Consider the following 72,089-nt stretch of genomic DNA (forward strand, 5'->3'; position numbering starts at 1 on the left):
GTCCATTGTTACGATTTGATATATATAGGTTAAACCTATAACTCACCAATATTTTTGTTGACGTTTAAAGCATGTTTATTCTCAGGTGAATACTAAGAGCTTCCGCTGTTGCATACTAAAATAAGGACAAGATTTGGAGTCCATGTTTGTATGATATCGTGTAAAAACTGCATTCAAGAAACTGATTTCGATGTAACATATTTGTATTGTAAACCATTATGTAATGGTCATGTGTAAACAGGATATTTTAGATTATCATTATTTGATAATCTACGTAAAGCTTTTTAAACCTTTATTTATGAAATAAAGGTTATGGTTTGTTTTAAAAATGAATGCAGTCTTTGAAAAACGTCTCATATAGAGGTCAAAACCTCGCAACGAAATCAATTAATATGGAACGTTTTTAATCAATAAGAACGGGATATTTCAGTCTGCACGGCCAAGATTGATCCAATGCATCATAACAGAAAGTTATCAAAAAGATTGACACAATCATTATCAAATTAATACTCCTGACAAAAAAATTTAAAAAGTTACCATTAACTCCCGTCATTAATACCAAATTTGACCCTTTTATTTTAGGAAATAGAATAAAGAAAAAAAAAACCTAAAAATGAAATTTAAAAAAAAACTTTATTTGACTAAAGAAGGAAACAAATTTATACACAAAAATACACTTGAGTAAACTTTCCCAGACTCTGAACAATATTACGTCACCCAGACTCTAAGAAAATAATTCAGACTCAAGAAATATCATCCCTGGACAACTTTTTAGTTGATGGATTTAACATTCCAAGTTGTCCAAGAAGATAAAAATACCTTTCTTCAGGAAGTGCTTTAGTGAAAATATCTGCCAATTGATCTTTAGTACCAATATTCTTTAAAAATACTTTGCCCTTCTCAATACAATCCCTTATAAAATGATGTCTGATTTCAATATGCTTGGTTCTGGAGTGAAACACTGGATTCTCAGTAATAGCAATTGCACTTTCATTATCACACATTATTGGAGTTTTGGTCAATGATAACCCAAAATCCAAAAGTTGATGTTGCATCCAAAGTAATTGAGCACAACAACTTCCTGCAGCAACATATTCAGCTTCTGTTGTGGAAGTGGCCACAGAATTCTGCTTTTTACTAGACCAGCTGACCAATTTTTCACCTAGCAATTGACATCCACCAGAAGTACTTTTTCTGTCTAATTTGCAACCTGCATAGTCTATATCTGTGTAACCAATTAGATCAAACCCCGAGTCTTTAGCATACCAAAGACCCAGGTTAGGGGTACCTTTTAAGTACCTAAAAATTCTTTTCACAGCTTTATAATGAGACTCCTTAGGATCTGACTGATAACGTGCACACATATATGTAGCAAACATTATATCAGGTCTACTAGCAGTTAAATATAACAAAGATCCAATCATACCTCTATAGGTTGATTGACAAGTGGGTTTTCCAGACTCATCTTTATCAAGTTTTTCAGAAACACTCATTGGAGTTCTTAAAGAGGAGCAATTTTTAAAACCATATTTAGTTAACATATCAGAAATGTAATTACTTTGGTTAATAAAAATACCCTCATGACTCTGATTTATTTGTAGTCCAAGAAAATAGTTTAGAATACATAAATTACTCATTCTATATTCTTTAGACATTATGTCTGAAAACCATTTTCTCAAAAGTGGATTAGTAGACCCAAAAATAATGTCATCAACATAAATTTGAACAAGTAACACATCACCTTTCTCCTTTTTGATGAATAAAGTTTTGTCAATAGCCCCTCTAGAAAATTTCTTTTCTAGAAGAAATGTTGGCAAAGTATCATACCAGGCTCTGGGAGCTTGCTTCAGACCATACAAAGCTTTCTTCAACTTGAAGACATGCTTGGGAAACTTCTTACTCTTGAAGCCAGGAGGTTGCTTCACATAAACCTCTTCTTGCAATTTACCATTTAGAAAAGCACTCTTTACATCCATTTGGAACACCACAAAATCTTTATCTGAAGCATATGCCAGAAACAATCTAATAGCTTCAATTCTAGCAACAGGAGCAAATGTCTCATCATAGTCTATACCTTCTTCTTGTCTATACCCTTGAGCCACTAACCTTGCTTTATTCCTAACCACAATACCATCTTTGTAAACCTTGTTTCTGTAAACCCATTTAGTACCAATTGCAGTTTTACCATCAGGTTTTGGAACCAACTCCCATACATCATTCCTTTCAAACTCTGTCAACTCTTCAGTCATAGCTTCAACCCAATCATTGTCAGCCAATGCTTCATCTACTTCTTTGGGTTCAATGAGTGAAAGAAAATTAGAAAAGAAACAGTAGTTTGCAATGGTAAAGTCAGACACAGGTGTCTGAGAAGAACCAGGTTTAGGCAAACCAGTAGGATCTACAACATAATCTTCAAGATACTTTGGAGGAACTATGTTTCTAGAAGATTTTCTGATAGGAACAACAGGAACCAAGGTGTTATTAGATGATTGATCACCTTCTTGAATACCAACAGGCTCATCTTCTTGCTGAACTTCTTCTGTATGAGAAATATCTGCAGAATCATTTTTCAACCCAGACAAATCAGGTTCATCTGACTCAGACTCTGAATCCAGAGTCTGAACACTGTTTCCAGAAATTAAATTTGACAATTCACCAAGTGCAGATTGCTCAGAGCTGGATGACTGATCCATTTCTATGGAACTTTCATCAAAAGAAACATTAATGGATTCTTCAATCTTCATTCTCCTCTGATTATATACTCTATAAGCTTTAGATACAGAAGAATATCCCATAAACACACCTTCATCAGATTTTGGCCTCATCACTTAGCAGATTATGCTTCAGCTCTTCAACTAAAGTAACTTTCTTAATTGTAACACTTCCAGCTTTAACAGTACCATAACCAATAGTCTTTGCAACAGAATTATCACCATATCTTACAGAAGGACCTTTTTCTTCAACAAACCCTACAAGATGCTCTTTGCATCCAGTCATGTGTCTTGAGCAGCCACTATCCAGATACCACATACTACCCTGCTACACAAGACACAAATAAAGAAAAATGATTAGTTTTTAAGGGGAACCCACTTTTTAGTGGGTTCAGTTGGAGTGCTCTTCAATCTCCAAACAAAAGCTTTGTTCCCAATCCAGATCAACTTTTCCTTAACAGATTTTAAGACACTTTTATTTTCACAAACTTTGGGTTTCCATTCTTTCTCAATTTTCTTAGGAAAACAAAATGTTCTCTTAACTGAAGGTTTTTCTTGACTCTTGATTTTTTCATTGAGTTTTGAAATTTTCCTTTTGAGTTTTTGAATAGTCTTAGCTTGTTTCGACTTTGACCTTCTTTTAGTTAACCTTTTTGGATCTGGACAAGTGTCAGTTTCAGAGGATGATTCAGAGTTGTTATTGCAACTTGACTCTTGGGTGTCAGACTCTAGGTCAGAACATACATTGTTATCTTTAGAGACTAAAATGCTAGAGTCTGAAGGTTTCAAAAGTTCAGACTCTAATGGATTTTTACTTTCAAATATTATAGTCTCAGAAGGTTCAACTGGATCTAATGACCTTACAAAAGCATTGGTTAAAATCTTTTTGTCACCATCAAATTTTACGAATGTGTTTGGTAGAATGTCAGGTTTGAATATACTTGGATCAACTTCCACATTATTATTTAATATGTAGTTTTCACCTAGTATAGCTTTGACATCATTTGGAATTTGTTTGGCAATAGCATCAGAATTCTTTTTGGAAGATACACACCAGGATTTACAAATTGATTCATAATGTTTTGACCTTTTAATTGATCTTTCTAATTCAGTATTTAGCCTTTTAGTTTCTTCTGTGTATGCCATTTTATAGGTGTCAAGTTCTGCCTCACATTCTTTTAATTCTTTAATTTCAGCATGTTTGTTTTTGATGGTGTTTTTAAGATCAAAAATTTGTGTTCTTAACCTATCAATATCTTCTAAACACCACTTAAAGTCAAGCAACAAGTACTGAAACATTCTCACTTTTTCATTATCAAGATAATTCACAAAGTTTTGTACCTTATAGGCAGAAGCTTTATTGCAAGTAGAGTCCTTATCCATCTTCTCAACAGCTTTCAGATCTTCCTCAAACTTGCTAGAACCACCATCCCTTTCAATTACAGCCATATCTGGAGTAGTAATAGTACTGATAAGAAAAATATGAACCGTTTTAAAGATCACCGAGATAGGATTTACACCTTTCCCGCTCTGATACCAGTTATTAGTTCACAGTATTTGATCTATGAACACCAGACTCTCAATTGAACAATAAATAAGAATTATAAGTACAAGAATTGAGAGAACACGATATGAAATATATGTTTGATAATATTGATCGTGCCAAAAGATACATCGAATGAAAAGCACACGTCCCTATTTATACAGATCAAAAACCAAATCTGGAGATTTAGTTTCCAAAACTATTTAGCTATAAATATGGAAAAGATAAACTAAAAACAAACCAAATTTGCTAATAACTAGGAAGTAAATTCTGGAGATAAAATCAAATCTTCTTAAATAACAAGCATATCTCCAGAATATTCTATGGCTTTTGCTTCAAGAAATCTTCAAAAATTTACTCCAGCAATTCCAGAGTCTGCAACTTCAGACTCTAAACCTGCAAAACACTTTTGACTCATTAGATTATTATTTCTATTTTTCCCAACAGTAGTATTTGGGTGGAGATTTCGGGAATGCCCACATATGCTTGGGGTACGAACGCCTTTTAAAAAGTTGCGGGCTTAGCTAGTCATTTCATGTTTTTTAAGCATCATAGTAAGATACTATTATCATCGGGACATGTATGTGTTTCAAGTTTCAACTCAGTCCAAGAAACAAATTTCTTTGAAATAATTGGTTGGTATAAATGGTGTCGATGTTGAGGTGTTCATTGAAGAAGTGGGGTGGTGGACGTTTGATTTCGAGGCTACTAACGATTCATCTACATCATACAATGTGACAACCCAGAAATTTTCGACCAAATTTAAACTTTAATCTTTATATGTTTCCGACACAATAAGCAAAGTCTGTAATGTTGAATCTCAAAAATTTTAAACTATGTTCATACATTCGTTTAATCTTGACAAACCCTGACGAACCATTATAATTGGATTGGAATATATATATATATATATATATATATATATATATATATATATATATATATATATATATATATATATATATATATATATATATATATATATATATATATATATTATAACTTGAAAACGTTAACAAAGTATTAGGTATAATACTTTACATGATCGTATTTGACGACGAAATTATAAGATAATATCAAATGATTGAATTATCAAGTTACATTGTGTTATGATTACAAGTCTTTGTTGAGAGGTCCACTTTGATTTGAGAAATCTTTCCATTTTGACAATATTCGGAAAAATGGTAAAGTGATTTATAAGTAAGAACAAATAGGTCAATTAACAATAACTGGACAAAGGTTTGTAGAGATTAACTTTCAACACAATGATTGCCTCGTGTCTTTTGATAAGATAATATTGAAAACGTTTTATGACATAGATGAAATCTTTTAAAGAATGAATTTGAACATACGATAAGTCGAAATGATAATTGTTAGAACTAAATATATAAAGAACTTGCAACGTGTATTTAAAACGTGTTCATTAAATTTATATGTTTTCAAATTAGTTATGTACACGATAGTAACACTCGCTTAGTGATGCGATTGATATTTAAAACGCTAGTACATAAATAAACTATATCTATTAAATTGAAAACGTTATATGATATAATATTTTCTATTACGTAAACGATCTAATTCGAAATATAATTGTGTTTGAAAAACTAAATATTATAAATATTTCAACTATATATAAATGTACAATTTTTATTTTTAAAATATATATATATATGATTTTAATTGGATACAAAAATGTTTTGGATTTTAATTAATATTATCACGTTAATGAATATCGAGATCTTGATTTATAGAAGTAAATGACCACAACACTTAAATTTAAAGATTATACTTTGAGTAATATAGTCTATCGATGATTGGGTCGAATTATTAATAAAGGTACACGTTGCATAACGTAATGTGTTAGTTTTCTAAGCGTACGAAAATGCGTTCGAGAAACCGGAACCAGGACATAAGTCGAACATAAATGTACGAGTCATCGAAACTAAGAATGCAAATTAACTAGACACGAGAATATAATATATATATATATATATATATATATATATATATATATATATATATATATATATATATATATATAATTATATAAATTAATTAATTATTTATATATAATAATAAATGGATGTCGGCAGCCCCTAATTGAGTGGATGATAGCTGGAATAAAGGGCCATGCGATCGCATGGCCATGATGCCCAAAAACCATGCGATCGCATGGAAGGCTGGGGCATGTCAGGTCCTATAAATTCAATCGATTTCGGTTTGTAACACACACATACACATCCACCGATATATTACTCCCTCTATTATTTATATTATTATTAATTATATTATTATTTATATTATTATTAATCTTATTATTATTAGTATTAGTATTATTATTACATAAAATACTACGACGGGGTTTTGCTCGAGTGCTTTCAAAACGAGTTTTCAAACGGGTTAGAGCTAAGGAAATTATGGGTTATAGCAATAGAGGTTATGGGTATGGTTCAGAGTATAGCTCGTGAGGTCAATCTAGTGTTTATCATCTCCGTCGCGTCTACGTACTTTCCTGTAATATTGAATCTCAATATTGATAAGTGAGCACTCATATCTTATCTTTTATATATTAATAGTGTATCCCTGTCTAGTGCTCGAGTATATATATTTATGCATACTTGTATACTTTAATTTTATCGTTAGATAGTTTATGATGAATCATGAATTTGATACATATGTTATTGATGTAAGGTATATGATATGCATGTCGTTGGAAAGCTGTCGAAAAATTAATAACTTTTCATTTAGAAATCGTGTGTTTTCGAGAAATGGATTAAAAGTTATGGACAACTGAATTATAATTAACATTAATTGAAATTGCTTTTGAATCTGCAATTGATATGTAAACAACTTGTTTATAAGATTGATAAATTAGATTTTCAAATATTATTAATCGAGTAAATGAATTTCTATATAAGGCACATCTCGTCTTATTGACCAATTGTCAAAGTTGACTGTCTTATCATGTTTTAAAGCTTTATAAACACTATAATCTGATTTTCAAGTATTGGAAAACTATATGAAAATCATATTCGATTGCCATGATAATTCAAGTATAATATAGCTCCTGAAATAAATAATATTTTGAGTTTGATAAACTATAAATTCGTTCAATTATCAAGACTTATACTATGTTAATAAACATGTATAGATTTAAAGATCATATTGGGCCAGGTTGACTTTTGAGATGACTTTTGTTAACTTCTGCATGTCGGTCTCGAGCATTAAGATTGTGATACACTATGACCCAACCTAGCTTGTTAGACATGTATTGACCAACGTATGTTCTCTAGGTTGAGATCTACGGTTATTTCGCATTCCGAGTTTTGGTCACATTTCAATGAATGAATTTATGTGCTGCTAAGGTGAGTTTCATTTGCTCCCTTTTTAATTGCTTTTGCAATCTATATTTTTGGGCTGATAATTGATGTTATGCGAGGTGTATATAAAATAGTTATTAATTTTAGCAGGAAATACTATTAAATACGATACAATTTTACACAAGATATTTATTTATTTATAGAATGGATATACTTAAACCTTGCTACAACACTTATAGGCAGTGTACCTAATCGTACAGTAGTGTAGTTTTTAGTAAGTCCGGTTCATTCCACAGGGAAATCTTTAAACAAAGCTCAACGCTATATTAGTTTACTTTTATTAAAAATACAAATATATATAAGTAATATTATTATTATAAAGGGGGGTTTTTACCGTTTAATGACCGGTTTGTCGATTTTAAGACTTTAGTCGCAGTTAAAACCTAATGTAAAATATAAAATAAATACAAGACTTAAATTAAGCGTAAAGTAAATAACGATAATGAAATTGCGAATAATAAAAGTGCGATAAAATAAAATTGCGATAATTAAAAAGTACGATAATTAAAAGTGCGATTAAATAACAATAAATAAAAGTGCGATAATTAGAAGTGCAATTAAATATAAAATAAAGGAAATTAAATATGAAATAAAAGAATTATGCTTATTTAAACTTCCGTAATCATGATGTTTGACGTGTTGATTTTAGTTTTATGCCCATGGGTTAATTGTCCTTTGTCCTGGATTATTTAATATGTCCGTCTGGTTTTTGTCCATAACAGTCCATCAGTCATAAATATAAAGTGCGAGTGTCCTCATCAAATTATTCTTATACCCGAAGTTAAATATTCCAACTAATTGGGGATTCGAATTGTAACAAGGTTTTAATACTTTGTTTAATGAATACACCAGGTTATCGACTGCGTGTAAACCAAGGTTTTACTACTTTGTTAACAATTACACCAATTACCCTTGAATGTAATTTCACCCCTGTTTTAATTATTCTAGTGGCTATTAATCCATTCCCGTGTCCGGTTAAATGAACGATTATTCGTACATATAAATACCCCGCCCATCGTGTCCGATTGAGTGTATATGGTAATTTATAGGGACGCCCAATTGTAAATCTTTATATTAACATTAACAAACTTTCATTTAGTTAAACAAATATAAAGCCTATTAATAGCCCATAGTCTAATTTCCACAAGTGTCGTTCTTTTGTCCAAACCCCAATTATGGTACAAAGCCCAATTACCCAATTTTAGTAATTAGCCCAACATCATGATTACTTCGTTTTAAATAAGCATAATAATAACTTAGCTACGAGACATTAATATAAAAAGGTTGAACATAACTTACAATGATTAAAAAAAATAGCGTAGCGTTACACGGACAGAATTTCGACTTACACCCTTACAACATTCGCTAACATACCCTTATTATTAGAATTAAAATTAAAATTAAAATTAAAATATAAATTATATATATATATATATCGTATATATGAGAGAGAGAGATATATTTTCTGTGTTTTTTTTAAAAACGGATCACGAAGTCGCTTTAAATAGAAGGTGGCCTGGAAAAGGTACTCATGCGAGTCGCATGAGTTTGGGCATTAGGCCATGCGACTCGCATGGCCGTGATTTCCAGCTCAGGATCATTTGTTTTCTAGCTTGCTGACATAATAAATAAATAATATAAATATATAAATAATTTTAATAATTATTTATATATTATATTATATTTATATGCATAGTTGAGTAGATATTTTTGGTCCGTTACGTCGGGCGTTTCTTCTAGGCTCAGGTCCCAGTTCCGGATTTTCGGACGTCTTCGCGTATTATTTTAAATCGCGTACTTTGCGTCTTGTAACTTGTACTCTTGTTATTTTGAGACGTTCATCATCAATAATTTGAACCTTTTTGATTGAATCTTGTACTTTTTAGCTTTTTGGACCTTTCCGTCTTCAATTTGTTGAATCTGCCTTTTATCTTCACTTTTTAATATTTAAACGAATAGTGCTTGTAAATCGAACAATATCAACTAAAATCTTGTCTTTCTTGGGAAATAATGCTGTAAAATATGTGTTCATTTTTAGCCTTATCAATATTCCCACACTTAAGCGTTGCTTGTCCTCAAGCAATATAGTCTTGAAACACTTGAATCACTTCTTTATTCTTCACACTTTGTACATAAGTGACTTCAATACAGCGGTATAAACAATGATAGTAACGATGTGGTTTAAAGGTGGGTGTGTCTTTTATAGTTGCCTCGGGTTTAGGTCAACGACACTTGCAATCAAATAGCCGATTTACTTTCGGTTTCCAAAGCAAAGTGCACATTTGAAAGGTGGTTTACAGTCCCACATGACTATAAAAATTTAGATCCTTAAGGAAATTGGATCTTTATAAAAACATTTGATCTTTTGAAAATTCAAGCTAGATTTTACCCTAGATAAGTTTTCTGATTTAATCCACCATCGGTGTTGCAAAATATATTTGTGGATCAATAGTTTGGCTAAAACTTTTAGGTTCGTGTAATCCACTGCTATCCCGGTATCGGAAAGCACACATCCACTTTACTTGTTCCGTATATTACCTTTCGGTAAACTACCGTCCGGTTGTAAAGGAAAGCGATGAACAAGAAACTGTTAAGGCAATGTCCTATGACATGCAGATGATTATGGTCTTATTAAACGTGTCGGATGCTAGAACTATCCTTGGTAGGAGCGATAGTAAAGATCATCCTATGATTTTTCGGTCTGGCACAAGGTCCTGTCTCCGACCATGCTATGCAACCACCGTTCTTACGGTTGACACCCGATTTAGTTCAGGTGACCTAATGAATTCCAGGTGAATTCCTAGGATTTTACGTTCAATGGTAATGAACGCATTGAAAATGGATTTTCAGAAAACAAATCGGTTTGTAGTTTTGATCAAAATATTTTCTCGTTCAAGCTCGAGTTTAGATATCATTGAATTCCATGAGTTTGAATTCTCAATCTTTAAGGTCAATCTCAAGGATTGAGTAATATCAGGCTTAAAAGCTGATTTTTAATCTTTAAGGAGATTATCCTTTCTGGGGATCTGATTCATTAGTCTTATCCAGCTAATTTGCACGGTGCCTCCCCATTGTACGAGATAAATCCTTCTCATGGTTAGGATAAATCTGACCACTTGGCGACCCTGTTTAATGCTGAGGTCCGTGGATTTCCTGCTGATTTTAGTGATGACTTTTCTAGATTTTTCGTCAACCTACAGCTGGTCTGGACGACAACTTCATGACCTAAATCAAGAAGCGCGTGTCTTTTTCGGAAGACTTTACTTCCTTTTAATGATGGAATTGATTCATCGTGTAGATCCATCTCTTCTTTTCTTTTATCGGGTAAAACAGTTTAGTTTAGTCCAAAGCAAAAGTATTTTCAGTTATTTGTTACAGATATATGTGACATATGTTTAAAATAACTTGGTAAATTTTCCCACACTTGGCTTTTATTTTTCTTTTTATCGTCCTCTATTCCATTTTAAATGAATTTTAACATTTTAGTTTGTTTCTCAATTTATGTCCTTTCCGAGGTAACAATAATTTCGGTGTTAAAACCTAGTTTTATCGTTCATAAATATGTATAAACATGATTTGAATTCATTTAATTGAAAATTTTGAAAAATTTTACTAGAATTGGGTAGTTAGTATATAAGACTAGGGCTGTTCCTTGTTATCGGAGAGCACTAGATTCTAACACAACTACTGCGTTACTAGCATTTTTAATGGTAACCAAGTGTTTAAATCAAAAAAAAATTTTTTTTTTAAAATCCGAAAGAATTTAACCCCTTCCCACACTTAAGATCTTGCAATGCCCTCATTTGCAAGAAATCAGAAACAATTTAAATTATTGAGGGTTATTAGCGTAGAAAAATGATTAAATTTTACCAAAGTTTCAAACATATTGTCGTTTGATTGTTGAATGATAAATGGTGCACGTCATTTGTTCATTCCGTCTTGTTGTTATTTCACATATATTTTGCATCTTGTCGTCAAAATTACTTGCTTTTGCTGAACTTAATGCCAGTCTTTGAAAACGCGTTGTTTTATCCTGTTTTGTGCATAACATAAAATACATGCAATACAAATATAATCATACATGCAATTTGAAATGGAACTTTGGCATCCCACTTTCAAATTATAAGAAAAATATTAGTACACAATAATAATAGAAATATCAAACATTACATAAATGTAATTAAAATGTTAAGTATTTAAAATAATAAAAATATAAATTACCAACTTATCTCTACTGATCAGGAGGTGGGTTAGGAGGATAATTAGGATAGGGATCCCAATTCATGTTCGCGTCCGGGTTCCATGGCTGATGATAGGTGAACTGGTATGCTGCGTCATAATCATATAAATCATAGGGTGGTCTCATTTCTGGCTGATGTGCGGGATAGTATGCGGGTCGGGTCGGATAATACATCTCACCAGGCTGCAACTGGCTTATAATTTGGAGCTGATGATAATCCCATCGGCCATGCTCTCGTTGCCGGGAATGCTCGTAGTCATTCCGACGTTGCCATGCCTCGTACTGCATATGCCTATCATAGTTCGTCATGTATTCATCCTCCATACGAACGCCTAAATCAAGAGCAGTCTCCCGAACAACTCCTATAATGTTGTTCGCCTCTTCCATTTCGTCATCCGAACCTCTTTCTACCTGTCGCTGAGGTCCCTCGTATCGATATACCCGACCACGTCTCATCAATAATACCCTTGCACCGTGATAAAGGTTTGAACTTATAGTTTCACCTTCGTCCTCTATTTCGTTCATTGGACCCCCTTGGTGCTTATCCACACCTAAATACTCTCCAATGAGAGTAATGAAAATACCACCACCTATAATACTCCCCGATTTCATCCCCGAAACTATATTAGCGAGATAATAACCAACACAATAGGGAATGTTAACGAAACTCCTCGGGTCTCTAATACACTTGAGGTAGAACAAATCGTTTACGGTCAATTTCTCCTTATTCTTACCCCTTTGTGTAATTGTGTTTGCTAAGAATCTATGAATCACCCGGAGTTCAGCTCTATCTATATCTAAGTATGTATGATTTCCACTGGCGTGAAATTCATTAAAGTGGGACATACGCCTCCAGACGGCGTTAATATCAAATTCCCTATCTATCCTTTCTCCTTGGGCAATCAGGCTATTACAGTCGGGGCTCAAAAGTTCAGCAGGGGTGTAAATCTGTAAGGCCCTGGCTAAATCTATCATGGACATTCTGTACATGCGTCCACCTAACAGAAATCTAATAAAGCTTCTATCATCTATCCTCCTAACATCACTGTTTAACTTAATAGTACTAAGTAATTCTATACACCATTCCCTATATATGGTTCTACGAATGGAAAATAGGCGCATCCAATCGTTAAACTGAGAATTACCATACCTTTGCACCAATAATTCCCGAATCGGTTCGGCAAGGTCAACTGTTTCCAAAGGTACCCAGTCAATTGCCCTTGGCATTTCAACAACCTTAAAGTAGAGAATGTGCATGTTCTTTTGATAATCTGGATACTCTATCCAACATCGATCAAATCTCAGATTTGGGTGTAACTGATCTTCATTAATGTCTAAGCTCAGAATCATTTGATGTGGAGCGAATTGACGAAACTGATTCATGAATAATTGATCTTGATCGTGATATGGAATATGTTGATCCTCATGTTGTTCTTCTTCTTGTTGCATATGTTGTTCTTGTTCATAAAACATTTCCGGTTCGGGCTCTGGTTGCCTGGACGATGATGCACCGTCCGTATTTGTATATCTCTCCAAAACACATTAAACACAAAAATTGTGCATCCAAATATGCATTAGTGTTAGCAAAATAATAACTTGAAACAATTATGATGACATGTTCAATTCATAACACATTTTATACATATTTTCCTAACAATAATAATTCTACACTTTTACATACGAAAATGTATACAATGTTTTATCACATTTAAACTCTTAAACATGTCAACAATAATCATTATAGCAATTAAACACTTATTACATGGCATTCAAATCAAACTCATGTTCATTTTCATACTTCGTCAAGTCTACACTTTTTCAAATAAGTACATAAGAAAATGTTCATCAAGTTTTTAATCATTCATCGCAAATTATATGCCAAACTAATCACTACTAGCAATTAAACAAGTTTAAATTGGCCTTTATATCAAATTATCCAAGTTTATGAATTTTTTAAACTTAAAAAGTCTACTTTAATTCTCAAAAACATGTTTAGGCTCAAAGTTTGGATCAATTAACTACCTAAACATGTTACACTACTTAATTTAGCAACAATTCATGACAAAAATCGGCCATAACCTGTTTATATCAAAAAGCCCCAAATTACTCAAGAACACAAACCCTAGATTCTTAAAAATTTGAAGTTTTTAGCTTCAATCCATGTTAAATAGCTTCAATCTAGGATATTCATGCATAATATAACAACAATTTAAGTCTAATTACACTAGAATTTAACAAAATCAAAATATAAAATTTATAGCTCAAGAACACAATAATTCGAATTTAAAGAGATTAGGGGTGAAATCTTTACCGTGTTCCTGAAGGGGTTGAGCCTACTGAATCTACGCATGATTATTGTGAAGTTTTGCAAGTAATTTGGTAAAAATTGGTGAAAAATTGAGAGAGTTTTGAGAGGTTTTCGTGTATGTGTGTGTATTGTGACAGAATAAGCAGCTCGCTGAGTTTTATGATCCTGACCAGTTTTTTTGTTCCATGCGAGTCGCATGGATTTGTGCATACCCCCATGCGAGTCGCATGGGGTGAAAATCCAGGATTTTAATTTTTTTTTTTTATATATATAAAACCTTATACTTTTAAAACATAGAATTAATAAAATTTTAAAAATTTTGTTTCTTTTTAAGACGAGGTCGTTTCGGGATGATGCCCTAGTCCGTCCCTCGACAAAATTTTAAAATTTTGTCATTTTCAAGCGATTGTTTTAAAAGCTTAGATTTTTGGATTTTTTAATTTTTTTTTTTTTGCATACTTTAAATCAATAAGCTTAAAAATAATGATAATAAAAATTCTCGTCCCGCCATCGGGTAAAGCAATTTCGGTTCAAAGACCTAGTCTTCAACTTACGACGAATTTTAAAAATCATATTTTTAACTTAATGAGATAGAGTAAATTTTTGTTTTTAAATTCACACAATTTAAATATAAAATTCAAAATTAATATTAAAAAAAAAATCACACCAAACTTAAAATTTGAAATGCATAAAATTAAAAATTCATATTTTAAAAATTCACACCAGACTTAATTTAAAAATTCATATTATAAATTTACACCAAACTTATATTAAAAATTCATATTATAAATTCACACCAAACTTATATTAATTTTTCAAATATTTACAATTTTAAATATATTGTTTTTACAAAGTTTACAATATTAATTTAAGATTTATATTAATTTTAAAAACATGGTAAAAATAAAATTAAAAATCTTTTTGGCTTTTTATCCCACTTTAATCAATCAAATATTATCAAAAATATGCACCCCTCTTTTCGGTAAAGTAATTTCGGTTCCAAGACCTAATTTGACTCATGACGAATTTTTGAAATATTTTGAGTTGATTGATTAAAGATATTTATACCTTAGGAATAAACGTTAAATTTCGCAGTGATGTAATAAATTTTTGAATGATATCAATAATTTCGGTCGCCAAACCTAATTTTATTCAATACCAATTTAATACTTTTTAGCGAACAAATTAGCGTTTATTATCAAAAGGTTAAAAATAAAAATAAAAATAAAAACTGTACAGACATACCTGTGAAATAGATTTCTTAGTTATATGATCTATTCCATTCATAAGATAGTCGGTTTAATTGGTTTTCCATTGCTACATAAGCGTAACCTCGAGCATTCAGTGTCTTTTCTTCTAAACATATGAACGGTCCGTCTCTGCATAAAGTAACAAATTCGGTATTTGAATAGGTTTGATTATTTGAACATTTACCTCCATGTGACCATTTTCCGCATTTGTGACATCGTTCTAGGTGTCGTGCTCTTCTTTTCGCTGCGGATTTTGATTTTCCTTTACCAAATTGTAACTTATTATCTTCGCATCTGGATTCTTTTCTAACTCCGTCCATTCTTTCTCTGATTACTGATACTATTTCACTCAGGAGTATGTCATTATTACGTTTAGTGATCAAAGCGTGTAGCATTAGACCATGGTTTAGTTCACAGGCAGTCTTCATTTCGTAAAAGCCTAAAAAAAAATAAAAATTCAGAATGGGGGGAGAAGACTAGTTCTTTAGGGTCTGCTAGGGAAAGACCATTCGGGTTCCATTTTCGAGAACTACACGAAAACAGACAATCTAACTCTAACAGAAATACATATTATCCTTTAAAGACTTGATTCTCCCCACACTTAGTTAGCTGTGGTGTCGAAATTGTGATTAACTTCGCTGTCGACTTCCATCTGACCATGTATGTAATGTTTAACTCTGTGACCATTAACTTTAAATTCAATCCCATTTGAATTTATCAATTCTATCGTTCCGTATGGGAAAACTCTTTTGACTATGAATGGTCCAGACCATCTTGATTTCAATTTTCCAGGAAATAGCTTGAATCGTGAATTGAAAAGAAGAACTCTGTCTCCTTCTTTAAATTCTTTTGAACTTCTGATTCTTTTATCATGCCATTTCTTCGTTCTTTCTTTATAGATTAACGAATTTTCGTATGCTTCATGTCTTAATTCTTCTAATTCGTTTAGTTGACTTAATCGTAGACGTCCGGCTTCATGTAAATCAAGATTACATGTCTTCAAAGCCCAAAATGCTTTGTGTTCAATTTCTACTGGAAGATGACATGCTTTTCCATAAACAAGTCTAAAAGGTGTGGTTCCAATTGGAGTTTTGTAGGCTGTTCTAAAAGCCCAGAGTGCATCCTCCAATTTAATGGACCATTCCTTCGGATTTGATCCTACGGTTTTCTCTAGAATACGTTTTAAAGCTCGGTTGGTATTTTCAACTTGTCCACTTGTTTGTGGATGATATGCGGTGGAGATTTTATGAGTTACTCCATATCTTTTAAGAACTTTCTCAAGTTGATTATTACAGAAATGAGTACCCCGATCACTTATTAAAGCTTTCGGTGTTCCAAACCTTGCAAAAAGACGTTTTAAAAAGTTGACTACAACTCGTGCATCGTTAGTTGGGAGAGCTTGTGCTTCCGCCCATTTAGATACATAATCAATGGCTACGAGTATATATAGATTATTATGATATTTTGGAAATGGACCCATAAAGTCAATACCCCAAATGTCAAATACTTCACATACTTGGATGACATTTTGTGGCATTTCATCACGTTGACTTATTTTTCCGGCCCTTTGACATGCATCACAGGATTTGCAAAGAAGGTGTGCGTCTTTGTAAATTGTAGGCCAATAGAATCCAGCTTCATAAACTTTTCTTGCTGTTAGTTGAGGCCCATAATGCCCTCCTGTTGGTCCTGTGTGACAATGGTTTAAAATTTTACTAGCTTCATCTCCAAATACACATCGGCGTATTATTCCATCGGGACAATTTTTAAACAGATGTGGATCTTCCCAGAAATAGTGTTTTATATCACTGAAGAATTTCTTTCGTCTTTGGTACGATAATCCTTTTTCAAGGAATCCACAAACTAAGTAGTTTGCATAGTCTGCAAACCATGGAATTTCTTTATAATCTATCTTCAATAGATATTCATCAGGAAAGTTGTCTTGTATGGCTGATTCATTCAGAACTTCTAATTCGGGATTTTCAAGACGAGAAAGATGATCAGCGGCGAGATTTTCTGCTCCTTTTTTATCTCGGATTTCAATATCAAACTCTTGTAAGAGTAAGATCCAACGGATTAATCTTGGTTTAGCATCTTGTTTTGAAAATAGGTATCTAAGAGCAGAATGGTCGGTATAGACCACCGTTTTTGCTAGAACGAGATATGATCGAAATTTGTCAAAAGCAAAGACAATAGCAAGGAGTTCTTTTTCAGTAGTTGTATAGTTCGTTTGTGCTCCTTGTAATGTCTTACTAGCATAATATATAGGTTGAAATCGTTTTTCAATCCTTTGTCCTAAAACGGCTCCCATTGCAAAATCACTTGCATCGCACATTAGTTCAAATGGTAGATTCCAATTTGGTGTTATCATGATCGGTGCATTAGTGAGTTTCTCTTTAAGAATATTAAAAAATTTGATACACTCATCTGAAAAGATGAATGGCGCATCCTTTTCTAGGAGTTTATTCATAGGAGTGGCAATTTTAGAAAAATCTTTTATGAAATGTCGGTAAAAACCGGCATGCCCTAGAAAACTCCTAACTCCTCTAACATTGGTGGGATGTGGAAGTTTAGCAATTACATCTACTTTAGCTCTATCCACTTCAATTCCTTCTTTTGAAATTTTATGTCCAAGAACGATGCCTTCTTTAACCATGAAATGGCATTTCTCCCAATTAAGTACTAGATTTGATTTTTCGCATCTAATTAGCATTCGTTCCAGATTAACTAGACATGATTTAAATGTATTACCGAAGACTGAAAAGTCATCCATGAATACTTCCATGCATTCTTCTATCATGTCATGAAAAATCGCCATCATACACCTTTGAAAGGTTGCAGGGGCGTTGCAAAGTCCAAATGGCATTCTTTTGTAAGCAAAAGTACCATAAGGGCACGTGAATGTGGTTTTCTCTTGGTCCTCGGGTGCTATTGGAATTTGAAAATATCCGAAAAATCCATCTAGAAAACAATAGTAACTATTTCCGGCTAATCTTTCCAACATTTGATCAATGAAAGGTAAGGGAAAGTGATCTTTTCTGGTGGCGTCATTTAATTTTCTATAATCAATACATACACGCCATCCTGTTATAGTCCTAGTAGGAATAAGCTCATTTTTCTCATTTGTAATGACAGTCATGCCACCCTTCTTAGGTACGCATTGAACTGGGCTTACCCATGGACTATCAGAGATTGGATAAATTAAACCTGCATCTAGCAGTTTAATAATCTCTTTCTTAACTACATCTTGCATATTAGGATTTAGTCTTCGTTGGCGTTGCACATACGTTTTATGACCTTCTTCCATAAGGATTTTATGTGTGCAATACGAAGGACTTATTCCTTTAATATCATGAATCTTCCATGCAATGGCTGGTTTATGAGCTTTCAACACAGAAATGAGTTGTGATTTCTCATTTTCAGTAAGAGAAGACGATATTATTACAGGTAATTCAGATTCACCATGTAAATAAGCATATTCCAAATGGTTTGGAAGTGGCTTTAACTCTAATTTCGGAGGTTCTTCTATCGATGATTTATATCGATATCTGTCTTCTTCTTTTAGCATTTGAATTTCTTCTGTTGTTGGTTCATATCCATTAGCTATAAGTGTAGCTAACATTTCAGCTTCATCAATTGGTTCATTACCTTCTCCTAAAGAACATTCTCCTGTTCCTTTTAATTCTGGAAATTCTTCTAATAATTCTGCATGTGCATCTATAGTTTGAATATAATAACATGTATCATCTGCAAGTTGTGGTTGTTGCATTGCTCTATCAACTGAAAAGGTAACACTCTCATCCTCTATACTTAGGGTCAGTTTCTTACCGAACACGTCTATCATTGCTTTAGCCGTGTTTAAGAATGGTCTTCCTAATATGAGAGGAACTTGAGAATCTTCTTCCATGTCCAGAACAACAAAATCTACTGGAAATACTAAAGTACCAACTTTAACTAGCATGTTCTCCATTATCCCTCTAGGATATTTTATTGATCTATCTGCTAGTTGTATGCTTATTCTTGTTGGTTTTAATTCTCCAAGGTCTAGTTTAGCGTATAGTGAATACGGCATTAGATTTATACTAGCACCTAAGTCTGCCAATGCTTCTATTGAACTAAGACTACCCAGAAAACATGGAATTGTGAAACTTCCTGGATCAGATAGTTTTTCTGGTATCTTATTCAACAGCACTGCTGAACAATTAGCATTCATAGTAACAGCCGAGAGTTCTTCCATTTTCTTTCTATTTGAGATTAGATCTTTCAAGAATTTAGCATATCTTGGCATTCCTGAAATCACATCAATGAAAGGAAGATTTACATTTATCTGTTTAAACATATCCAAAAATTTGGATTGCTCGGCTTCAAGTTTTTCTTTCTTCATTTTACTCGGGTAAGGAAGTGGTGGTTGGTATGGTTTAACATAAGGTTTATCCTTAACTGTGTTATCTTCATTAACCTTTTCAACTACCGGTTCTTTTTCCTTATCTTGATCAGGTTGTGGTTCTTGTGGAGTAGGAATAGTTTCATCAGAAGTTACAGGTATTTCAGGTGGTTTAAGTGTTGTACCACTTCTTGTGGTAATAGCTTTAGCTGTTTCATTCCGGGGGTTAGCGTTTGTATCACTAGGTAGACTTCCCGGTTTTCTTTCACCTATTAACCTTGCTAGGTTACTTACTTCTTGTTCCAGATTTTGAATAGAAGCTTGTTGATTTCTAAATGCTTGAGCATTTTGTTCATTAGTTTGTTTTTGAGATGTGAAAAACTGCGTTTGAGTTTCAACTAGCTTCGTCATCATATCTTCTAAATTCGGCTTTTTATCATCAGTTTGTTGTGGTGGTTTGTTTTGAAAATTCGGTCTTTGCTGATTATAAGTATTATTGGATACTTGTTGATTGCTAGGACCTTGTTGGTTGTTGTATGGAATATTTCGGTTATAATTCTGGTTTTGATTGTAAATCGGTCTTGGCGGTTGATAATTATTCTGATAATTATTTCCAGGCCTTTGGTTTATGTATGAAATATTCTCTCTTTGTTCCATTGTTAATTCAATACTGAGACAATCTTTTGTCAAATGTGGTCCTCCACACTGCTCACAACTAATTCGTATTGAGTGAATATCCTTAGTCATCTTTTCCATTCGTCTCTCCACAGCATCTATCTTTGCGGAAATGGAATCTAAGTCATGGCTAGAATCGGCTCTAGCTGCTTTAGATGATCTAACGATATCTTTTTCTTGGTGCCACTCATGTGAGTGGGAAGCAGTGTTATCAATAATTTTGTAAGCATCAGTTTCGGTTTTCTTCATAATAGAACCACCAGCTGCTATATCTATGTCTTTCCTTGTAGTGATGTCGCATCCTTGGTAGAATATTTGTACTATTTGACAGGTGTCTAAACCATGTTGCGGACATCCTCTTAACAACTTTCCATATCTTGTCCACGCCTCATATAGAGTTTCATTTGGTTTCTGTGTGAACGTAACAATTTCTGCTTGAAGTCTTACGGCTTTAGATGCAGGAAAGAATTGTTTAAGAAATTTGTCAACTAAAACGTCCCATGTATCGATCGCCCCTTCAGGTAACGATTCCAACCAACCTTTGGCTTCTCCCTTTAAAGTCCAGGGAAATAACATGAGATATATCTGTTCATCCTCCACTTCTCGGATTTTAAATAGTGTGCAGATCCTATTAAAGGTACGTAGATGTTCATTTGGATCTTCCTTCGGCGCACCACTAAATTGGCATTGATTAGTCACCATGTGTAGAATTTGTCCTTTGATTTCATAATCTGGCGCATTAATGTCTGGATGAGTAATTGCGTGACCTTGGCCAGTGCGTTTAGCTCTCATTCGGTCTTCCATACTTAAAGGTTCCAGATTCTCCATAATTGAATTTGTTGAATCGGTATCACTAGATGATTCTGATTTAATGGTTCGTTCCTCAACAATCTCTGTTTGAATGATTGGTGGTTCCGGAGGAAAGTTTAGTGGTTTAGGATCTATGAACCGTTCCTGAATATTTTCCGGATTCTCAATTGTGTGGTCGGGTTCAAAAAATGGATTATCGAAAATTTGCACTGAAGTACTTGGTCGACTGGATGACGATTCTAAAGAAAAATCAACGGCGGTTATATTTGCTAAATGTCTTGATCTAGTTATAGGTGGTGAACGTACAAAAGGTGATGAACGTCTTGCTCGGTGCATTCACTGAATATCCTATTAGTTTTTAAAAGGAAAGAAAAATTATAATAAGTTATCCAATCAATAGACTTTTCTGATTTTGCCCACGTTTCGAATAGCCAAAAGATGCAGCAGAGGGGCAGGATTCGTTTGGTCTCAATATAATTGAGGACTGTTTGGCTCCAATAACCCGGTCCACGTACAAATCCAACTATTACTACGAACCAGAAAATTTTGATGTCTATTAATTTAACCACTTAAAATAAATTTTCGTAATTTTAAGAAATTTAGATAAGAAGTAGAAAAAATTCTAAGTCCTAAAAACTAGAATGGCGAGAAATAAGAGAGAAAAAGAGTTCGTCGTAAAAGGTCGAAAAAGAAAAAAAAATGGTTGAAAAATAAAAGGTGTGACGACCCGGAAATTTCCGACTAAATTTAAACTTTATCTTTATATTATTCTGACACGATAAGCAATGTTTGTTAAGTTAAATCTCAAGGATTTTAAACTATGTTTATACATTCATTTAAACCTCGACCAAATTCTAATGATTCACGAACCATTAAATGAACATATATGAATATGTATGTATATGTGTATATGTTATAAATTGAAAATGTCAACAAAGTATTTAAAAGTATAATGCTTTATATGAACGTATTTGTTTCAATATGATTATCAATGAAATTAAAAAAATATATATTAAATGATTGAATTATCAGAAACATTGAATTATGATTACAAGTCTCTGTTGAGAGGTCCACTATGATTTGAGAAATTTATTCCTCTTAACGATATTCGGAATAATTTGTAAAGCTATTTATAAATAAAAATAAAAAGTGTCATTTACGAAAGTTAGACAAAAGCTAGTAGAGAATTGGTTTCCATAATATTATATTAATCTATTTTCAAACGTACAAAAACGTTTTCAGTTTAAAAAGAACTTTATTATTAAAACGTATATAACTTTTATAAATATCTAGAATCACTTTTGACAACTCATTACTTAACCAGTATAATAAATATAACGATATTTATATTTTATTTCATTAAATATATATAACGATTTAAATTAATATTATATATATTTATACACGTATTATACATACATAGTTTTTATATTTTTACTATACTTTAACTTTACCTTTACTTTACTTTTAATTTACTTTAACTTTAATAATTCACTTTAATAATTCATACTTTAATAATTTACTTTAATAATTCATACTTTAATAATTCACTTTAATAATTCATACTTTAATAATTCACTTTAATAATTCATACTTTAATAATTCACTTTAATAATTCATACTTTAATAATTCACTTTAATAATTCATACTTTAATAATTCACTTTAATAATTCATACTTTAATAATTCACTTTAATAATTCAAAAATCTATTATAAATAGAATTCAATAGGTTTCATTATTTCATAGAAACTTGAAAATATATTTCTCTAAACTCTCTCAATCGATTTACATATATATATATATATATATATATTTGCTCTATATTATTTCAAGATATTATTAGTATACATAAAATATTACGACGGAGTGATGTCCGAGTGATTTCAAAATAGTTTTTTGAATGAGTCGAAGCTAAGGAAATTATGGGTTATAGCTATGGAGGTGATGGGTATGGTTCATGGGTATGCTCGTGAGGTCAATCTAGTGTTTATCATCTCCGTTGCGTCTACGTACTTTCCTGCAATATTGAATCTCAATATTGATATGTGAGCACTCATAACTTAACTTTTATATATCAATAGTGTATCCCTGACTAGTGCTCGAGTATATAGGATTATGCATGCTTGTACATTCGATATTGTCCTTAGATAGGTTTGTTGAATCCTGAATTAGATACATATGCTACTGAGATAGGGTATATGATATGCATATCATTGGAAAGCTAGCGAAAAATTAAGAACTTTTCATTTAGATATCGAATGGTTTCGATGAACGGATTTGAAGTTATAGTCAACTGAATTTTAGTATTATTGTTAAAATGATTATTATTACTATCGTCGTTATTATTTTAATAGAAATATCATTGTTATTATAAAATATCATTATTACTATTATGTTAGTATTATCATTTTATCATAATAACATTTTTAGTAAATATAAATATTGTTATTTTTTTATGGAATAATAATAATTATTGTTACAAAATAATACAACTTTTACTTATTATTATTATGATCAATATTATTTTATCAAATAAATAGGGGATACAAAGATATTTTTCACCACGCGTAATATAATTACATTAATAATACTTACCACTATAGTTTTACGATATTAAGTGAACTTTATAAATTTTACTACTTAAGATATATAAAAGTATATTTTATCATATATAAACGTTAATATAAATTTTTATTAATAAATGACTTTTATTATTATAAAATCTAATAAATATATTTAAATATATAAAACGACTATAGATAAGTTATATAATAAACACGTATAAATTTTAGAAGTCATTTTGGGTCAAGTTGACTTTTGTTGACTTTTGCATATTAGTCTCGAGCATTAGGATTGTGGTACACTATGACTTGACCAAAAATTGTTAGACAAATATTGACCAACATATAAATATATATAATTAATATAGGTTCGTGAATCCGAGGCCAACCTTGCACTTGTTAAACGACGTTATATGTATTTTTACTACGAAATACAGTATGGTGAGTTTCATTTGCTCCCTTTTATATATATTTTTGGGACTGAGAATACATGCGCTGTTTTTATAAATGTTTTACGAAATAGGCACAAGTACTAAAACTAATTCTACGTGGGTTTAAACCAGAAATATACCCTTAGCTTGGTAACATTAAACTACTTGTCTATGTACGGTAGGCGCGAATCCTAAAGATAGATCTATTGGGCCTGACAAACCCCATCCTGACTATGGGATGCTTTAGTACTTCGAGGTTATTTTAAACACACCTGATCTGGTGTACTTCAGAGGGTAAAACATGAACGTTAAGGCTTGTTACCGGGTGCCTACAACTTATAGAATACTTTTATACACTTGCGAGTGTACATATATTTTTAAACGAAAATCTTGTGGTCTATTAATATATTGAAATGATTATTATGATAAACCTATGAACTCACTAACCTTTTGGTTGACACTTTAAAGCATGTTTATTCTCAGGTATTAAAGAAATCTTCCGCTGTGCATTAGCTCATTTTAAGGATATTACTTGGAGTCATTCATGGCATATTTTGAAAGACGTTGCATTCGAGTCATTGAGTTCATCAAGATTATTATTATGTCAATTATAGTTGGATGTATTATGAAATGGTGTGTATTTCGTCAACTTTCGTTGTAAAGAAAGTTTGTCTTTTAAAAACGAATGCAATGTTTGTAAAATGTATCATATAGAGGTCAAAATACCTCGCGATGTAATCAACTATTGTGAATCGTTTATAATGTATATGAACGGGTCCTTTCAGTTGGTATCAGAGCGGTGGTCTTAGCGAACCAGGTCTGCATTAGTGTGTCTGACTGATAGTCGTTAGGATGCATTAATGAGCCTGGACTTCGACCATGTCTGCATGTCAAAAGTTTTGCTTATCATTTTTGTCGGAAATTGCCTGCTTATCATTCTTAGTCTAGACACGTCTTACTGCATTGATTGCATGAATAGTGTATAGACAAAATTCATATCTTAGCGTATCTGCTAATCCATATCTTAGCGTATCTGTTACTGTAAACTTTGCCTGACATATCCCGTAATTTCCTCCGTAATCTACGAAATCTTTTGCGCTATATATATAGATATTCTATGTAATTAGAATACCACCCGATTGCCAAAAAATCATTTTATATCGAAAAATTATTTATTCAATCGAACGAAATGGAATTCGTCATTAGTTCAAGTCCCTCGAATTCCGATATGGAATCCCACTCAAGCTCCGAAAGCAGTGTGACCGAAATGGATCAACCAATTAGCCATAATCTATTATGAATGAATTGGGGATAGGTTCGTAGCCTCCTCAATAATTGGAGACAAGAAGAAGGTGATCCCTTCCATCCACCACATTGCCCTCTTGGCGATGAACCTGAAGCACTTACCGGCGAACCGGTCCGAAACACCATTTTCTCTCTCATTTTCAGAGTATCTCGTCACGATTATATACTACATCAAATTCTAGATTTTATTTATCCGCTCGTCCGAACCGACAATCACCCCGATGTAATAGAAGAAGTCAACGAGCTTCGCGCTCGAGTAGTGGCTTTAGAGAATATGGTGCAAGGGTTACAAACACCAACAAATAACGAAGCATTAATTCATAATTTCAATTTTATTGAATAAATACTCCGTAAAAGTTATGTAATTTCTAAAGTCTTTAGGGATTTTTCAGTTCTAGTTTCAACCGTAAATCAAATGAGTTTAATTTAATATTAACTCATTAAATCTATGTTACATCTGAAGAAAATATGCACATATATATTTTCATAAAGACTGTAATAAAATTCTGTTGTACAAAATATTAATTGTGAAATTTTTTTTTTTAACGGGTAGGTAATACCCGAGAGATATATAAATTCACAATTAATATATTACATTTTTCGAATCTGATTAAGCAAATCATCAACTATACTCCCAAAATCTCACAACAATATACATTCTTGTATAGAAATCAAAACAACCATTCTCACCCAAATTTGATTACGCATTCTGATTTTGACAAATCAAAATCCAAGTCATGATTTAACAGAAGACATCACTCTTAGATTCCTACATCTTTCAAAGCTATACTTTGACTTCAAAACCGTGTTAGAACATCATATTTTATATTAACGATTACAAACTGTGTTCAAACTCTCCGAAGTTTTCAAAGACACTTCAAACAATGAACAATCGAGATGATGATCCAACCACATATTACCCACATTTATGTACCTAAAAAGCTCTCGAAGCCAAAGTCATAGTTCGACGCGTATCCGTGTCAGACCCTTTGGCATTTATTAGCTAAAATGACTTTTCAATTCCTTTTCAAAGTAGACAGTTTTGTCACAGCTCCAGCAAGTCAACTTCGACTTTTCAGTCGGACTAGTCTTATTATAACCTCGATAGATACGTTGCCCTTTCGTCATCGTTACTGGGGACCTTTCATATCTCGACACCTTAGCAATAAACTTACCAACAACTTCAATTATCTTTGACTTTTCGAAAAATCATTATATTTATTGAAATCACATCATTTACTCATTCGCATCTTGTAACGAGAATTGTCATACGAATCATCGAAAAACAGTAACCAGTATTTTGAAATCTCGCAGCATGTCTACGCCAACAGTTATATGTGTACGTAAAACGTCTATCTCCTGGACTTACATACTTTGAATGTGAAGTTCTGAAAAATATTCTGAACTGCAAACTAGTTCTTGAAATGCTGACGAAGCATCAAAAACTGTAAACGATCTTAACAGTAAAAAGTTTGATGACAAAGAATAGTAAGGTGGTAAAGCTGAGAAAAAGAGAAGGTTTGGAACTGGAAAACGGATTGAACAGACTATGAAGGAGGCTGTGGACAAATCACAAAGACTAAATATGCCTTCAAAGAATCCAAATGATTCAGTACCTACTAAAGTCATTAACGAATACCTTACTCTTTATTCTAAACCTTTACAGACAAATCTTCATCATCATCCATCAATATTAGAAATTCTAAGATATTATCATATCTTTCATTATAAATATCCGCGATATTTCTGAAGATATTTTCACAACTAATCTTATCTGAAGTCATTTATCTCTTTGCGCTATCAGTGTTACATCATATAAGAAACTATTAGTTTCTATATTCTATAAACTTTCGAGTTTAAATTATGAATGTTTTGAAGTAGTGTTGGGAACTGAAGCATGAGTTAGTATAATATAATGACACTTGATCAACGTGATTATATTACAGTAAGTCATGCTGAGTTTCTAATGGGACATGACGATTCACAGACCATGTCGTCATCATGTTCCATGTTACACGACTCTTGTATTCTATTTAATCTCTAAAAATATCAAGAATATATTTTCTTGATGATTCGGTCTTTTCAGGGTATTCTGGTAAATTAACAAATCAAGATCGTGCCATTACCATTTCCTTCTTAGAACATTAACTATGTTCATTCTGAAATTCATATCTGCGAATACTGGACCATTACAAACGTTGCTTAATCGCAAGAAGAAGAACCGAAAGGACAAAACTCCAAAATAGAAATTGGAGTATAAATCGTAGCAAATAGAAGGGAGCATTAACTTGGATGTCAATGATTATAGAAGACAAAAGCAGAGGCTTTGAAATATAAGGGAAGATATAAAACCCAACAACTACCCAAAAATTATAAACCGTATATATCGATGCATATAGCAATATAAAGACACGGAAGAACTAAAAACACTATAAAACCGAGAGTATAGTAGAAGTAAATAGATTCTTCCGGAGGCAGATGAAAAAGAAGAACGACAGATATGAAAGTGAGGAGTATATCGAGAATCAGTACTGGATGAAGCATATTGACAAATACTTTAAAATATGAGTTGAGGGAGAAAGAATAGAAGGTGTGAGTTGTAAGGAAACGAAGGAGGTGGATTTATAGTGAAATACCCGACAGAGAAATCAAGATGGATTATCGTATTAATTCGAAGAGAATCATAATCTCCTTAATCACCGAAGCATCAAATCCAACATAGTTTACAAAGATTTTCTTTAAATTCGGAGATCAATTGTGATGACGTCAAAAGATATGACGAATCACTATAATCTTATTTCCTTCATTTACGATAACTTCCCTCATACGCTTTGAGTAATCGAATTATTTTATCCATACTTCTTAGACATGATAAAACTTCATAATCGTCATAATAACATTCTCATTGTTAGCCATAACGACCTCTATCAAATTTCGGGGACGAAATTTCTTTAACGGGTAGGTACTGTGACGACCCGGAAATTTCCGACTAAATTTAAACTTTATCTTTATATTATTCTGACACGATAAGCAATGTTTGTTAAGTTAAATCTCAAGGATTTTAAACTATGTTTATACATTCATTTAAACCTCGACCAAATTCTAATGATTCACGAACCATTAAATGAACATATATGAATATGTATGTATATGTGTATATGTTATAAATTGAAAATGTCAACAAAGTATTTAAAAGTATAATGCTTTATATGAACGTATTTGTTTCAATATGATTATCAATGAAATTAAAAAAATATATATTAAATGATTGAATTATCAGAAACATTGAATTATGATTACAAGTCTCTGTTGAGAGGTCCACTATGATTTGAGAAATTTATTCCTCTTAACGATATTCGGAATAATTTGTAAAGCTATTTATAAATAAAAATAAAAAGTGTCATTTACGAAAGTTAGACAAAAGCTAGTGGAGAATTGGTTTCCATAATATTATATTAATCTATTTTCAAACGTACAAAAACGTTTTCAGTTTAAAAAGAACTTTATTATTAAAACGTATATAACTTTTATAAATATCTAGAATCACTTTTGATAACTCATTACTTAACCAGTATAATAAATATAACGATATTTATATTTTATTTCATTAAATATATATAACGATTTAAATTAATATTATATATATTTATACACGTATTATACATACATAGTTTTTATATTTTTACTATACTTTAACTTTACCTTTACTTTACTTTTAATTTACTTTAACTTTAATAATTTACTTTAATAATTCATACTTTAATAATTTACTTTAATAATTCATACTTTAATAATTCACTTTAATAATTCATACTTTAATAATTTACTTTAATAATTCATACTTTAATAATTCACTTTAATAATTCATACTTTAATAATTCACTTTAATAATTCATACTTTAATAATTTACTTTAATAATTCATACTTTAATAATTCACTTTAATAATTCAAAAATCTATTATAAATAGAATTCAATAGGTTTCATTATTTCATAGAAACTTGAAAATATATTTCTCTAAACTCTCTCAATCGATTTACATATATATATATATATATATATATATATATATATATATATATATATATATATATATATATATATATATATATATATATATATATATATATATATATATATATATATATATATATATATATATATATATATATATATATATATATATGCTCTATATTATTTCAAGATATTATTAGTATACATAAAATATTACGACGGAGTGATGTCCGAGTGATTTCAAAATAGTTTTTTGAATGAGTCGAAGCTAAGGAAATTATGGGTTATAGCTATGGAGGTGATGGGTATGGTTCATGGGTATGCTCGTGAGGTCAATCTAGTGTTTATCATCTCCGTTGCGTCTACGTACTTTCCTGCAATATTGAATCTCAATATTGATATGTGAGCACTCATAACTTAACTTTTATATATCAATAGTGTATCCCTGACTGGTGCTCGAGTATATAGGATTATGCATGCTTGTACATTCGATATTGTCCTTAGATAGGTTTGTTGAATCCTGAATTAGATACATATGCTACTGAGATAGGGTATATGATATGCATATCATTGGAAAGCTAGCGAAAAATTAAGAACTTTTCATTTAGATATCGAATGGTTTCGATGAACGGATTTGAAGTTATAGTCAACTGAATTTTAGTATTATTGTTAAAATGATTATTATTACTATCGTCGTTATTATTTTAATAGAAATATCATTGTTATTATAAAATATCATTATTACTATTATGTTAGTATTATCATTTTCTCATAATAACATTTTTAGTAAATATAAATATTGTTATTTTTTTTATAGAATAATAATAATTATTGTTACAAAATAATACAACTTTTACTTATTATTATTATGATCAATATTATTTTATCAAATAAATAGGGGATACAAAGATATTTTTCACCACGCGTAATATAATTACATTAATAATACTTACCACTATAGTTTTACGATATTAAGTGAACTTTATAAATTTTACTACTTAAGATATATAAAAGTATATTTTATCATATATAAACGTTAATATAAATTTTTATTAATAAATGACTTTTATTATTATAAAATCTAATAAATATATTTAAATATATAAAACGACTATAGATAAGTTATATAATAAACACGTATAAATTTTAGAAGTCATTTTGGGTCAAGTTGACTTTTGTTGACTTTTGCATATTAGTCTCGAGCATTAGGATTGTGGTACACTATGACTTGACCAAAAATTGTTAGACAAATATTGACCAACATATAAATATATATAATTAATATAGGTTCGTGAATCCGAGGCCAACCTTGCACTTGTTAAACGACGTTATATGTATTTTTACTACGAAATACAGTATGGTGAGTTTCATTTGCTCCCTTTTATATATATTTTTGGGACTGAGAATACATGCGCTGTTTTTATAAATGTTTTACGAAATAGGCACAAGTACTAAAACTAATTCTACGTGGGTTTAAACCAGAAATATACCCTTAGCTTGGTAACATTAAACTACTTGTCTATGTACGGTAGGCGCGAATCCTAAAGATAGATCTATTGGGCCTGACAAACCCCATCCTGACTATGGGATGCTTTAGTACTTCGAGGTTATTTTAAACACACCTGATCTGGTGTACTTCAGAGGGTAAAACATGAACGTTAAGGCTTGTTACCGGGTGCCTACAACTTATAGAATACTTTTATACACTTGCGAGTGTACATATATTTATAAACGAAAATCTTGTGGTCTATTAATATATTGAAATGATTATTATGATAAACCTATGAACTCACCAACCTTTTGGTTGACACTTTAAAGCATGTTTATTCTCAGGTATTAAAGAAATCTTCCGCTGTGCATTAGCTCGTTTTAAGGATATTACTTGGAGTCATTCATGGCATATTTTGAAAGACGTTGCATTCGAGTCATTGAGTTCATCAAGATTATTATTATGTCAATTATAGTTGGATGTATTATGAAATGGTGTGCATTTCGTCAACTTTCGTTGTAAAGAAAGTTTGTCTTTTAAAAACGAATGCAATGTTTGTAAAATGTATCATATAGAGGTCAAAATACCTCGCGATGTAATCAACTATTGTGAATCGTTTATAATGTATATGAACGGGTCCTTTCAAAAGGTGACTGAAAAAATAAAAGAAACTTATAAAAACTTAAAAATACTTAACTAACCTAACCTTATTACTACAACTAACTTAAAATTATAATCGCAAATTGAAATTACTAATTGGAATGACAATTGGTACATAGTAAAAGTCTAAAAATATTAAAGCTTACAGGAAAAACTAAATCCCAAATGGAAATAACTTAAAAAGAAACTAAAACTTAAAAAGGCGTCGCAAAATTCTAAAGCACCTAAATCTTAGTCTAAAGAAAAAGCACTTAAGGAATTCTACGGCAAAGCCTAAAAATCTAGGAGTAAAAATAACTATAGCAAAAACTAAGTTTAAAATTAAATATGAGCTTAAAAATACAAAAGTTATGCTGCAACGATTAAAAAGGGACAAAATATAAAAATATACAAAAAGTTGTAAAAAGTACAATTTTTATAAAAATATTATTTTTTATATTATTTTTAATAAAACTACTAATTTTACAATTTAATAAAACTAATTAATACTAAATACATAAATTAAATAAAAAGTAAAAATAAAAATAAAACTAATAATAATAATAATAATAATTAGGTTTAAATAATAATTATTAATTAAAACCCGTAATTAATGCTGGTTTAGGGCTTCCTGTCGCCTGTCAGATACCCTCCGCGAGTTGCGGTAATTAATGAAGAAAACCCCGCGAGTCGCGGGGTTCAAAAATTCAGATGACAGCTTATAATTTCAACGCGTTTTTCTTTATTTATTTTTTTTTTATTTTCTGTTTTCTGTTTTTTAATTAAATAAAAGATATTAAAACTTATATTTTTATAAACTAAAATAAAGATAAAGAAACTTATAAAACTTAAATATTTAACAAAATCTTAAAAATACTTATATTTTTGTTTTTCTTTTTATATTTTTGAATATTTAAAACGTATTTTTACAAAAACGAATTTTAATAAAAGTTAACTAAAAATCTTTTTTTTTTATTTTATATTTTAGCGTTGCGTTTCCGGCTTTTAAGATAACTTTCCCCGGCAGCGGCGCCAAAAATACTTGATGTTATGCGAGGTGTATATAAAATAGTTATTAATTTTAGCAGGAAATACTATTAAATACGATACAATTTTACACAAGATATTTATTTATTTATAGAATGGATATACTTAAACCTTGCTACAACACTTATAGGCAGTGTACCTAATCGTACAGTAGTGTAGTTTTTAGTAAGTCCGGTTCGTTCCACAGGGAAATCTTTAAACAAAGCTCAACGCTATATTAGTTTACTTTTATTAAAAATACAAATATATATATAAGTAATATTATTATTATAAAGGGGGGTTTTTACCGTTTAATGACCGGTTTGTCGATTTTAAGACTTTAGTCGCAGTTAAAACCTAATGTAAAATATAAAATAAATACAAGACTTAAATTAAGCGTAAAGTAAATAACGATAATGAAATTGCGAATAATAAAAGTGCGATAAAATAAAATTGCGATAATTAAAAAGTACGATAATTAAAAGTGCGATTAAATAACAATAAATAAAAGTGCGATAATTAGAAGTGCAATTAAATATAAAATAAAGGAAATTAAATATGAAATAAAAGAATTATGCTTATTTAAACTTCCGTAATCATGATGTTTGACGTGTTGATTTTAGTTTTATGCCCATGGGTTAATTGTCCTTTGTCCTGGATTATTTAATATGTCCGTCTGGTTTTTGTCCATAACAGTCCATCAGTCATAAATATAAAGTGCGAGTGTCCTCATCAAATTATTCTTATACCCGAAGTTAAATATTCCAACTAATTGGGGATTCGAATTGTAACAAGGTTTTAATACTTTGTTTAATGAATACACCAGGTTATCGACTGCGTGTAAACCAAGGTTTTACTACTTTGTTAACAATTACACCAATTACCCTTGAATGTAATTTCACCCCTGTTTTAATTATTCTAGTGGCTATTAATCCATTCCCGTGTCCGGTTAAATGAACGATTATTCGTACATATAAATACCCCGCCCATCGTGTCCGATTGAGTGTATATGGTAATTTATAGGGACGCCCAATTGTAAATCTTTATATTAACATTAACAAACTTTCATTTAGTTAAACAAATATAAAGCCTATTAATAGCCCATAGTCTAATTTCCACAAGTGTCGTTCTTTTGTCCAAACCCCAATTATGGTACAAAGCCCAATTACCCAATTTTAGTAATTAGCCCAACATCATGATTACTTCGTTTTAAATAAGCATAATAATAACTTAGCTACGAGACATTAATATAAAAAGGTTGAACATAACTTACAATGATTAAAAAAAATAGCGTAGCGTTACACGGACAGAATTTCGACTTACACCCTTACAACATTCGCTAACATACCCTTATTATTAGAATTAAAATTAAAATTAAAATTAAAATATAAATTATATATATATATATATCGTATATATGAGAGAGAGAGATATATTTTCTGTGTTTTTTTTTAAAAACGGATCACGAAGTCGCTTTAAATAGAAGGTGGCCTGGAAAAGGTACTCATGCGAGTCGCATGAGTTTGGGCATTAGGCCATGCGACTCGCATGGCCGTGATTTCCAGCTCAGGATCATTTGTTTTCTAGCTTGCCGACATAATAAATAAATAATATAAATATATAAATAATTTTAATAATTATTTATATATTATATTATATTTATATGCATAGTTGAGTAGATATTTTTGGTCCGTTACGTCGGGCGTTTCTTCTAGGCTCAGGTCCCGGTTCCGGATTTTCGGACGTCTTCGCGTATTATTTTAAATCGCGTACTTTGCGTCTTGTAACTTGTACTCTTGTTATTTTGAGACGTTCCTCATCAATAATTTGAACCTTTTTGATTGAATCTTGTACTTTTTAGCTTTTTGGACCTTTCCGTCTTCAATTTGTTGAATCTGCCTTTTATCTTCACTTTTTAATATTTAAACGAATAGTGCTTGTAAATCGAACAATATCAACTAAAATCTTGTCTTTCTTGGGAAATAATGCTGTAAAATATGTGTTCATTTTTAGCCTTATCAATAATACATGCATTTTATTTTAAACACAATGGATACAAGTACATACTAAATTCTACACTGAGTTTGAACCAAAAATTCCTTAGCTTTGGTAACTAGTAACTGCCGGTTATAAGAACTGGTGGGCTCGAATAGTGGTATATGGATCCATAGGGCTTGACATCCCTATCCGTTCCAGGTATAGAAACCCTAGCCTGAACTATAAAACAGACGTATGCTATTTGAGTTTAGTACACGTTGGATTGCGTGTATTGTACATGTTGGTTGCATGTATGTTAAAACAGGGGTACGTATTATAACGTTAAAGCTTAGTTACCAGGGTGCTTAATCTTGTAGAATATTTTGATAAACGTTTCTGGACGAAACAACTGAAATCTTGTGATCCACCTTTATATATGGATTATACGCAACATTAAAACTATGAACTCACCAACCTTTGTGTTGACACTTTTAAGCATGTTTATTCTCAGGTTCCTAGAAGTCTTCCGCTGTTTGCTTATATGTGATAAAATCTATGTGCATGGAATCATACATGCTTTATTCGAGAAAACGTTGCATTCACAAAATCATCACCATGTATCTTATTTTGACTGCGTTATCAACGGATGTAGTATTGTAAACTATTAATTACGGTGATTGTCTACATGTAGAAATCATTAAACGTCAAAAACCTTGGAATTTGATATTCAATTATGGTGTGCCTTTTCAAAAGAATGCAATGTTTACAAAACGTATCATGTAGAGGTCAGTACCTCAATGTGAAATCGATGATTGATGTATTCGTCCAAAGGGATTTGGAAGGATCGTCACAATTGGTATCAGAGTTTGAGGTCATAGGGAACCAGAATTTGCATTAGTGTGTTTAACTGGTAATTGTTAGGATGCATTAGTGAGTCTGGACTATGATCGTATCTGTTTTTACCGAGTTTTGCTTATCATTTCTTGTCAGAAATTACATGCTTATCATTCTTAAGTCTAGACACGTTTGCCTGCAGTTATTGCATGAATAGTGTATAGACAAAATTCATATATTAGCGTATCTGCTAATTCATATCTTAGCGAATCTGTTACTGTAAACTTTTCCTGACATCTTGCGAAAATTCTTTCGTGATTTATGGAATTTTGGTATTATATATATACATATGTAAATTATGTATTGAAGAGTACCAATCTAAATTCTATAATCTATTTCATATCAAAAATCATCTCCCTAATTATACAAGATGGATCACGTATCTAGTTCAAATTCCTTAAACTCCGACAAATATTTCGATATGGATATTCACCTGAACTCCGAAGACAGTGTAACCGGAATGGATCAACCAATTAGCCATCACCTATTCTGGATGAATTGGGGATGGGTTCGTAGCCTGCTTAGTCATTGGAGACAAGAAGAAGGTGATCCCTTCCATCCACCACATTTCCCTCTTGGCGAAGAACCTGAAGCACTTACCGGCGAACCTGTTCGAGACACCATTTTCTCTCTCATTTCCAGAGTATCTCGTCACGATAATATACTATCTCAAATTCTGAATCTTATTTATTCACTCATCCGAACCAACAATCATCCCGGTGTAATAGAAGAAGTCAACGAGCTTCGCGCTCGGGTAGTGGCTTTGGAGAATATGCTGCAAAGGTTACAAGCACCAGCAGCATCACCGACATCAACAGTACCACCGACAATAACACCAACAATACCATTACCACCACCAACAACAACCGCATCGCAAACCTCAACTTCACAATCTGTTCTACGAGCATCAATGTCATACGCACCGTAGTTACCAAGAAATACTAGCAAAATAAATCTTTTCGTACTAAGCTATTACGTGTGAATCTTAACTGGTAGGTACTACTCAGTTAGTTCATATTACTAATATGCAATGATGTACATCCTACATTAACGACATAACCATCGTTAACTACAGTCTCTGTTTCAAATTCAATGAATTCATTTTCATAATAAACTAAGTGTATTATTCAATTACACATTTGATTTTACACTTTCATTTTCGATGTACTCGAAACTTTCTAGAAAACATCATTCGTACCTTGCGAAGTTAGCAAGAGTTCCATGAATACCAACATGATTCACTGAGGAAATATCAATAAAACTGAATAACGAAGTATTGATTACATTAGTAAAATACTCCATGAAGATTATGAAATCTTTAATGTTTTACAGATTATTCATTTCCAGCTGAAAAACAAATGAGCTTAATATGTGATATCGGCTAAAAAGTCACGTTTTCACCCCGGTATTAAGGCTCAAAAACAAGAAAGATTCGAACTTTGTCAGCAAAATACCCACTTCATTAGTTAGAATTGAAGAACAAGTAATTACGAAGGCGGTGCAAAAAGAATCAAGAGAATCAGAGCTAAAACAAAGATTCTAGAGCAAAAACGGTGAAAGACAAGAAATCAAGTTACGATCCAGGGAATCAAGGCTGACCAGCATCAAATCCGGCCTGCCATACGGGCTGCCATACGGCCTGCCTGTATGGATACGGCCTGCCAAAAACGCCCCAACACACGGCCCACCATGCGGTCTGCCAGCAATAGGGCCTGCCAAATACGCCCCACCATACGGCCTGCCATGCGGCCTGCCAGGCGTATTCTGACAAATTCCAAGTCTATTTAAAGGGTCTTTGTCATTCATTCCAACACACACTTCAATTCACTTCTTTCTCTCTCTTGTACAATATTAGTCATACTCTCAAGGCCTTTGACTCCGTGCGGGAAACCTAGTACCCGGAGAAGAACGCTGAAGATTGTATTAGGAGCGGTCTGGAGTCTTGAAGTTGTCACTTTTGTATTCGGAATTCGTTTAATCTACTGGTACTTCTATCCTTTATCTTATATAATGTTTTATGATATTGTTGCCATGATTAGCGAGTAGTTATCTTTAGTGTATGCTATGATGTAAGCAGTTATAATGCCGAAATAATATTATGGTTTGTGTATGCTGTCGAAATGCTTTCCGATTATGCTTTAAACTCAATCTCTTTTCCAACTAATAAAATGTAGTTATAGGCTCTGTTACTGGGAAGTCGCGAACCCCGATTCAGAGTACACTATCTGTGTCACCCCTTGGTAAGAGAAGTCTATCGGATACAACGTAAGATCGACCGAGGCACACCTGTTGTAGTAAGTCTATCGAGCTTTGGATTTCGACTAAGGACTCTTTTGTAGTGAAACATCTGACTAGACCATTAGTACATTGTCGGTCCTAGACCATGCTAGTGTAGTCACCAAGTATATAAACTTCGTACGTGCACGCTGAAGCACAGCGGTTGTTGTAAGCTGTACCTCTGCTAAGTAAGGCCATGGAACACGGTTAGTGTTGACCAGTACACTGCACCATAACGCGGTCTCAAGCATTGCACCCCGCTTGAGGGATTCTTAGTTAATTAAGGAAATGTTTGTTTAGACGCATAAAGGATTGGACCGTTAGGATAACCGAATGTGTTCATGGAAGTCAACTTGACTTGGCCATGGTGTTCTTTATGGTTGAACTCTTTTTAAGGGCCTAACTATCTTTTACCAATCATTAACGAAAGCATTGAAACACATCACGTCTCTTGGATATGGTAAACCATGTATTCTATTATGCTTAAGAAAGTTTAGACCATTTTGGAATGTTAATACGTCACCCAACCGAGTGGCTCAATTGGATGAGCCGTCTGAACGTGTATGCCTGTAGTCAGACTGCACGGGCGTCGGGGGTAAGGGACGTTACTGTCTATTCAGAATCTTCAAGCCTAACGCTGTACCCAGTGACATGTCTTATGACAGGGGCGTTTAGGACTAGTGTAATGAATACAAGGCCTCTGCCTATTCATGAGCCAGCATTCCATAATCTCGGCAACATAACTGACGAAATCATAGTATGCACTTACTTTAACCTTATCTGAATTACAAATTTTATCGCATTTACTTTACCTGTCTTATAAACTAGAAAATCCCAAAATAAACATTCACTACTCCCTAACTATCTTAGGCTAAAATATAGGTTCGATGTTACTGATATCTCAAAAATACGACTCTAGGTCATACTTCCCTTACTTATAAGGAGTAGTAAGATTTAGGCCCCGCTAAATATAAATTTAAAACAGTACCCTCTCCCACGAGTGGCTGATCCTGGCGAGGCCTGATGACACCACGCAATTAAAAACCGTCCGTTTCGGCCATATCAGGAGAGTTACTAGTTTTTGGCGCCACTGCCGGGGAACTGGTATCAGGCAATACTGCTCTCTATCAAACTTATTCACAAACATTTAGTGGTGTCTAAGAAAGACAATTATACACGGACTTGGTTATTGGATTTTCCGAACAGTCGCCAATTATATTGGGACCAAAAGGATCCTGCCTCTCCGTAGTCAGCCTGGCCACTTGGTTTGTTGAATAGTTCGTGCGGAGCTCTGTCACCGAAATACCAGGGAATCAGTAGCCAGAACCAAAAACATATTCCACTGTAGGATAGTTAGTTAATTAGTTAAAGAACTTTAGATTACTCTAGATTACTTTAGATTAGATTACCTTAGATTACCTTAGACTACCTTAGATTAGATTACCTTAGATTAACTTAGGTTACAATTAGATCAAATTAGATTACCGTAGAATTAAATTAGTTTAGTTTAGCTTATTATAATTTAGCTTATCTGCGAAAAATTAAAAACAAAAAGGCATACTCAGTGTATGACCCAAACCCGATCTAGACCAGGGCCGTTGTTATTCATACCTGATCCAGACGCAATAATCTCTAAAGCACGCAAGGAAGCACGAATCAGAAACCAAATGGCGTTACGCGTTACTTTAGCAGAAAATACTAAACCCTCGATTGAAGGTCGAGGAGGACCAATCAGATTTCCAGAGATTCAAGGACACTCGTTCGAGTTAAAACATCACATCATCCAGCTCATTCAGAATAGCTGTCAGTTTCATGGATTACCGAATGACGATCCTAATTCTCACATTGATAAATTCATATCTCTTTCGAACTCCTACAAACAGCCAGGGATAGGACAAGATATAGTCCGGCTATACCTGTTCCCCTATTCTCTCACTCATCATGCTCAAACTTAGTTCGAAGGACTGGAAAAAGATTCCATCACATCATGGACGGAGATGGCTACTAAATTCCTAACCAAATATTTCAACCCTTCTAAACAAACCAAGCTGAAGAATGACATCATTAACTTCAAAAAAAGTTATGATGAATCTCTTTACACTGCATGAGAGCGTTTCAAAACCCTGCTGAAGAAATGCCCTAATCACCAGCTAGAACGGTCAGCCCAAATCTGCACCTTCTACAATGGTCTTACGGTAAATCATAGGACGATGATCGATGCAGCAGCTCAAGGGAATCTGATGAACCAAATCGCAGACGAAGCATGGGAATTGCTCGAAAACATGACGATGCATCATCATGACTGGAACAGTGGTGAAACAACTTCATCATCTACCCCACTCTCTGCACCTAACAATCAAACGGAGGACATCAAATCCCTCACGGACAAGATGGAATCTTTTGCTAAACAACTCGGAGAATTGAAGACGCAGCCACAGCAGGTTAACCAAGCTCAGGCTTGTGTTAATTGTACCAACCCGCAACCTACTGAAGAATATCAAGTTGAGTACGAAAACCCCGACGGTTCAGTCTGTTACGTCCAATACCCAGCTCGTCCACCAAAACTCGGATTCAATCAACCACCTAGGGTTAATCAATTTTAGCGAAGCAATCAACCTTTCCGCTATCGCTATCCACCTTACCCAGCCCAACAATTCCAATTGACCTACGATCAACCACTTCCACTCATTGGTCCCCCAGTTGAGTAAAATTCCCCTACCACCCAGATTACAAAAGAAGCTAACCCCACTCTCGGAGCTGATGATCAGTTAACTCAGTTCATCCAAGGACAACAACAGTTAAATCAGAAAACTGCAGCTATACAAGATCAGACAGAGATACTAATGAGAAATCAATTGGCTCTGCTCAAAAGTTTAGAAACGCAGCTCGGACAGTTATCACAACGCCTTGAAACCCGACCGCAGGGAAGATTGCCAAGTAATACTATCCAAAATCCCCACATAGAAGAGGCAAAGCAAATGGATTCCGTAATCCCAGAGGAAGAACTACGGAGAAGGTCAACTAGGCTCAAGAATAAATCAACATATACTCAGAAGCTGACCCCTAAAACTCCAGTTCGCGTACCTTATCCTGGAAGGCTACAAGGAGAACCATCCAAGCTTGATTCCTTCAAACTGGATGACAGATTCCTGGACACCATGTCCAAAGTTCCCAACCAGAAGAGATACATCCGAAGGCTTCTTTCTATAAAGGAGAGGATACCAGACTCTAACCAAATTCAACTGAGTAAAGAATGCTCTGCATTACTCAGAAACTCTCTACCACCTAAGCTAGGAGATACGGGCCGATTCATTTTCCCGTGTTCAATCTACCAATCTGGAACCATTCATGCGCTAGCAGATTTAGGAGCAAGTATCAACCTCATCCCCTACTCTCTCTACAAGAGATTAGAGTTAGGAGACTTGTCACCAACCAAAATGACAATCCAATTTGCCGATCATACAATTCCGTATCCTAAGGGCATAGTTGAGAACGTCTTGGTGAAAGTCGACAAATTCTTGTACCCTACGAATTTCGTAGTAATGGATATCAAGGAAGACCTACACACCCCAGTAGTGTTAGGAAGGACTTTTATGAATACGGCTAGGACTGTCATTGATGTGTACAATCAAACCTTGATCTTACGATCACATGGGAAGAGCGTTACCTTCAAAATTGACCGACCAACCTATCTTTCTGGACAGGCAGAGATGTTTGCTATTTCCACCAGACGGATCACTTCCGATGAAGAGTCTTTACCACCAGCCGACGATGTCGAGATGGGTGTCAAATCACAGTCTGTAAACGACCCAGAAAAGGAAGAAGAGGATCCCAACGAAGAAATAGAGGAAGAGGAGGAATCTGAGGAGGAAGAGGAAATGGAAGACGTAAAAGAAACTGCGACAATACCCGTTCCAAGCACTGAGCGTCATGAAGAAATAATGAGGCTTGAGACAGAAGATCACAGTTTAATCATTCGCTTCAAGAAGAAGACCGACAAGGCTGAGGTTAAGGATATAGAAATTGATCCTGTAAGTATCAAAGTGGAGAATCAGAATACTGAAGAAACCCGTTCATCAGACGCATCCTCAGAGGAACCAGATACCGATAATGACGAGGAAGAGCAACATGAAGACATTCTGAATAACTCACACTCTCCAACCGAACCAGATCAAGGGGAGCCGGACTCTTCTTCAGATCGAATTCCGGTTATATCCACACATGCAGACATGATCACCTTCATCAATGATACCGATAAATTTGAAGACATTCTCGAAGCCATTCGGAAGTCAACCATTGATTTTTCGCTACGCTTAACTGAACGAATTATGGCTATCAAAGAAGAACACCACCTCTATCTCCGAAGAGAATACAATGATGTTGAAATCCTAGAAGAACGCATTCAAGACTTTATCAATTCTCTTCACGATCATATCTATCACGAAGAAAGGCAACGAGTGCATAAATCAGTGGTTCGCACTATTCTCGAAACAAGATTCTGTCGAGATCAAAAGATCATTTACTCTAGGGTTTATAATGCCTTAGCCGGATCTGCACTTCCATTCTCATGAAACCAACGAGCACTACTAACTCTCATCCGGAAGCATATAGATCTTTCCACCGGACGCCCAACTTATCACTCTGATTTGCAAATGGTCGAGGATATTCACAGTCTTTTCGCTCTTCTGGATAGAGATAATTTCGAAAGCACACCAGACAGACTAGTGATTTACGTAACAATTGATCACCACGCTGATCTGATTATCAAAGAGTTACAAGACGCTGTTATGGAGGAAGCAAGGCGAAACAATCCGTTCTCTCATATTGAACCAAATTGAGTCAACATTGCCACCCATGTTACGAAGCAGCTATCACGTATCTTCCACGAGTCCACAGATCCTAGTTTCAAATTTAAAACTGGATGTCGGGAGATATACTCAAAGACGGTGAAATTAATACTCGGATCAGGATTGCTGTTCACTTCTTTCCAGCTTCGTCTCTTAACTAATCTGTGCAAAGCAACCGACTCCTACTGTGGAGATTACCGTTCTGAAGACTTCGAAATTCTAAAGATACAGTTTCTTGCATTATTTGAAGACCTCTAAAATGAGCATCCCATCAGAGAAATCATCAGCACCAGCACTGCTTCTATGATTGACATTCATGGGTCAACCAGCAGGGCTGTAGATCTTATTCTCATCGGACTTCAAGACTTATCAAGAGCCAAAACTACGCACTACTTATCTTTCAGAAGATCTTCAAGAGAAGTACCGGACCTGTTACCACTATTGGTCCGACACTTTCTCAGGATTTATCCACCAAGACTCACATTCCCTCGAGAAGACCAAGATCACAACCATCAGCGAGGAATGTTTGCTTTTTGAAGCATCACTACGGTCGAGCCAACGACCTTAAACAAAATCGCTTCTCGAGAGGCAACCCGTGCAATAAAGTAGAGTAGAAGAAAAAAGGATAACAAATGAGCCGATAAAGAAGCAAGGAAACTAGCCGCATCTGCTAGGGGTATTTCTTTCTTTTCGCTACTAGCTCATGATTCAAACTATGCCACATCCTAGCTTTTCACTAAGTGTGGGATAACATCCAACTAAAACACTAGACAAATACTCCTAAATCTTCAACTTAAACTCCTAAGTGTGGGATACACTAAGAACATTGAGGACAATATTCGTCTAGGTGTGGGATGTTGGTATCTTTTTATGCTGTATTATAATAAACCATTACGACGATTCCAAGTCCTTAAGCCAAATTACAGAATTTTTTTGCAAAAAGAAACCCTTTTCGAAAGAGTATTTTTGAAAACCTAAAACGTTTGTCAATAAAAATAAGGCTTAAGTAGGGTGGAAATCTTGTTAGATTGAAATCTCTAATAGAGCATTGCATGACTAAGGCATTATCGACCTAAATTTATTATGGTGAGGCACCCTAAATAAGGCCAGCATTCATCTTTAATGCTTCACTATTTTCCGTTGAGAGTGCCGATGTCTGTGCTCAGAATCAGAACTTGCTTTAGATCTACATCTCCAAGCAGCGAAACGTGGTTCGGTTGTACTCAAAATAGCTAGCCATTTGTCAAACATAAACCTTCCGCACCTCCACTACTTCTACTCCACCACCACATCCATATCACCTTTACCATCTCTCGAAAAATCCAGAAAATGAGATTCCTTTCGGAAACCCGATGTTATAAACCTCTCAAGTATCATGGCAAAGGTCTTGAAAAAGTTTACCGGCAAAAAGTTTCTCGAGATGAAGTCTAAAATAAAAAATAAAAAAATATGATGATATTTTCAAGTTCTGAAAAAAGGAGCAGAACTAAATAAGAGAAATACCGAAGAGAACTCGACCGAAAATGATTATCAAATGAATAAAAAGTTCAAAAGTGCTTCTCAAAATACTTCATCACTCCTATCTATCCGAATAAAAGTCTGTGTAAAGACTACATTACCCTTTTATCTCACCCTTCAAAAACAACTTCACTACCACTCCAAAATTCCTTTCCCATAATTGACAAATGACCTATTAAGCTGAGATTACTACCGTTCTCGCATTAGCAGCATGGATTTGAGTCTTTATCAAGCCTATGATGATGGGTGCAGCATGACTGGCTATGAGCGTACTTCATTTCTTAGATCTATAGGGAACCTTAAACACTTAAGTGATTTGAGTGACCCGTGAAAGCTAGCCTATGTCATGTAACCTCCTCGCATGCTTGCAGAGATAATTTCAATCCTAACATAGATGACTCACCTTATCTTTTTGCTCTTATAATAAAAGCAAACCTCTTAGGCTATTAGAAAAGAAACACCGAAAAGATTCTTAAAAAATGAGAGTTTGCTTGAGGACAAGCAAAGTCTAAGTGTGGGATATTTGATATCGGCTAAAAAGTCACGTTTTCACCCCAGTATTAAGGCCCAAAAATAAGAAAGATTCGAACTTTGTCGGCAAAATACCCACTTCGTCAGTTAAAATTGAAAAACAAGTAATTACGAAGGCGGTGCAAAAAGAATCAAGAGAATCGGAGCTAAAACGAAGATTCTAGAGCAAAAACGGTGAAAGACAAGAAATCAAGTTACGATCCAGGGAATCAAGGCTGACCATCATCAAATCCGGCCTGCCGTACCGGCTGCCATACTACCTGCCTGTATGGATACGGCCTGCCAAATACGCCCCAGCACACGGCCCACCATGCGGTCTGCCAGCAATACGGCCTGCCAAATACGCCCCACCATACGGCCTGCCATGCGGCCTGCCAGGCGTATTCTGACAAATTCCAAGTCTATTTAAAGGGTCTTTGTCATTCATTCCAACACACACTTCAATTCACTTCTTTCTCTCTCTTGTACAATATTAGTCATACTCTCAAGGCCTTCGACTCCATGCGAGAAACCTAGTACCCGGAGAAGAACGCTGAAGATTGTATTAGGAGCGGTCTGGAGTCTTGAAGTTGTCACTTTTGTATTCGGAACTCGTTTAATCTACTGGTACTTCTATCCTTTATCTTATATAATGTTTTATAATATTGTTGCCATGATAAGCGAGTAGTTATCTTTAGTGTATGCTATGATGTAAGCAGTTATAATGCCGAAATAATATTATGGTTTGTGTATGCTGTCGAAATGCTTTCCGATTATGCTTTAAACTCAATCTCTTTTCCAACTAATAAAATGTAGTTATAGGCTCTGTTACTGGGAAGTCGCGAACCCCAATTCAGAGTACACTATCTGTGTCACCCCTTGGTAAGAGAAGTCTATCGGATACAACGTAAGATCGACCGAGGCACACCGGTTGTAGTAAGTCTATCGAGCTTTGGATTTCGACTAAGGACTCTTTCGTAGTGAAACATCTGACTAGACCCTTAGTACATTGTCGGTCCTAGACCATGCTAGTGTAGTCACCAAGTATATAAACTTCGTACGTGCACGCTGAAGCACAGCGGTTGTTGTAAGCTGTACCTCTGCTAAGTAAGGCCATGGAACACGGTTAGTGTTGACCAGTACACTGCACCATAACGCGGTCTTAAGCATTGCACCCTGCTTGAGGGATTCTTAGTTAATTAAGGAAATGTTTGTTTAGACGCATAAAGGATTGGACCGTTAGGATAACCGAATGTGTTCATGGAAGTCAACTTGACTTGGCCATGGTGTTCTTTATGGTTGAACTCTTTTTAAGGGCCTAACTATCTTTTACCAATCATTAACGAAAGCATTGAAACACATCACGTCTCTTGGATATGGTAAACCATGTATTCTATTATGCTTAAGAAAGTTTAGACCATTTTGGAATGTTAATACGTCACCCAACCGAGTCGCTCAATTGGATGAGCCGTCTGAACGTGTATGCCTGTAGTCAGACTGCACGGGCGTCGGGGGTAAGGGACGTTACTGTCTATTCAGAATCTTCAAGCCTAACGCTGTACCCAGTGACATGTCTTATGACAGGGGCGTTTAGGACTAGTGTAATGAATACAAGGCCTCTGCCTATTCATGAGCCAGCATTCCATAATCTCGGCAACATAACTGACGAAATCATAGTATGCACTTACTTTAACCTTATCTGAATTACAAATTTTATCATATTTACTTTACCTGTCTTATAAACTAGAAAATCCCAAAATAAACATTCACTACTCCCTAACTATCTTAGGCTAAAATATAGGTTCGATGTTACTGATATCTCAAAAATACGACTCTGGGTCATACTTCCCTTACTTATAAGGAGTAGTAAGATTTAGGCCCCGCTAAATATAAATTTAAAACAGTACCCTCTCCCACGAGTGGCTGATCCTGGCGAGCCGCGGCCTGACGACACCGCGCAATTAAAAACCGTCCGTTTCGGCCATATCAATATGATATTAATTCATTACATCCGTATTACATCCGATAAAAATATACATATATATTTTTATAAAGACTGTAGTAAAATTCTTCTGTACCAAATATTACTTGTGAAATTTTTAACGGGTAGGTAATACCCGGGAAATATATATATTCACAATTAATATGTTACACTGTACATTCTTCAATTTTGATTCAAGAATCATTAACTATACTCACTACATTCACAGCGATATACATTCTTCCATAAGAATCATAACAACCATTTTCATACAAATTCAATTATACATTCTGATTTTTGACAGATCAGAATCCGAGTCAAGATTTAACAGAAGATATCACTATTAAATTTTCACATCTTACAAAACCATACTTTGAATTCAAAACTGTGCTAGATCCTTTGACATTATTATTACCGAAAATAACTTTGCAATTCCTTTTCAAAGTAGCCAGTTTTATCACACCTCCAGCAAATCAACTTCGATTTTTCATTCGAATAAGCCTCATTATAACCTTGATATATAAGTTTGCCCTTCGTCATAGTTACCAGGGAACCGTTTATATTTCACCATATTAGCAGTAAACTTACCAGCAACATCATTGATCTTTAACTTTCCGAAAAATCACTATATTTATTCATTAAAACCCTATCATGTTCTCATCTGCATCTTGTAAAAAACTGTAAACGATCTTAACAGTAAAAAGTTTGATGATAAAGAATAGTGTGTTGGCAAAGCTCAGGAAAAAAAAAGAGAAGGTTTGGAACTGGAAAACGGATTGAGCAAACCATGAAGGAGGTTGTGGACAAATCACAAAGACTAAACCTGCCTTCAAAGAATCCAAATGATTCAGTGTCTACTGAAGTCATTAACGAATACCTTACTCCTGACTCTAAACCTTTGCGGACAAATCTTCTTCATCACCTTTCGATATTAGAAATTTTAAGATATCATCGTACCTTTCACTATAAATATCCTATATATTTCTGAAGATATTTTCATAACTATTCTTATCTAAAATCACTTATCTCTTCGTGTTATATGTATTACATCATAAAGGAAACTGTTTAGTTTCTATATTCGGTAAACCTTCGAGTTTAAATTAAGAATGTTTTGAAGAAGTGTTGGGAACTGAAGCATGCGTTAGTATAATATAATGACACTTGATCAACGTGATTATATTACAGTAAGTCATGCTGAGTTTCTAATGGAACGTGATAAAGGTTCACAGATCATACCCTTATCATGAACCATGTTACATAACTCTTTCATTCTATTTAACCTCTAAACTATCAAGAAAATATTTTTCTTGATGGTTCGGTCTTTTTCGAATATTCTGATAATTTGACAAATCAAATCGTGCTATTACCTTTCCATTCTACTTTGTATATTATGATCATTCGAAACTTCATACCTACGAATTCTGGACCATTATTCGCTTGACTTAAAGTCGGGAAGAAGAAACAAAAGCATGGAGCTCTAAATATAAGAGAAAATATAAAGCTTGACAACAACACATAAATTACAGACCGTGTATATCAATACGTATTGCAACGTAAAGACACGGGAGAATTAAAAATATTATAACCCCAAGGTAATAGTAGAAGAAAATAACTTCCTTTGGTGCCAGATGAAAAAGAAGAATGAAGGATACTATAGCCAGGAAAATGTCAAGAATTAGGACTGGATTTAGCATTTTACAATCTATCGGGATGTATGAAATAAGGAAGAAGATTATAGGAATGGTGAAAATAAATGAAACGGAAGAGGTCAGTTTATAGCAAAATATTAGACATGACAATCGAGGCAGGTTATCGCATTTAATCAAAGAAGATACTAATTTCCTTAATTACCGAAGAATCAAATCTTATTACGAAGATTTTCTCTAAATCCCTTGAACTCCGGAAATCAATCCTATCTACGTCAAAAGATATGACGAATCTACATTTATTCATTTCACTCTTTTGTGATAACTTCACTCGTACTCTTCACAAAATTGAATTGTTTTATCTATATTACTAAATAATGATAAAACTCTAATTTTCAACTCGTATGCGTCATGAAAATATACATATTGTCAGCCATGACTATCCCAATCAAATTTCGGGGACGAAATTTCTTTAACGGGTAGGCACTGTGACAACCCAGAAATTTCCGACCAAATTTAAAATTTAATCTTTATATGTTTCCGACACGATAAGCAAAGTCTGTAATGTTGAATCTCAAAAATTTTAAACTATGTTCATACATTCGTTTAATCTTGACCAAACCCTGACGAACCAATATAATTGGATTGGAATATATATATATATATATATATATATATATATATATATATATATATATATATATATATATATATATATTATAACTTGAAAACATTAACAAAGTATTAGGTATAATACTTTACATGATCGTATTTGACGACGAAATTATAAGATACTATCAAATGATTGAATTATCAAGTTACATTGTGTTATGATTACAAGTCTTTGTTGAGAGGTCCACTTTGATTTGAGAAATCTTTCCATTTTAACAATATTCGGAAAAATGGTAAAGTGATTTACAAGTAAGAACAAATAGGTCAATTAACGATAACTGGACAAAGATTTGTAGAGATTAACTTTCAACACAATGATTGCCTCGTGTCTTTTGATAAGATAATATTGAAAACGTTTTATGACATAGATGAAATCTTTTAAAGAATGAATTTGAACATATGATAAGTTGAAATGATAATTGTTAGAACTAAATATATAAAGAACTTGCAACATGTATTTAAAACGTGTTCATTAAATTTATATATTTTCAAATTAGTTATGTACACGATAGTAACACTCGCTTAGTGATGCGATTGATATTTAAAACGCTAGTACATATATCTATTAAATTGAAAACGTTATATGATATAATATTTTCTATTACATAAACGATCTAATTCGAAATATAATTGTTTTTGAAAAATAAATATTATAAATATTTCAACTATATATAAATGTACAATTTTTATTTTTGAAATATATATATATATATATATATATATATATATATATATATATATATGATTTTAATTGGATACAAAAATGTTGTAGATTTTAATTAATATTATCACATTAATGAATATCGAGATCTTGATTTATAGAAGCAAATGGCCACAACATTTAAATGTAAAGATTATACTTTGAGTAATATAGTCTATCGATGATTGGGTCGAATTATTAATAAAGGTACACGTTGCATAATGTAACGTGTTAGTTTTCTAAGCGTACGAAAATGCGTTCGAGAAACCGGAACCAGGACATAAGTCGAACGTAAATGTACGAGTCATCGGAACTAAGAATGCAAATTAACTAGACACGAGAATATAATATATATATATATATATATATATATATATATATATATATATATATATATATATATATATATATGATAATGCTAAAAACGAACATATATTTCATAGCATTATCCCTTAAGAAAGACAAGCTTTTAGTTGCAATTGTTCTATTTACAAGTGATATTCGTTTAAATAATAAAAGGTGAAGACAAAAGACAGATTCGATGAATTGAAGACGCAAACGACCAAAAAGCTCAAAAGTACAAAGTACAATCCAAGAGGTTCAATTTATTGATGAGAAACGTCTCAAAATTACAAGAGTACAAGACGCGAAACGCAAAGTACAAGATATTAAATTATATGCAAGGACGTTCGAAAATTCGGAACCGGGACATGAACCAAGTATCAACGCGCGATGCAACGGAGCTAAAATTACAAGTCAATGGAGTACAAGAATATAATATAATATATAATTAATTATATATAATTATATATATTATATTATAAATATTAAATAAATACGCAGCAGCCCACGTTTTGGAAGCTTTGTTACCAGGAAAAGGTGGCCATGTGATCGCATGGCCAGGCAGTGTAAAAGCCATGCGGTCGCATGGCATACTGTATCAGCTCAGGTCCTATAAATTGCAAAGTTTGGTCTACGAATTTGGCATACCTTTTATCAATCTCTCTCTCACAAATATATATATATATATATATATATATATATATATATATATATATATATATATATATATATATATATATATATATATATATATATTTATATTTATAATTTTAATTTTAATTTAAGATTAATAATAATAAGGTTATGTTAGCGAATGTTGTAAGTGTGTAAGTCGAAATTCTATCCGTGTAACGATACGCTATTATTAATCATTGTAAGTTATGTTCAACCTTTTTAAATTAATGTCTCGTAGCTAACTTATTATTATGCTTATTTAAGCCGAAGTAATCGTGATGTTGGGCTAAATATTAAATAAAGGGTAATTGGGCTTTGTACCATAATTGGGGTTTGGACAAAAGAACGACACTTGTGGAAATTAGACTATGGACTATTAATGGGCTTTATATTAACTAAACGATACCTCGTTAATTTAATATAAAGGTTACAATTTGACGTATCTATATATAACCACATACGCTTAATCGGGTACGGTGGGCGGGATATCTATAAATACCAATAATTGTTCATTTTACCGGACACGGGAATGGATTAATAGTTAATGGACTCATTAAAACAGGGATGGATTACATTCAAGGGTAATTAGTGTAATTATTAACAAAGTAGTAAAACCTTGGATTACACGCAGTCGATAACCTGGTGTATTCATTAAACAAAGTATTAAGACCTTGTTACAGTTTGAATCCCCAATTAGTTGGAATATTTAACTTCGGGTATAAGGATAATTTGACGAAGACTCTCGCACTTTATATTTATGACTGATGGACTATTATGGACAAAACCGTATGGACATATGGAATAATCCAGGACAAAGGACAATTGACCCATGGTAATAAACTAAAATCAACACGTCGAACATCATGATTACGGAAGTTTAAATAAGCATAATTCCTTTATTTCATTTCTTATCTCATTTTTAATTATCGTACTTTATAATTATCGCAATTTTATTTATCGTCATTTTATTTATCGCACTTTAAATTATCGCACTTTTATTTATCGTTATTTACTTTACGCTTTAAATTAAGTTATTTGTATATTTAACATTTTACATTAGGTTTTAATTGTGACTAAAGACATAAAATCGACAAATCGGTCATTAAACGGTAAAAACCCCCCTTTTATAATAATAATAATACTATATATATATATATATATATATATATATATATATATATATATATATATATATATATATATATATATATATTTATACAAATATAGTTTTAAAAATATAGCGTTAAACTTGGCTAGTTCCCTGTGGACGAACCGGACTTACTAAAAACTACACTACTTTACGATTAGGTACACTGCCTATAGTGTTGTAGCAAGGTTTAGGTATATCCACTCTATAAATAAATAAATAACTTGTGTAAAATTGTATCATATTTAATAGTATTTCGCAATAAAAATATAACTATTTCGTACCTCTCTGCTTTAACATCAATATATAATTATATAAATTAATTAATTAATTATATAATAATAAATGGATGTCGGCAGCCCCTAATTGAGTGGATGATAACTGGAATAAAGGGCCATGCAATCGAATGGCCATGATGCCCAAAAACCATGCGATCGCATGGAAGGCTGGGGCATGTCAGGTCCTATAAATTCAATCGATTTCGGTTTGTAACACACACATACACATCCACCGATATATTACTCCCTCTATTATTTATATTATTATTAATTATATTATTATTTATATTATTATTAAGATTAATATTATTATTAATCTTATTATTATTAGTATTAGTATTATTATTACATAAAATACTACGACGGGGTTTTGCTCGAGTGCTTTCAAAATGAGTTTTCAAACGGGTTAGAGCTAAGGAAATTATGGGTTATAGCAATGGAGGTTATGGGTATGGTTCAGAGTATAGCTCGTGAGGTCAATCTAGTGTTTATCATCTCCGTCGCGTCTACGTACTTTCCTGCAATATTGAATCTCAATATTGATATGTGAGCACTCATATCTTATCTTTTATATATTAATAGTGTATCCCTGTCTAGTGCTCGAGTATATATGTTTATGCATACTTGTATACTTTAATTTTATCGTTAGATAGTTTATGATGAATCACGAATTTGATACATATGTTATTGATGTAAGGTATATGATATGCATGTCGTTGGAAAGCTGTCGAAATATTAATAACTTTTCATTTAGAAATCGTGTGTTTTCGAGAAACGGATTAAAAGTTATGGACAACTGAATTATAATTAACATTAATTGAAATTGCTTTTGAATCTGCAATTGATATTTAAACAACTTGTTTATAAGATTGATAAATTGGATTTTCAAATATTACTAATCGAGTAAATGAATTTCTATATAAGGCACGTCTCGTCTTATTGAACAATTGTCAAAGTTGACTGTCTTATCATGTTTTAAAGCTTTATAAACACTATAATCTGATTTTCAAGTATTGGAAAACTATATGAAAATCATATTCGATTGCCATGATAATTCAAGTATAATATAGCTCCTGAAATAAATAATATTTTGAGTTTGATAAACTATAAATTCGTTCAATTATCAAGACTTATACTATGTTAATAAACATGTATAGATTTAAAGATCATATTGGGTCAAGTTGACTTTTGAGATGACTTTTGTTAACTTCTGCATGTCGGTCTCGAGCATTAGGAATGTGAAACACTATGACCCAACCTAGCTTGTTAGATATGTATTGACCAACGTATGTTCTCTAGGTTGAGATCTACGGTTATTTCGCATTCCGTGTTTCGGTCACATTTCGATGAATGAATTTATGTGCTGCTAAGGTGGGTTTCATTTGCTCCCTTTTTAATTGCTTTTGCAATCTATATTTTTGGGCTGAGAATACATGCATTTTATTTTAAACACAATGGATACAAGTACATACTAAATTCTACACCGAGTTTGAACCAAAAATCCCTTAGGTTTGGTAACTAGTAACTGCCGGTTATAAGAACTGGTGGGCGTGAATAGTGGTATATGGATCCATAGGGCTTGACATCCCCGTGTGTTCCAGGTATAGAAACCCTAGCCTGAACTATAAAACAGACGTATGCTATTTGAGTTTAGTACACATTGGATTGCGTGTATTGTACATGTTGATTGCATGTATGTTAAAACAGGGGTAAATATTATAATGTTAAAGCTTAGTTACCAGGGTGCTCAATCTTGTAGAATATTTTGATAAACGTTTCTAGATGAAACAACTGAAATCTTGTGATCCACCTTTATATATGGATTATACGCAACATTAAAACTATGAACTCACCAACCTTTGTGTTGACACTTTTAAGCATGTTTATTCTCATGTTCCTAGAAGTCTTTTGCTGTTTGCTTATATGTGATACAAGCTATGTGCATGGAGTCATACATGCTTTATTCGAGAAAACGTTGCATTCACAAAATCATCACCATGTATCTTATTTTGACGGTGTTATCAACAGATGTAGTATAGTAAACTATTAATTACGGTGATTGTCTACATGTAGAAATCATCAAACATCAAAAACCTTGGAATTTGGTATTCAATTATGATGTGCCTTTTCAAAAGAATGCAATGTTTACAAAATGTATCATGTAGAGGTCAGTACCTCACTGTGAAATCGATGATTGATGTATTCGTCCAATGGGATTTGGAAGGATCGTCACATATGATAATGATGATATCAATAGCATCCAGAGCGCAAATGTTTCAGAGTATAGTGAGCATTCAGTTGATGATCACCTCAAAGAATTTGAAGGGATCAAGTTGGGTAATGCTTCTAACAAGCCCTCCAGAAAGTGTGATCGGGCTACTCATACCAATATAGAAATGAGGTTTAAGAAATAATCATGTGCATACTCGCATAGCCATGTGATATACGCATGCAAACTGTGACGACCCAGAAAATTTTGACCAAATTTAAACTTTATCTTTAAATGATTTAATGTTTTCGACACGACAAGCAAAGTCTGATAAGTTGAAATCTCAAAAACTTTGAACTGTGTTCATGTATTCATTTACCCTTCGACCGTTCTCGACAATTTACGAACAATAATGTGTAAATAGATGTGTGTATATATATATATATATATATATATATATATATATATATATATATATATATATATATATATATATATATATATGTATATATATATATATATATATATATGATTTTAAATTAGTTAAGTGAATGATAGTAACACCTGTTTATTGATTCGAATGATAATTAAATATATTAATTAGAACATTTGAGAAATTAAAATATACATTGACGCATAAAGGAATCTTATCAATTTAAGCTTTAAAGTGTAAACGTGACGTGTTATAATAATTTCTATTATTTAAACAATTTTGAAATAAACTTTGAAATATAACTGATTTTGAAAAACTAAATATTATTAAATAAATATTTCAATCATATGTACAAATTTATTACTAAACGAAAATATATTTATATTTTATAAAGTGATAAAATATAATATTAACTTAGTCATAAAACGTTTGATTTAAAATAATATATTTTAGTAAACAACGAGACATTGATTTATAGAAGCAAATGACCAAAACACTCGAAAGTTCAAGATACACTTTGAGTAATATAGTTTATTGATAATTTAAGACTACATTTTGACAAAGGTACGAGTCACGAAACGTAAAGTACAAGTTTTCTAAGCGTACGAAAAGGCGTTCGAAAAACCGGAACTGGTATGAAAGTCGAGCGTCAACGTACAATTCATCGGTGCAAAAATTACAAATCAACTATGCACGAGAATATAATATAATATTTAATTAATTCAAAAGATTAAATATATTATATATTAAATAATATATACATATGTGTCGGTAGCTATAGAATTGCAAATTGTGAGCTGTAACTTTAGGCCACGCGATCGCATGGCAAAATGCCCACAAGCCCATGCGATCGCATGGTGTGGTAGGTGGGTTTCAATCCTATAAAGCAATCGACTTCTGGTTCCGTTTAATTCACAAATTCATTATATCTCTCTCGAACTCTTAACATATATATATAATTATTATTATTATTATTATTATTATATTATTATTATTATTATTATTATTATTATTATTATTATTATTATTATTATTATTATTATTATTATTATTATTATTATTATTAATCTTAATATTATTATTAGTAGTATTAGTATTATTAGTGGTACACATAAAATACTACGACGGAGTCATGAGCGAGTTATTTCAAAACGAGTTTTTCTAGCGGGATAGAGCTAAGGAAATTATGTGTTATAGCTATGGAGGTTATGGGTATGGTCCATGGTTATTGTTCATGAGGTCAACCTAGTGTTTATCATCTTCGTTGCGTCTACGTATTTTCCTACAATATTGAATCACAATATTGATACGTGAGCATTCATATCTTATCTTTTATATATTAATAGTGTATCCATGTCTAGTGCTCGAGTATATATATTTTTGCATGCTTGTATGCTTTAATTTTGTCGTTAGATAGTTTATGATGAATCACGAATTTGATACATATGCTACTAATATAAAGTATATGATATTCATGTTTTTGAAAAGCTGGCGAAAAATTATTAACTTTTCATTTAGAAATCGCGTGATTTCGATGAACGGATTAAAAGATATGGTCAACTGAATTATGTTTGGTGTTAATTGAAATTGTATTTGAAACTGTAAATTAATATTTAAACAACTTGTCTATGAGATTGATAAATTGGATTTTTAGATATTACTAATCGAGTGAATAAATTTCTATATAAGACACGTCTCGTTTTGTTGAACAATTGTCAAAGTTGACTGTCGTATCATGTTTTAAAGTTTTATAAACACTATAATCTGATTCTACAAGTATTGGAAAACTATGTGAAATAATAAAATATTTTCGATTGCCATGATAATTCAAATATAATATAGCTCCTGAAATAAATAATATTTTGAGTTTGATAAACTATAAATTCGTTCATTTATCAAAACTTATACTATGTTAATAAACATGTATAGATTTAAAGATCATATTGGGTCAGGTTGACTTTTGAGATGACTTTTGTTAACTTTTTCATATCGGTCTCGAGCATTAGGATTGTGATACACTATAACCCGACCTAGCTTGTTAGACATGTATTGACCAACATATGTTCTCTAGGTTGAGATCTACGGTTATTTTGCATTCTGAGTTTCGGTCACATTTCGGTGAATGACCTTATGTGCTGCTAAGGTGAGTTTCATAGATCCCTTTTTAATTGCTTTTGCAATCTATATTTTTGGGCTGAGAATACATGCACTTTATTTTAAACGCAATGGATACAAGTACATACTAAATTCTACACCGAGTTTGAACCGAAAATCCCTTAGCTTTGGTAACTAGTAACTGCCGGTTATAAGAACTGGTGGGCGCGAGTAGTTGTATATGGATCCATAGGGCTTGACATCCCCATCTGTTCCAGGTATAGAAACTCTAGCCTGAACTATAAAACAGACGTATGCTATTTGAGTTTAGTACACGTTGGTTTGTGTATATTGTACATGTTGGTTGTATGTATGTTAAAACAGGAGTACTTATTATATATACGTTAAAGTTTAGTTACCAGGGTGCAATCTTGTAGAATATTTTGATAAACGTTTCTGGATGAAACAACTGAAATCTTGTGATCCACCTTTATATATGGATTATACTCAACATTAAAACTATGAACTCACCAACCTTTGTGTTGACACTTTTAAGCATGTTTATTCTCAGGTTCCTAGAAGTCTTCCGCTGTTTGCTTATATGTGATACAAGTTTTATGCATGGAGTCATACATGCTTTATTCGATAAAACGTTGCATTCACAAAATCATCACCATGTATCTTATTTTGACTGCATTATCAACAGATGTAGTATTGTAAACTATTAATTACGGTGATTGTCTACATGTAGAAATCATTAAACGTCAAAAACCTTGGAATATGATATTCAATTATGGTGTGCCTTTTCAAAAGAATGCAATATTTACAAAACGTATCATGTACAGGTCAGTACCTCACTGTGAAATCGATGATTGATGTATTCGTCCAAAGGGATTTGGAAGGATCGTCACAGTTGGTATCAGAGCTTGAGGTCATAGGGAACCAGAATTTGCATTAGTGTGTTTTAATTGTTAGGATGCATTAGTGAGTCTGGACTATGATCGTATCTGTTTTTATCGAGTTTTGCTTATCATTTCTTGTCAGAAATTACATGCTTATCATTCTTAAGTCTAGACACGTTTGCCTGCAGTTATTGCATGAATAGTGTATAGACAAAATTTATATCTTAGCGTATCTGCTAATTCATATGTTAGCGAATCTGTTACTGTAAACTTTTTCTGACATCTTTCGAAAATTCCTCCGTGATTTATGGAATTTTGGTATTATATATACATATGTAAATTATGTATTGAAGAGTACCAATCTAAATTCTATAATCTATTTCATATCAAAAATCATCTCCCTAATTATACAAGATGGATCCCGTATCTTGTTCAGATTCCTTAAACTCCGACAACTATTCCGATATGGATATTCACCTGAACTTCGAAGACAGTGTAACCGGAATGGATCAACCAATCAGCCATCACCTATTCTGGATGAATTGGGGATGGGTTCTAGCCTGCTTAGTCATTGGAGATAAGAAGAAGGTGATCCCTTCCTTCCACCACATTTCCCTCTTGGCTAAGAACCTGAAGCACTTACCGGCGAACCTGTTTGAGACACCATTTTATCTCTCATTTCCAGAGTATCTCGTCACGATAATATACTATCTCAAATTCTGAATCTTATTTATCCGCTCGTCCGAACCAACAATCATCCGGGTGTACTAGAAGAAGTCAACGAGCTTCGCGCTCGGGTAATGGCTTTGGAGAATATGGTGCAAAGGTTACAAGCACCAGCAGCATCACCAGCATCAACAGTACCACCGACAACAACACCAACAGTACCATTACCACCACCAACAACAACCGCATCGCAAACCTCAACTTCACAATCTGTTCCACGAGCATCGACGTCATACGCACCGTAGTTACCAAGAAATACCAGCAACAATAACCGATGAAGTGTTAACTCATTTCCCCTGAAGAAATTATATGTATATTTAACATATATGAATTTTGAAATCAAAATAAATCTTTTCGTACTAAGCTATTACGTGTGAATCTTAACTGGTAGGTACTACTCGGTTAGTTCATATTACTAATATGCAATGATGTACATCCTTCATTAATGACATAACCATCGTTAACTACAGTCTCTGTTTCAAATTCAATGAATTCCTTTTCATAATAAACTAAGTGTATTATTCAATTACACGTTTGATTTTACACTTTCATTTTCGATGTACTCGAAACTTTCTAGAAAACATCATTCGTACCTTGCGAAGTTAGCAAGAGTTCCATGAACACCAACATGATTCACTGAGGAAATATCAACAAAACTGAATAATGAAGTATTGATTACATTAGTGAAATACTCCGCGAAGATTATGAAATCTTTAATATTTTAGAGATTATTCATTTCTAATTCAAGCCAAAAATCAAATGAGCTTAATATGATATTAACTCATTAAAATATGTATTACATCTGAAGAAAAATATACATACATATATTTTCATAAAGACTGTAATGAAAATTTTTTTGTACAAAGTATTAATTGTGAAACCTTTAACGGGTAGGTAATACCCGAGAAATATTTAAGTTCGCAATTAATATGTTACACTGTACATTCTTCAATTTTGATTCAAAAATCATTAACTTTACTCACTATCTTCACAGTGATACACAATCATTTCATACAAACTCAATTACATATTCTGACAGGACATAATCCAAGACAGGATTTAACGTGTAACATCACTCTTAGATCTCTACATCTTTCAAAGCTATACTTTGACTTCAAAACTATGCAAGATCCTTTAGCATTGTTATTACCGAAAATAATCTTGCAATTCTATTCAAAGTATCCAGTTTTATCACACTTCCAACCAGTCAACTTTGACTTTTCAGATTAGCCTTATTGTAACCTTGACATATACGTTCTTGTTACCGGGGAACCTTTTATGTTCCACTACATTAGCAGTAAATTTATCAACAACTTCATTGATCCTTGACCTTCTGAAAAATCATTATACTCATTGAAACCCTATCATGTACTCATCCGCATCTTGTAACAATAATTGCCATACCAACTACCGGGAATTAGCAATCAGTATTTCGAATATCGCAGCGTTTCTACATCGACAGTTATATGCATACATACAACATTTATCTCTTAGAATTATGATCTTCCATTCTGAAATTCTGAAAAGCACCCAGTCTACGAATTAATACTCTGAATGTTGAAAAAGCTGAATGAAGCAGCAAAAACTGTAAACGACCTTGACAGTAAAAATTGGCAAAGCTCAGAAAAATTGGAACTGGAAAACGGATTGAGCAAACCATGAAGGAGGCTGTGGACAAATCACAAAGACTAAACCTACCTTCAAAGAATCCAAATGATTCAGTACCTGTTGAAGTCATTAACGAATACCTTGCTCCTGACTCTAAACCTTTACGGACAAATCTTCTCTATCATCTTTAGATATTAGAAATTCTAAGATATCATCGTATCTTTCATTATAAATATCCTCGATATTTCTGAAAATATTTTCATAACTATTCTTATCTGAAATAGTTTATCTCAGTGCGCTATCTGCATTACATCATAAAAGAAACTGTTTTAGTTTCTAAATTCTGAAAATTCGATTTTAAAATATGAATGTTTTTGAAGTAGCGTTGGGAACTGAAGCATGAGTTAGTATAATATAATGACACTTGATCAATGTGATTATATTACAGTAAGTCATGCTGAGTTTCTAAAATGGAACGTGATGATTCCCAGATCATAACATCATCATGTGCCATGTTACACTACTCTTGTATTCTATTTAACCTCTAAAAATATCAAGAAAATATTTTCTTGATGATTTAATCTTTTCCGGATATTCTGGTAATTTGACAAATCAAGATCGTGCTATTACAATTTTCTTCTTAGAACATTAACTATGTTCATTCCGAAATTCATATCTGCGAATTCTGGACCATTACATACGGTGCTTAATGGATAGAAGAGAAAACAGAGCATGAAGCTCTGAAATAGAAATGGGGGTATAAATCGCAGCAAAAAGGAGAGAGCATTAACTGTGGATGTCGATGATGATAGAAAGATAGAAGCAGGGACTCTGAAAAATAAGGAAAGATATAAAGCCCGACGACAACACAAAAATTACAAACCGTGTATATCAATAAGTATTGCAACGTAAAGACACGGGAGAACTAAAAACACTATAAAGCCAAGAGTATAGTAAAAGTGAATAGATTCCTCCGGCGGCAGATGAAAAAGAAGAATGATAGATATGAAAGTTAGGAGTATATCAAGAATCAGAACTGGATGAAGCATATTGACGAATACTTTAAAGTATGAGTTGAAGGAGGAAGAATAGAAGGTGAGCTGTGAAAATAAAGAAACGAAGAGGGTGGATTTATAGTGATATATCCGACAGAGCAATCAAAACAGATTATCGCATTTAACCAAAGCGGATCCTAATTTCCTTAATTACCGAAGAATCAAATCTTATTACGAAGATTTTCTCTAAATCCCTTGAACTCCGGAAATCAACCCTATCTACGTCAAAAGATATGACGAAACTTTATTTTCTCATTTCACTCTTTTACGATAGCTTCACTAGTACTCTTCACATAATCGAATCGTTTTATCTATATTAGTCAACAATGATAAAACTCTATTTATCCACTCATATTCGTCATAAAAATATTTTTATTGTTAGCCATGACGACCTCACTCAAATTTCGGGACGAAATTTATTTAACGGGTATGTACTGTGACGACCCGGAAAATTTTGACCAAATTTAAACTTTATCTTTAAATGATTTAATGTTTCCGACACGACAAACAAAGTCTGATAAGTTGAAATCTCAAAAACTTTGAACTGTGTTCATGTATTCATTTACCCTTCGACTGTTCTCGACGATTTACAAACAATAAAGTGTAAATAGATATGTATGTATATATATATATATGATTTCAAATTAGTTAAGTGAACGATAGTAACACTTGTTTATTAATTCGACTGATAATTAAATATATTAATTAGAACGTTTGAGGAATTAAAATAAACATTGACGCATAAAGGAATTTTATCAATTTAAGCTTTAAAGTGTAAACGTGACGTGTAATAATAATTTCTATTATTTAAACGATTTTGAAATAAACTTTGAAATATAACTGATTTTGAAAAACTAAATATTATTAAATAAATATTTCAATCATATGTACAAATTTATTACTAAACGAAAATATATTTATATTTTACAAAGTGATAAAATATAATATTAACTTAGTCATAAAACATTTGATTTAAAATAATATATTTTAGTAAACAACGAGACATTGATTTATAGAAGCAAATGACCAAAACACTCGAAAGTTCAAGATACACTTTGAGTAATATAGTTTATTGATAATTTAAGACTACATTTTGACAAAGGTATGAGTCACGAAACGTAAAGTACAAGTTTTCTAAGCGTACGAAAAGGCGTTCGAAAAACCGGAACCGGTACGAAAGTCGAGCGTCAACGTACAATTCATCGGTGCAAAAATTATAAATCAACTATGCACGAGAATATAATATAATATTTAATTAATTCAAAAGATTAAATATATTATATATTAAATAATATATACATATGTGTCGGTAGCCATAGAATTGCAAATTGTGAGCTGTAACTTTAGGCCATGCGATCGCATGGCAAAATGCCCACAAGCCCATGCGATCGCATGGTGTGATAGGTGGGTTTCAATCCTATAAAGCAATCGACTTCTGGTTCCGTTTAATTCACAAATTCATTCTATCTCTCTCGAACTCTTAACAAATATATATATAATAATAATAATAATAATTATAATTATTATTATTATTATTATTATTATAATTATTATTATTATTATTATTATTATTATTATTATTATTAATCTTAATATTAGTAGTATTAGTATTATTAGTAGTATACATAAAATACTACGACGGAGTCATAATCGAGTTATTTCAAAACTAGTTTTTCGAGCGGGATAGAGCTAAGGAAATTATGGGTTATAGCTATGGAGGTTATGGGTATGGTTCATGGTTATTGTTCATGAGGTCAACCTAGTGTTTATCATCTTCATTGCGTCTACGTACTTTCCTACAATATTGAATCACAGTATTGATACGTGAGTATTCATATCTTATCTTTTATATATTAATAGTGTATACATGTCTAGTGCTCGAGTATATATGTTTATGCATGCTTGTATGCTTTAATTTTGTCGTTAGATAGTTTATGATGAATCACGAATTTGATACATATGCTACTAATATAAAGTATATGATATGCATGTTTTTGGAAAGCTGGCGAAAAATTATTAACTTTTCATTTAGAAATCGCGTGATTTCGATGAACGGATTAAAAGATATGGTCAAATGAATTATGTTTGGCGTTAATTGAAATTGTCTTTGAAACTATAAATTAATATTTAAACAACTTGTCTATGAGATTGATAAATTGGATTTTTAGATATTACTAATCGAGTGAATAAATTTCTATATAAGACACGTCTCGTTTTGTTGAACAATTGTCAAAGTTGACTGTCGTATCATGTTTTAAAATTTTATAAACACTATAATCTGATTCTGCAAGTATTGGAAAACTATGTGAAATAATAAAATATTTTCTATTGCCATGATAATTCAAATATAATATAGCTCCTGAAATAAATAATATTTTGGTTTGATAAACTATAAATTCGTTCAATTATCAAAACTTATACGATGTTAATAAACATGTATAGATTTAAAGATCATATTGGGTCAGGTTGACTTTTGAGATGACTTTTGTTAACTTTTGCATATCGGTCTCCAGCATTAGGATTGTGATACACTATGACCCGACCTAGCTTGTTAGACATGTATTGACCAACATATGTTCTCTAGGTTGAGATCTACGGTTATTTTGCATTCCGAGTTTCGGTCACATTTCGGTGAATGACCTTATGTGCTGCTAAGGTGAGTTTCATAGATCCCTTTTTAATTGCTTTTGCAATCTATATTTTTGGGCTGAGAATACACGCACTTTATTTTAAACGCAATGGATATAAGTACATACTAAATTCTACACCGAGTTTGAACCGAAAATCCCTTAGTTTTGATAACTAGTAACTACCGGTTATAAGAACTGGTGGGCGCGAGTAGTTGTATATGGATCCATAGGGCTTGACATCCGCGTCTGTTCCAGGTATAGAAACCCTAGCCTGAACTACAAAACAGACGCATGCTATTTGAGTTTAGTACACATTGGTTTGCGTGTATTGTACATGTTGGTTGCATGTATGTTAAAGCAGGGGTACTTATTATATATACGTAAAAGTTTAGTTACCAGGGTGCTCAATCTTGTAGAATATTTTTATAAACGTTTCTGGATGAAACAACTGAAATCTTGTGATCCACCTTTATATATGGATTATACGTGATAATGCTAAAAACGAACATATATTTAATAGCATTATCCCTCAAGAAAGACAAGCTTTTAGTTGCAACTGTTCTATTTACAAGTGATATTCGTTTAAATAATAAAAGGTGAAGACAAAAGACAGATTCGACGAATTGAAGACGCAAACGACCAAAAAGCTCAAAAGTACAAAATACAATCAAAGTGGTTCCAATTATTGATAAGAAACGTCTCAAAATTACAAGAGTATGAGACGCGAAACGCAAAGTACAAGATATTAAATTATACGCAAGGACGTTCGAAAATCCGGAACCGGGACCAAAGACAACTCTCAACGCTCGACGCAACGGACCTAAAATTACAAGTCAACTATGCACATGAATATAATATAATATATAATTAATTCTTAAAATTAATATATATATTATATTATATATTATAAACGTCGGCAAGCTAGGAAACAAGCTCTTGTGAGCTGGAAAAAGGGGCCATGCGATCGCATGGCCTGGAAGAACAAATTCCATGCAATCGCATGGCAGTAGGTGGATGGCCACATCCTATAAATTTTGCAGTTTGGTGATCAGTTTTATATATCTTTTTTCTCATCTCTCACTCGTATAATATATATATATATATATATATATATATATATATATATATATATATATATATATATATATATATATATATATATATATATTATAATTTTAATTTTAATTTTAATTTTAATTTTAATTTTAATTTTAATTCTAATAATAAGGGTATGTTAGCGAATGTTGTAAGGGTATAAGTCGAAATTCTGTCCGTGTAACGCTACGCTATTATTAATCATTGTAAGTTATGTTCAACCTTTTTAATTTAATGTCTCTTAGCTAAGTTATTATTATGCTTATTTAATGCCGAAGTAATCGTGATGTTGGGCTAAATATTAAAATTGGGTAATTGGGCTTTGTACCATAATTGGGGTTTGGATAAAAGAACGACACTTGTAGAAATTAGACTACGGGCTATTAATGGGTTTTATATTAACTAAATGATACCTCGTTGATTTAATATATAGACTTATATATAACCACATACGCTTGACTGGGTACGGTGGGCGGGATATCTATAAATACCAATAATTATTCATTTTACCGGACACGGGACTGGATTAATAGTTAATAGACTTGTTGAAATAGGGGTGGATTACATTCAAGGGTAATTGGTGTAATTGTTAACAAAGTAGTAAAACCTTGGATTACACGTAGTCGATAACCTGATGTATTCATTAAACAAAGTATTAAGACCTTGTTACAATTCGAATCCCCAATTAGTTGGAATATTTGACTTCGGGAATAAGAATAACTTGACGAAGACTCTCGCACTTTATGATTATGACTGATGGACTATTATGGACAAATCCGTATGGACATATCAAATAATCCAGGATAAAAGACAATTAACCCATGGGAATAAACTAAAATCAACACGTCAAACATCATGATTACGGAAGTTTAAATAAGCATAATTCCTTTATATATTTCATATTTAATTGCACTTTTAATTATCGCACTTTTATTTATTGTCATTTTATTTAATTGCATTTTTAATTATCGTACTCTTTAATTATCAAAATTTAATTTTATCGCACTTTTATTTATCGCAATTTCATCATCGTTATTTACTTTACGCTTTAAATTAAGTTATATTTATTTTTAATATTTTACATTAGGTTTTAACTGCGACTAAAGTTTTAAAAATCGACAAACCGGTCATTAAACGGTAAAAACGCCCTTTTTTATAATAATAATATTACTTATATATTTTTGTATTTTTACAAATATAGTTTTTAAAAATATAGCGTTAAGCTTGTTTAAAAGATCCCTGTGGAACGAACCGGACTTACTTAAAACTACACTACTGTACGATTAGGTACACTGCCTATAAGTGTTGTAGCAAGGTTTAGGTATATCCATTCTATAAATAAATAAATATCTTGTGTAAAATTGTATCGTATTTAATAGTATTTTCTTGTAAAAATTATAACTATTTTATACACCACCTCGCACACATCAAGTATTTTTGGTGCCGCTGCTGGGGAAAGTCAAACGCCGGAAGCAAAACGCTATATATATAAAAAAAAAGATTTTTAGTTTACTTTTGTAAAAATACGTTTTTATAAAAATACGTTTTTGTAAAAATACGTTTTAATACAAAAATATATAAAAAAAATCTATATATTTGTTGTTAAGAGTTATTAAAAATTTATAAAAGTATTTTTATATTAGTTTTTAAAATTAAATTTTTATTTAAGTTATTTATATTTTATTTAATTTAAAACAGAAAAAAAAGAAAAAAAATATAATAAAAACATTCGGCATGGTACTGTAGCAGCCCATATACTGGCCCGAAATCCTAGCTCATGCGACCGCATGAGCCCGAAAGCAAAAATTCATGCGATCGCATGAACATACCTGACACGCCACAGCTGACTGATTACAGCAATAATTATGGAGTATATTATTATTATTATTATTAAAACCCTAATTAGGGTTTAATTTTAAATTAATTAAGTTTAGTTTTTATTATTTAATTTGTATTTTAAGTATTAATTAGTTTTAATAAATTATAAAATTAATAGTTTTATAAAATAAATAATATAAAAATAATATTTTTAAAAATTGTACTTTTTACAACTTTAAGTATATTTTTATATTTTGTATCTTTTTATTTGTTTTAGCGTAATATTTGTATTTTTCGCTCGTATTTAGTTTTAAGACATAGTTTTTTGCCATAGTTATTTTTATTTCTAGATTTTTAGGCTTTGCCATAAAATCCCTTAAGTGCTTTTTCTTTAGACTAAAATTTAGGTGCTTTAGAATTTTGCGACGCCGTTTTTAATATTTTAGTACCTTTTTAAGTTATTGCCATTTTGGGATATATAGTATTTCTTTTAAGCTTTAATATTTTTAGACGTAACTTTTAATTCTTAGTTTTTAGTTCCTTTTTAAGTTTCGACGCGCTACTTTCTTATTTTTATTTTTTGACGCCTATTATTTTTTGACCTTTTATTTTTCGACGTTTTTTCGACGCGCTCTTTTTCTTTCTTATTTTTCGCCGCTCTAGCTTTTAGGACTTAGATTTTTTTCTATTTCTTCTCTAAAATTTCTTTAAATTTCAACGAAAAATTATTTTAAGTGGTTAAATTGACAGACATCCAAATTTTCTGCTTCGTAGTAATAGTTGGATTTGTTAGTGGCTGAGTTGTGAGCTTCCGATTTAAAGGGTTCTGGCTCCCTGCTGCATCTATTGGCTATTCGAAACGTGGGCAAAAGCAGAAAAGTCTATTAATTTGATAACTTTAATAATTTTTATCTTTTATAACTAATAGGATATTTAGTGAATGCACCGAGCAAAACGTTCACCACCTTTTGTACGTTCACCACCTATAACTCGATCAAGACATCTAGCAAATATTGTCGCCGTTGATTTTTCTTTAGAATCGTCATCCAGTCAACCAAGTACTCCAATTCAAATTTCTGATAATCCATTTTTTGAACCCGACCTCACAATTGAGAATCCGGAGAATATTCATGGATAATTCAGAGATCCTGAACCATTAATCTTTCCTCCAGAACCACCAATCATTCAAACAGAGATTGTTGAGGAACCTACCATTAAATCAAAATCCTATAGTGATTCAGATTCAACAAATTCAATAATGGAGAATCTGGAACCTCTAAGTATGGAAGACCGAATGAGAGCTAAACGCACTGGCCAAGGTCACGCAATTACTCAACCAGATATTAATGCGCCAGATTATGAAATCAAAGGACAAATCCTACACATGGTAACTAATCAATGCCAATTTAGTGGTGCGCCGAAGGAAGATCCAAAGGAACATCTTCGAACCTTTAATAGGATCTGTACTCTATTTAAAATCCAAGAAGTTGAGGATGAATAGATCTATCTCATGTTGTTTCCCTGGACTTTAAAGGGAGACGCCAAAGATTGGTTAGAATCGTTACCTGAAGGGGCGATTGATACATAGGATATTTTAGTTGAAAAATTACTTAAACAATTCTTTCCGGCATCTAAAGCCATGAGACTTCAAGGAGAAATAGTCACGTTCACGCAAAAGCCAAATGAAACTTTATATGAAGCGTGGACCAGATTTGGAAAGTTATTAAGAGGATGTCCGCAACATGGTTTAGACACCTGTCAAATAGTACAAATATTCTACCAAGGATGCGACATTACTACAAGAAAAGACATAGATATAGCAGGTGGTGGTTCCATTATGAAGAAAACTGCAACTGATGCTTACAAAATTATTGATAACACTGCTTCCCACTCACATGAGTGGCACCAAGAAAAAGATACCGTTAGATCATCTAAAGCAGCTAGAGCCGATTCTAGCCATGACTTAGATTCCATTTCTGCAAAGATAGATGCTGTCGAGAGACGAATGGAAAAGATGACTAAGGATATACACTCAATACGAATTAGTTGTGAGCAGTGTGGAGGACCACATTTGACAAAAGATTGTCTCAGTATTGAACTAACAATGGAACAAAGAGAGAATGTTTCATACATAAACCAAAGGCCTGAAAATAATTATCAGAATAATTATCAACCGCCAAGACCAATCTACAATCAAAACCAGAATTATAACCGAAATGTTCCATACAACAACCAACAAGGTCCTAGCAATCAACAAGTATCTAATAATACTTACAATCAGCAAAGACCTATTTTTCAAAATAAACCACCACAAACCGATGATAAAAAGCTAAATTTAGAAGATATGATGTCGAAGCTAGTTGATTCTCAAACTCAGTTTTTCACATCTCAGAAACAAACCAATGAACAAAATGCTCAAGCATTTAGAAATCAACAAGCTTCTATTCAAAATCTTGAACAAGAAGTAAGCAACCTAGCAAGGTTGATAGGTGAAAGAAAATCGGAAAGTTTACCTAGTGATACAAATGCTAACCCCCGGAATGAAACAGCTAAAGCCATTACCACAAGAAGTGGTATTACACTTAAACCACCTGAAATACCTGTAATTTCTAATAAAGCTATTCCTACTCCACAAGAACCACAACCTGAGCAAGATAAGGAAAAAGAACCGGTAGTTGAAAAAGTTAATGAAGATAACACAGTTAAGGCTAAACCTTATGTTAAACCATACCAACCACCACTTCTTTACCCGAGTAAAATGAGAAAAGAGAGACTTGAATCCGAGCAATCCAAATTTTTGGATATGTTTAAACAGATAAATGTAAATCTTCCTTTCATTGATGTAATTTCAGGAATGCCTAGGTATGCTAAATTCTTAAAAGATCTAATCACAAATAGAAAGAAAATGAAAGAACTCTCGGCTGTTACTATGAATGCTAATTGTTCTGCAGTACTGTTGAATAAGATACCAGAAAAATTATCAGATCCAAGAAATTTCACAATTCCATATTTTCTGGGTAGTCTTAGTTCAATAGAAGCATTGGCAGACTTAGGTGCTAGTATAAATTTAATGCCGTATTCACTATACGCTAAACTAGACCTTGGAGAATTGAAACCAACAAGAATAAGTATACAACTAGCCGACCGATCAGTAAAATATCCTAGAGGGATAATGGAGAACATGCTAGTTAAAGTTGGTACTTTAGTATTTCCAGTAGATTTTGTTATTCTGGACATGGAAGAAGATTCTCGAGTACCTCTCATATTAGGAAGACCATTTTTAAACACGGCTAAAGCAATAATAGACGTGTTCGGTAAGAAACTGACCCTAAGTATAGAGGACGAGAGTGTTACCTTTTCTGTTGATAGAGCCATGCAACATCCGCAATCTGCAGATGATACATGCTATTATATTCAAACTATAGATTCACATGCAGAATTATTAGAAGAATTTCCAGAATTACAAGGAACAGGAGAATGTTCTTTAGGAGAAGGAACTGAACCAATTGATGAAACTGAAATGTTAGCTACACTTATGGCTAATGGATATGAACCAACAACAGAAGAAATTTAAATGCTAAAAGAAGAAGACAGATATCGATATAAATCATCGATAGAAGAACCACCGACATTAGAGTTAAAGCCACTTCCAAACCATTTGGAATATGCTTATTTACATGGTGAAACTAAATTACCTATAATAATATCGTCTTCTCTTACTGAAAATGAAAAATCTCAACTCATTTCTGTGCTAAAAGCTCATAAACCATCTATTGCATGGAAAATTCATGATATTAAAGGAATAAGTCCTTCGTATTGCACACATAAAATCCTTATGGAAGAAGGTCATAAAACGTATGTGCAACGCTAACGAAGACTAAATCCGAATATGCAAGATGTTGTTAAGAAAGAAATTATTAAACTGCTTGATGCATGTTTAATTTATCTAATCTCTGATAGTCCATGGGTAAGCCCAGTTCAATGCGTACCTAAGAAGGGTGGCAAGACTGTCATCACAAATGAGAAAAATGAGCTTATTCCTACTAGGACTGTAACAGGATGGTGTGTTTGTATTGATTATAGAAAATTAAATGACGCCACCAGAAAAGATCACTTTCCCTTACCTTTCATTGATCAAATGTTGGAAAGATTAGCCGAAAATAGTTACTATTGTTTTCTTGATGGTTTTTCCGGATACTTTCAAATTCCAATAGCACCTGAGGACCAAGAAAAAACCACATTCACGTGCCCTTATGGTACTTTTGCTTATAAACGCATGCCATTTGAACTTTGCAACGCCCCTGCAACCTTTCAAAGGTGCATGGTGGTGATTTTTCACGACATGATAGAAGAGTGCATGGAAGTTTTCATGGATGACTTTTCAGTCTTCGGTGATACATTTGAATCATGTTTAGTTAATCTTGAACGAATGCTTATTAGATGTGAACAATCAAATCTAGTACTTAATTGGGAGAAATGTCATTTCATGGTTAAAGAAGGCATCGTTCTTGGTCATAAAATTTCAAAGGAAGGAATTGAAGTGGATAGAGCTAAAGTAGATGTAATTACTAAACTTCCACATCCCACCAATGTTAGAGGAGTTAGGAGTTTTCTAGGGGATGCCGATTTTTACCGACGTTTCATAAAAGATTTTTCTTAAATTGTCACTCCTATGAATAAACTCCTAGAAAAGGATGCTCCATTCATCTTTTCAGATGAATGCATCAAATCTTTTAATATTCTTAAAGAAAAACTCACTAATGCGCCGATCTTGATAACTCCAAATTGGAATCTCCCGTTTGAACTCATGTGCGATGCAAGTGATTTTGCAATGGGAGCCGTTTTAGGACAAAGGATTGAAAAATGATTTCAACCTATTTATTATGCTAGTAAGACGTTACAAGGAGCACAAACGAATTACACAACTACTGAAAAAGAACTCCTTGCTATTGTCTTTGCTTTTGACAAATTTCGTTCATATCTCGTTCTAGCTAAAACGGTGGTCTATACCGACCATTCTGCTCTTAAATACCTATTTTCGAAACAAGATGCCCAACCAAGATTAATCCGTTCGATCTTACTCTTACAAGAGTTTGATATTGAAATCCGAGATAAAAAGGGAGCAGAAAATCTCGCCGCTGATCATCTTTCTCGTCTTGAAAATCCTGAATTAGAAGTTCTAAATGAATCGGCCATACAAGAAAACTTTCCTGATGAATATCTATTGAAGATAGATTATAATGAAATTCCATGGTTTCCAGACTATGCAAACTACTTAGTATGTGGAT

The sequence above is a fragment of the Rutidosis leptorrhynchoides genome, chromosome 7 (assembly GCF_046630445.1).
Source record: "Rutidosis leptorrhynchoides isolate AG116_Rl617_1_P2 chromosome 7, CSIRO_AGI_Rlap_v1, whole genome shotgun sequence".
Taxonomy (NCBI): Eukaryota; Viridiplantae; Streptophyta; class Magnoliopsida; order Asterales; family Asteraceae; genus Rutidosis; species Rutidosis leptorrhynchoides.